The sequence below is a fragment of the Dermacentor albipictus genome, chromosome 10 (genome assembly GCF_038994185.2).
Source record: "Dermacentor albipictus isolate Rhodes 1998 colony chromosome 10, USDA_Dalb.pri_finalv2, whole genome shotgun sequence".
Lineage (NCBI taxonomy): Eukaryota > Metazoa > Arthropoda > Arachnida > Ixodida > Ixodidae > Dermacentor > Dermacentor albipictus.
Genome location: NC_091830.1, coordinates 59,742,610 through 59,814,698, shown reverse-complemented (window position 1 = coordinate 59,814,698; position 72,089 = coordinate 59,742,610). Strand labels below are relative to the sequence as shown.

General features: G+C 44.0%; 1 protein-coding gene and 1 long non-coding RNA gene across 2 annotated transcripts; both read left to right on the top strand.

Moving 5' to 3' along the window:
* Positions 1 to 3,168: 3,168 nt before the first annotated feature.
* Positions 3,169 to 14,244, top strand: LOC135912103 (uncharacterized). The gene is made up of 3 exons (XR_010567562.1): positions 3,169 to 3,286; positions 12,136 to 12,228; positions 14,137 to 14,244. It is a non-coding gene; the product is annotated as an uncharacterized lncRNA (long non-coding RNA).
* A 20,121-nt stretch (positions 14,245 to 34,365) lies between these two features.
* Positions 34,366 to 69,084, top strand: LOC135912139 (A disintegrin and metalloproteinase with thrombospondin motifs like). Its single transcript, XM_070526631.1, has 7 exons — positions 34,366 to 34,495; positions 35,976 to 36,025; positions 39,946 to 40,054; positions 49,322 to 49,465; positions 52,339 to 52,474; positions 57,967 to 58,167; positions 68,958 to 69,084. Exons 1-7 carry the CDS (start codon positions 34,395 to 34,397, stop codon positions 69,042 to 69,044), a joined length of 828 nt encoding a protein of 275 aa, XP_070382732.1. The 5' UTR covers positions 34,366 to 34,394; the 3' UTR covers positions 69,045 to 69,084.
* Positions 69,085 to 72,089: the final 3,005 nt, after the last annotated feature.

Sequence of the window (72,089 nt, the reverse complement as noted above, 5' to 3'; positions counted from 1 at the left end):
CAAGAAACCATTCAGAAATCATACAAAGCTCTATATGCGTTTTGGTCTATTTCCTTGCTGCAATTACATGTGAGTATCAAAACAGTGTCAGCGGCATACATTATTTTATTAGCAGACGTTGAAATCTGGGGCAAGTCATTGATATAAATTGTAAAAAAACAGGGGACCAAGCACAGATCCCTGTGGCACTACTGTTCTCAGATACTAAGGGGATGAAGTTATCTTATTTATATCAATGATTTGGTTTCGATTGGGAAAATAACTACGAAACAATTCAAGCACATTGTTGCGAAAGCTATAAGTGCTTAGCTTATTAAGTAAGACATTATGATCAGCGGTGTCAAAGGCTTTCAAGGGTGATCAAAGACCTGCCACTAGTTGGTATGAAGATCCTTGTTTATTGCCTGTAGTAATGAAAGTACTGCGTTTGACGTAGAGTGATTAGGTCGAAAGCCATGCTGTTCTGGACTGAGTACGTTATACTTTAAAAAAAGAAGAGTGAATACGCATAGCAAAAACGCTTTTCGAAGATGGTATTGATAACACTTAGAACAGGCATGGGGCGAAAGCAAGATGAGTCAGATTTGTCTCCCTCTTTGAAGATAGAGGTGACCTTAGCGGTCTTTAACGTTGACTGATAGATTCCCGTGGGCAATGAGTGACTGAATAAGCGGAATGGTATTGAACCCAATATATCAATCTTTTCTTTGATTAACCTTACAGTTATGCCAACATGTCTTCCTGCTTTCACAGTGTTTAGATTGTTTACAGTATTAAGTATTTCCTCCAGATCGATGTCGTGCATAACAAAAGAAATGACTATAGGGGTGATAGAGTAAGTGGGCAAGGTATGATCAGCAAACATTTTTGCTAGACTGTGGCTTAAGTTTGGGAAATACGCATTAAATTTCTCAACAGTACGTTCCGTTACATTATCAGGAAGAATGCTCTGCTTGCTAGACTGGGAGATCACTTCGTTAACAATCTACCATATGCTCTTAGCATTACCAGCAGCTCGTTAAATCAGCCCTGCGTAATAGTCTTTTTTCGCATACCCAGCACCGATATGGTTGTATTGCGGGTTTTTTTATACTCAATTTAGTAACTATTGCTTTTGTTGCCTGTGCACGTATGTTACCAGTAGTCTTCAGCCTTATCAGGTCTAATATATGATTTTTCGTCCATGGGTAGGCATGTTTATCATAGGAATGCTTCAGAAATTCACGTTGGCTATTCTTTAATATGTATTTCAGTATCTAAATTAGGTTCAAGAATACAATATTGACATCATTGTAATAAATGATGTCGTTTTGCATGCCAGTTGATGCACTACATCAAATAAAACAAATCGCTGTATATCTGATTGTACCAAGCAATCTGGACTGCAGCTTCCGGCAACATATTGTTAGAACACCTAAAATAAGAGCCAATTACGGAAAAGAACTAGTCAGTTACCAGGTATCTGCACTTTTATATGGCCTACGTAATTTTAATGATGTACTTCCGGAAGGTTCTAATAAATCATGCAAAACTTGTCTCATTGCGAACAATAATAAGTTTGTCTTGTAAGAATCGTAGTATAAATCTTTAGTGTTTTGTTTCTTTTTTTTCTTAAAGTTTTAGGTTTTAGTGGTAGTTAGAAACAATCTGTATAATAAGTGTATTCTCTGCAATTTTTATATTTGTTGTAGACATGTTCTTTTTTTACGAAATAATATGTCGTATCATGACGTTCCGGTTCATTTCGGCATGTCTGTAAAATTTGTGTGCTGCCTACGGCCTACGTGCCTAAGTGCTGTAGTAGCAGAAGCCTTTGTCAGACCACATAATATTTAGCGTCTGCTTTCATTCTGTTGTCGACAGGATAAATTCATTCATTCATCCAGCTGCAGCTATATCGGTCTCAAGTGGATTACGTGCTACCATCTTCCTGTTGCCATCCACAGTGCCCTAATCCATTGCCATATTTCCTTCCCTTGATCGTAGGGCATTTTCTAGCATCCTAAAATCTTTTTTTATACAACGAGTTGGGGATCCATGTTTCGGCACTAGCAGTATACAGTACAGTAGGTGTGTACTTTTAAATTCAAGTACGTTGGTGAACTTCCGTTTTCGGCATCATAGTACCGGCTATATTTTCCTAGGCCATTTTTTTATTAACGTATGCTATTTTTTTGTAATTGTCCATGTCACCTTAGGCAAATTAGCCTACACCTATTTATTATTGCGTGGTTAGAATAAATTGAACGCCATAACAGAGATCTTGTTGCCCTGTTCAATTGCTGAAGATTACAGTACTCTTTTGTGCTGAAACTTCAAAGCTAGGGTCCTACATCGCCGGCTGCAATCCTTTGTCATTTATGGGAAGTCATCTCTACTGCTGAGGACTGGCATACAGCATATAACGACGTTTACGTAGCACATTTTGACACAGTCAATCAAATGTGTAAAGCGAGGCTCTCGACATGTAGTTGTTTATTCGTGAAATGGTAACGTAAGTGTACAATCTACTCCAATATGTTGTACACGACTTCGATTCGCAATTGAATACCGTTTGTCATCCGCATTCTAAGAACATAAAAGATTAATGTTTTAAAATGTTTTAATGCAAGCTCTCGCGCATATGCACATCATTTCTTAAGTAGATATGTCCCATGTTATACATTTATAATTGGTATTATAAACGAAATATCATTAAGAAATGCGCGGATCGGTACGTTTACCTTTTACTCTATATCACACCTGACGTGAAGACTGACATCTCGTACTGTTTTCCCCAAACGATTGAATAATTGCTCAATTTGAATAACCTTGCTATTGTTATACACATAGCGAAACCTTACTCTAAATTCAAGTATTTCATTGAAAAACTAAACGCGTGGTTACCTCAAGATATTCCTCACAGTATACGCCAAATAAAGCATTGATATTATGTAATTTTACAATACTGTAAGAAAGCTTCCCTGCAATCTTTCGTAGAAACATTTCTTAAGAACGTTTGCACTGCACCATTCTTTACAGTGCATTTATAAAGAAAGTAATCTAGAAAACAAAAATTTACAAGAGGGAAGTTAACATATATTGAAAGAGAGGCACCTAAAAACGCTGTTCATTTGTTTTTGCAGACCTTTTTGTGTACCCAAAGCTTCTGGAGAGCAGGTCAGGGGATGGTCCTCTCATCTTGCAAGTTCATCCTGGTCTCACCCTCACTCTTGAAAAAAGCTCTATCGTAGCAAATGATCTGCATTTTGTAACTTTGTCAAGTGAAGAAACTCACAAATCTATTGTAAGTACCCTTATATTGCCACGTTGTAGTAACGGTGAAAAGCACAGAGCCGAAACTGTGAATTACAAAGCTAACTTTTCATTGGGCGAACCGATGCCCATAGCTGCAAGTGACAGTCGAAGTACAACGATAACAGGAAGCATGGTTGACGATCGTCGAAATGCGATCTGAGGATCAGAGGTGTCGGTTTTACATACATGGCTCATTTACCCTCCAGCGTCATCGCAGATGCTTGCGTAAGTTCTGGAATATACACCTGTATTCCAGTCGCGCGGAGCATTTGATTACAATAGGCTCGGCGACAACATAGAGAATAGATGGAACCATCGGTAACATTCCAGAAGCTACCGATGAAAAAAGAGAGCTTTGCGCTTGGCGATAATCTTCACAATTTGTGCGCCACTGAAATGCATTCACCGCATACACATAATTAGGTATGCGTGTAAATATCACTTCAACAATATGGTAGTGCGTCTTTACAATATTTCTGTAATGATAGGAGCATATTCAATAGAACAAATGTATGATATGCCCAGGCCAAGCGACTGGAAAGATACAATGCGTCCGTCATAATCAGATCATTATTTAGCGTGTAAAATCCCAGAATAAACAAAGGATACGATATCACGCTCCCATGGGCTATGCCGCTACAGCTAGGCATGCGACGTTGTAGTCGCATACGTCTTACCGCCCTTTCATTGTGCTCAGAAGCACCGGCGTGTAAAATGGCACCGCTTTTCTTCCTGGTCGTGTTATACAGGACAATTCACACATCACGACTAAGTTGTTGGCAAAATAAAACCTTCGACCACTACGAGGGCAAAATAAACCCTCGACCACTACGCTGTCCTTCTGCCGAACACAACACAGACTGGCATTGAGGCTGAGATGCTGTCTGCAAGGATCAAGACCTTACTTGGTAAAAAAAAAAATTCCCCTCCTCACGGATTACGCAGAGACAGCCGATGAGCAACCTCTTGAGACAACGTGGCAACACGCAGCACACGCCGGCAGCTGGGTCTGATAATACGTTGCGAACGTTCTAAGAGCGACACGACTATTTATAAAGAGCGCATTTAGGCGTACATGCGAGCTACCAATGTTCCTGAGGGTCAGATGGTAGACGAATTTTCCAGCCTTTTGGGACCGCAAACCTACACGCTGCAATAGTCGCTTACCACTCCGCATGTACCGTCCGCGGAACCGCTTGAAAGCTTGTGCTAGTTGCTCCGCAAACGTTTTTCCTCAAAACGCTATGTCATAGGCGAGCAAGCGAAGCTTCGTGGTAGAGTACAAAATGAGCATGAAGCGATATTGCAGTACATGGCACAGCTGCGGACACTGATGCAAACGTGTGAGTTTGGTGCGTTCCTAGACAAGGCGCTTCGAAAACGGCATGTGTGCGGTTTGCACAGGGTGGACGCTCAAAGAACTGGTTTTTTTAAACACAAGTACTGAGCGTTTTAACAACCGTTGAACTCGTTAAAGTGTTGCAAGCTGCGCTGTCTAAAGCTATAGATACTCATTCGAAGTTTACATGAGAGTTCTGAGTGCATCAGTCGTCCAGTATCCGAAGAACTGTGAAATTCTTTCGGTGTGGTTCAAGTCATGTCGCCAACGAATGCCCGCATGTCAATGCAACCTGTGTCTTGCGCAACAAGACAGGCCAAATTGAGAAAGCCTGTCTGAAACGGCAAGGTTAATTGCAGCCTGAGCGAAAACTAAGAGACCAGCACGTGCGGTTGCTGAAACCCCCAGAATTTCCCGTACAAAGCGTTATTGGCAAAGAAACAAATAACCGCCATCATGCTCAGCTTGAGTTTTGAGCGTGTGTCTTTGCTGATGGAGCTTGACACTGGAACAGCAGTGTCGGTAATACCGGCGAACAAGTTGCGCTTGCTTCCATTCGGCAGCAGCACTGGGGAAAACTAAGTTGAGACTCACAACTTGGACACAGCAAGCTGTTGAACCATGTCGTGTTTCTTTGTTATGTTTGAGCACCACGATCAGAGCCAGTAATTGCCGCGTTGCGTGCTTCCTGAGAATGTTCGGTTGGGTGCTGCTCGGGCGCAGCTAGCTTCAGTAAATACGCCTCGAATGGAAGCAGGTTCGCGGTCTGCGGCAGTTGTAGCGTGATCCAGCACTGAACACTGAATGACTTTCCGAGCTGGATAAATTTATGTACCGTTGCAGGACCTGTTCGGAAATGGGGTAGGCACAATTTAAGGTGAGGAATCAACCATTGTTTTTAAGAATGGTAAGCCTCTAAGGTTCTCAAAGCGTTCTATTTACTCTCAATGCACCTCTTGAGGACGAATTTTGAAGAAGAAATGGATGTATATATAGACACCAGTAACTAGCAGAAAGAACGCAGTTCTGGTCTCACCAGTTATGAAGCGATACAGGTCCATATGACGCGATAACAAGCTTACGATGAGCTCAGTACTGGACGCAGAACAGTACCCGCTACCCAAAGCTGACAATAATTCAATTTTGGTGTCTTACGGGCCAAAGCGACGATTTGATTATAAGACGTGCCGTAGTGGGCGACTCCACATTCATTTCGACCATCAGGGGATCTTTAACTTACCCCAATGCATAAGACACGGGCGCTTTTGCATTTCGCCCCCATCGAAATGGGGCCGTCGCGGTCGTGAATTGATCACGCCACTTCGCGCTTAGCAGTGAATTATCATAGCCATTAAGCGACCGCGGCGGGTCGTTACCCAAGGCTGATCAGTTGTTTGGGGCCCTCGCTTGCGGAAAGCAGTTTTAACGCGACAGCGTTAAGGAGCTCGTATCGCAGAAAAGCTGGTGTCGTCGGCATTGGTGTCGGCATCGGCGTCAGCGGCGTTGGCCATGAGCGATAAATCCCAGAAGGCACTTCACTAATGAAAAACACCTTGCAAGATGGGCTGGTGGGAATCGAAAAAGGGTCTCCGGAGTGTGAGATGGAGACGCTACCACTCAGCCACGAGTTCGTTCCTTCAAAACGGCACAAAATCGCCTTTAGTGAATACGGTGTTGCCTTAGAAATGTGCCATAGAAAGTTGTACTGCGGTGCATATCGGTAATTATGACCATGTAACTTACAGAAGTCGCAGTTTCACGAGTAGCGAAGTACGTTTCCGCTACATTTCTTCTGCGCTCTGCGCACACGCAGAGCCATCTTGTGACAATTACAGAAGACCTCCTCCTCGCAATGTACGGCGGTGCCTCGACGCGTGGCGTGCCACTCGCCCCATGATCACCTCCGCTTTCATGGCGCTTCGGGGCCCGCCTGTCTGTGCTGATCGCGACGTTTGGCTGGCGTAGCGCGTTTGAGTAGGCGGTGCGAACGGGGTGCGATAACGCTATCGCGTTCCACTCTTGAAGGTGAAGCTTAAGCGTCCTCCAATTTTTATGAAACGAGCGCAGCAGCACGGAGCGTAACAGGGGCCCTATGCTGTGAATCGTCTAGCCTTCAGTATTGAATCTGCGCCCATAATATTTCCAACAACAACGGACATTTATTTTGAAGGGTCTCAACTTCGTGTTTCGCTACATTGACGACATCCTGATTACTGACCCCTCGCTGAAAGGAAAAGCGTTTGCAGACCCTTGGCATAGCTCAGAAAAGCGTGCCGGATTGTGGCATTCGCGTGAAGCTGCCCAAATGGGATTGTTTGTGACACGATTTTCGGTTCGGGCCATTTAATTGACAGGCACGGAGGCACCCCAATGGACCAAAAACTGGCTGCGATAGCCAATGCACCGGCACCTGCCTATAAGCCCCCACTTCATTCGCTACTACCTCTTATTAACTACCACGAAAAGCTCGCTCCAAACATTTGCAATGTTCTTCCCCCGTTGAACATGCTCCGACATAAAGACGTTGCATGGGTTCGGCTCCAGCTTGCGACAATGCCTTCCAGCACATTGAGCAGCTGCTTTCGTGAGCCACCATTGTGGCATTCTACGACCCAAGCTTCCCACTGCAACTTCGTTGAGATGCGTCTGCCTACCTGATAAGTGTAGTTTTGGAGCATGTTCTTCCCGACGGACATGTAAGGTCAGTAGCCTATGCCTCCCCACATTCAGTCATGCTGAGCAAGACTATGGTCGATTAGAAAAAGGAAGTTCTCCTGTTTGGAGTGAAAAAAATGCTAGTTCTACGTTCACGGAAGACATTTTGTTTTGCCACGCGGATCACACGTTCTCGGCTACATTTTTTCTATAAGTGTCATAACGACAATTGTCCCCGCAAGACTGCAACGCTTGGGAGACGGATTGTGATGCAGTTCTGCATAGAGTGACTCAGTACATTCTGTCAAGCTGGCCACATGATGTCCGTGATGCCCGTCATGCTTAGTAGCTATGGTGTTGGGCTGCTATTCTGGAGGTCGCGTGATCGAATCACGGCCATGGTGACCACATTTCGATGGGGGTGAAATGCGAAAACACCCGTGGTACTTAGATTTAGATGCACGTTAAGTAACCAAAAGTGGTCCAAATTTACGGAACCTCCCACTAAATCGTGCCTCAAAATCAAGTCGTTATTTTGGCCCGCAAAACCCTATAATTTAATTTTGTTAGTGTCCAAAATGGCGTCACACCTCATTCTATCGCAGGAGGCTATTGCTGTAACTACGTCGAGGATGCATCACACGAGGCATGCGCGTACTGGTTATGGAAACTTTTCACACATTTATGTAGGGTAAATTGAAATATGGGCATCCTGGGGTCGTTCGTACAAAAGAACTAATGAGCTACACGTGGAGGCTTGCCATCGAGATCGATATTGAGCGCTTTACTGTATCTGTCACAACTTGCTCGTCTCGCCGCAACTTGCCGCCTAAAAAGCCATTGCATTCTTTGTAACGATTTACATGCTTATCTTTTTGGTGCTATAAACGAAGTAATGGACCTCGTGGTGGTCGATTTAAAGTGGCCTGAACTTTTGTACAGTGTGTACAAGCACGACTCAAACAGCAAAATAACTGGAACTGTTAAGCAAATTCGATCCTCTTTAGACATCAGTGTTTTAGAACTGCACTCAATTTACCTCTTCATATTTCCAGTAGCACATGTAGACGCTTGCAACGAGGCACGTGCGAATGGCTTAGCACCATCCAAGTAGCAATGGTCGGGGAGAAGAGTTTGTCCAGACCCTCAAGGCCGTGCTTTGGAACTCCAGTATATCTACGTTTGTTTCAGACTTCGTACACTTCCCCCTGTCGTACCGCAATATTCTGAAAGCAATTACTACATAGGCATCCTCTGTCTTGATGCTGGGCAGGCGCCTCAGGACAAGGCTGGGCCTAATCAGACTGCCTGTGGAGAAGCGGATCGCACAAAAGCCGGTTCTGTAAACCAATCACCACAGGAGCCGAGTGACTGCGTTCAGTGAAGAAGGCCTCCGGAGAGTGCAGAATTTCGCCCGTAGCTTTAAGGCGCTTCAGAGCCACCATTCTCTCCCGCAAAGGTCCAGTGTCATACCGTGTTAGTATCGCGGCCCCTCGAGGTGCATGTGAACGGGTGTGCAACCGAAACCACATCCTGCATGCTCTGGACTCTCGCGACACTGTGATTGCGATGCAAGGATTTCACAATGAAGACAATGCCAAAACTGGTATAAGCGCTAGCCGCCGTAGGTAACAGGCCCCCTAACAAGGTCGCCAGTACCCATTGCGACAGCGCCGCCGTTCCAATCGCTACGGCCCGTAATTCTCTTTTAAGGAAAATAGACAAGCGTGGGAGAGATGATATGCCGCGCCGGAGTGATCGAAAAGATCAGCACTGTAAGTGACAGAACGTTTAGGTGCTCCAACTAAGCAGGGGATGTTGCAGTGGCACACGCCTGTGACACATGTGTGCACGTGTGCACAGGCACAAGCGTGCCTGCGCACGCATGTGCCTATGAGCATGTTGGTGCTGCTCTTCGTTGCAATGTAGAACCGATAGTCCGCCTATCGATGTTAAGTTGGTGGCAAACCAAAGCCTTCGTGCGCGCTACACTACGACGCTGTCATTCCGTAAATACGAGAGTTTATTTTCAAAAGAAATGCTCAATGAATATCGCACCCTAATAAATGAACAAAATATTACTAGCGAGAAGCATTGCCTCGATTTGCTAAATTCAATTCTATCGGTGTGAAGTTTATATTTTTTGTTCTTTAAAGAGAAAGAGAATCATAGCAAAATGTTGTTGAGCCTGACGGACATCCGCTCCTCTTGTAGTGGACAATGATTCACAAAACGTAATTTAGAACATAGCAGTGCATTATTGCACAAGGTATATTTGAATATTACATTGCACATATTATTTGTTACTTGCAACATAGAAAGGCGAACCATATAAGCACAAGTAAAATGACTGAATAATAGTGAATGTGGTAAATCAGCACCAGCAAATAGAAGTAGTAATTCGATGGCACACAAATCAACGAAAACAATTTCCTTGCTACTTTCAGAACTATAATACCGAACACTATAATATACTCTGTTATTTGTAGATTGCTATATAGGTGCAATAAGGGCTGTAGTAAGTCGCTGCCTATCGTTCTTTTTATTAGCCTCTATAAATTCTCGCACACAAAAATCATAGTTGCCTTTGAGAGTAGGATTGCTTATGATTATCAGAAAAGGGTAACGTATATTTTTGCGTACCATAATTCCTGCGTGTTTTACGATTGGTACACTGGGGTGGGAAAATTTGGGATTGTAGTATATAACTCGGCGGCGCTGAAAGTGCTTGAACTATTAGGGGCATGTCTGCTAACTGTAATTTCTCGAAGAAAGACATGGCTAAAAATACCAGGAAAAAAAAAGGAACATGAACTGCGGATAGGCGCTAAACTGCATTGCTTGGGCCGAGGGGGCGTACATTGGCTGCCCGTCATGGGCACTTGCCGACAAAGAGATTGCATTTCTGACGCACTAGAGAGTTCCTAAAGTCACCGTGCCACTATTCGTTTTTCATGTCTATAAACCCTGTTTTCTTCAAACAAAACTTACTTGGAAGGTTAGCACCTGCCCGTCGTACATGTTCCTTTTTTGTCCTCGTCTCTTTAGCGTTGTATTTCTTCAAGTATGTAGCCCCAACTCACCCACATCAAGATGCTGCTGTAATTTCTCCTTAAGTACTGAGAGGACGAAAGGGGTTAAAAAACACAATAAAAATATCCAACCTTTAAAACAAGGTTAGCTGCCTTCAGTCTAAAGAAAACCATCATGTGATCGATGTAATGGAAAGTGCCGCTTACTGACACAGTGAAATTTATGTAATACGTTCTTGAGGAGCTGCGTTTTCGTGCAACTGCTCATTCAACTTGTGTATATTAGAACCGAAATAGCTAACTATATTCATTTGTTTCGGCTTTAATTAGTAATAAAGATATCCTGACAGCCTGCTAGAACATATTATTTTTGTCGTAGTTGTGTACCTCTTCAGAAAATTTCTTTTCAGGAATTCTGTATAAGAACCTTGCTAATGTTGGAGTTTATGTGAAGCAGAGCGTGATTAAGTGTTTAATAAAATGTTTTCAACTGGCCACAATCCACACAAATTTGTTTGCTTTTATCCTCTGTTGTGTGAATATTATTTAATGCTTATGTTTGTGCACCCAAAACCCCGCCGATTTAGTTTCGTGTGATTTCCATGATTGTACACTATGCCACTTACAAGTTATACCAAAATAGAAACTCTAAATTAGGAAGATGTAAAGAATTGGACACGTGCGCGATGATGTCCCGTTGACGAAGGTGTCAATGCTTGTTGCGGGAAGAATGGTGATGACAAAGATATACCCTAAAAGTACGAACTGTATCAAGCAACACTTTACACTTTTGCAGCTCATGTGTCACGATGATACATAAACAAGCTATTTTTAACCTAGAACACGAACACGCCCAGCGGCTCATACCGAAGGTCTTAATCAAAGAAAATAAGGTCAATCAAGGATTACAGCAATCATAAATCATTATTCTCAAGTAAGGTCAGCGTGCTTTGGTGATGCCTGTGAGCCGATATACGTGCAGGATTAATGTTAATTATTTCTTGTTTTTTGCACGCAAGAGAGATACACTTTTTGCGCCAGCTTGTCAGTCAGCATACAAATATCAACCAAGGTCATTAGCTGGTAGCTGTACTTTGGCGCCCTTGTCACCGTCGCATAAACTACCCATTGATGATTCGTGCTACTGGGTATGAACTGGCTGCTGGTATTAACGTAGGCATCTTGGGCCACACTAAATCTGCCTGAAGAGACAACATTCTGTTGACTTTCACTTGGCTTATTGGACAGCTAATGGCACGTGGTTTGTGCCAGTGGGAATTTACGTGACCGACTGTGTATGTGCTCATCCTTGGCCAATCCCCAAGAATTATTTGCTGCTGTAACTCAAGGGTTATGAAACAGTAAATACATTAGGTATGTGTCTTATCTCTTTATGCACACACATCTCATTGATGTTATTTACTCCACAAGTATTTTCATATAGACAGAGACAGCTAATACGTGCAGGCGACGAGGCTGTGCTAGTGTACGTCACACCTTCCACCTGTCTCCTCGCTGATCAAACAATTCTATATTGCGCTGCCTTGAGATCATCTGCACTTATAAGACATGTTTTCTAATCTTTAAGGTGCACATGCAAGGTTGTTCTAGCAATGGAAGCATTGAATTGGTGATGTGTTTAATTTACTTGTCAGCATGCTTTATGACAATTTTTGTGTTTCAATGCACAAATACCTTACTTTGTTTCATTTTATTTGTAACAAATACCAGCCATTTTCACCTACGAGTCCATATTATTAAAGGGATGACTTATTCTAAATGATATTTCTTCTTTATATTGATTTCCATAAGCTAAATGGAAAAGAACTGGAAAGAAACTTGTATCACGATACCACGCATATGTCATCTCTTATTGTGGATCGGATACAAGGCAGCGTGCAAGTGGTAAGATTCGTAAAACCAAGTTTTACGACTGCTTCTAAAAACTTCAGGAGTATATTTTTGCACAATACCGAGTAACAATTTGCCGTTAATACATTTCCACCAGATTACGGATCTTATATTCAGTAAATTCTCAAGAGTAGTTCACTGAAAGCGTGTGTCAGATAATTGCCGTGTGTCCCCTCTAATCGTTATTACTTATCAGCTCGTCTTTCCTTATGTTCTTTGGGACGTCATTCTCAGTTGATACTTCATCGGAAAACAGCGGCTGCGTTCTATTCTTAAGTAATTGTAGAATTAGACATATCGTTTCATTTTTGAGGGACGATTGACGAGAAAGCAAGGAAGCGAGAACTGGTACAGAAACAGAAAGAAGCAGGAAAACACAAATGCGCTTTGTGTTTGCATATGGCTTTTTATTTTTCGCGCCTAGTCCGAGATTTCTTGTTCTTTCTCATGTAACACTAATGTTCTCGAAGTAAAATCTTTGGAACGAAATAAGGTCATGGCATGCATATATGTGTTCAGAATCAAGACATCAGTATAGTGTTATTGTTCTTGGGCTAAATCAAGAGCCCACAGTTTCCTTCCGTTTGCTCCCGATACAAGTTATCTTATCAAAATTAAACCGTACTCTAGCGAAAATTCTTTACAACTTGTTTGTGTTTTCGGTTCTCCCGTGTGCCCCCATATGCCCACTACGTCGCATCAGTTTACTTGGTGCCAGAATCAACGGTCGACAGCTTGTGTACATCCGACAATCCAACAAGCCATGTGCGCGGCAATCTGTTCTGAACCAGTTATGTTATATTTTCAAATAGTTTCGCTCTGCGCCGAAATTCCTGTGGCGTGGCTTTATTTCTCCCCGCTGACCTAACGTTCTCCCGCGCGTCGTACCCATTCCGAGGCCTACCGACGTGCACGTTCTGCACTTACCTTATTTTTTAAATGTACAATCTCAACTTGTACAATATCATGAGAAACAATAAAAACTCAGATTGGTTAAAGTGTTATGTAAATATTCACCTAAATTTCTGCATTGTTTTCCTTTTAGTGTAGACACTAGCTTTCAGACTGGCAACTACTACACTTCGCGTCACTCGCTAAAGTGACCCACATTGTTGAATAACAACGCCTAATTCACTTTTTCAATAGAATTTCAGACACAGCTCCCAGTAACACTGCTACTGGTGTCCATCTGTTAACAAATGTTCATGTTATTCCGCAATCAATCTGCCACAGCTTGAATCCTCTAAGATGTGGAACCTCAGTGCATGCACCCACCTGACAGACGCCAACACAAGAACTACTTGTGAAATTAACAGTAAACACTGGCACAGTAAAAATAAATGCACACAGGCAACATGTGTTCCTTATCGATCAATGGTGCCTTGAACCATCTCTGCTCCAGAGACTGAAATTGTGCGTGTTCAGATTAGTGAACAAGGGAGTGGTTTGGAGAAACTGGTGTAAAGAACTATTTGCAAACACAGCGGTCGTTTATTGCCCATTATTCGCCGATAGCTGATGAGAGATGAACGTACGACCCTGAGTCGTCACTTTTGCCTTTCCCGTACTCTTAAATGTGTAGAGCTGTGCGTAAACTGACATGAACGAAAAGGGGGACAGTGGGGGGGGGGGGTCTCTCTTAGCCTTATCAATTACACTTGCAGAGACATAAAAGAAATATTCCCTGAGGCAAATACACCTCGGGTATATAATATAGTATATTGTATGTTGGCAATAGCATAAATAGTTAATGTGCACTGATATTAGATTCCATGTACGATAGAGAGACAAGAAAAATAACTGCTATACACCACTTCAATTACATTTTCATGATGTTTGTGTCTTTTTTATGTGTGGCTGAGCTTATGGAAACTGTATTCATTAGTATATTACAAATTTCAGCGAGGAATTCTCAATAATCACTTGAGAATCGCTCCCATCGAAGTTGCAAGCCGGTCCAGCAATGAGAACACTCCTCATGAAACCACTACAATTGCAGAAAGCCCGACACCAAGGTCCAATGGAAGTAAGGCATTAGTTCTTTTACAGATTTTCTGCATTAGCTGCATACTTATTTATACCCTATTATGCGAATTGTTAGCTACGTTTGTAAAGTTCGTGAATAAAACGAGCAAATTATGCAGTTTTGGAAGAAACATATGAATGGATATCTGAAAAACATTTTCACAATATCACGCGAACGCTTTGGGGAAATGCTTACGTAGGAATTATTGTTAAATCCCTCCGAATGCTTAAGTACATTTTATCTAGGCTGTCGTACAGGTGAACATTGTAAATTTCAACGCATACAATCACCAACTGAACTGAGAATGCGGAGTTATTATCTATGTTCTCGTCATGCATGTTGCTGTCTAAAATATAATAAACCCTTGAGAAAGGTTCGTTCCTTTAGATATTTATAAATGATCGAGCTCTCAGCCATACAACCTTGAGCCCAGATTTTCAATACCCTTAGTGTAATAATATGCATTTATGGCTGAGTATACATCTTTAGGTTTATTTTTCGTTTCTTGCACACTGTGTATGACACATGAGCAGTAGGGTACGTCGCAGAACCACCGTACTTAGTAGAGAATAATTGCTTTCAGCACGTACGTATATACAAAATATTGCAACTGTGCTGCCTTCGCCAATTGCAGCTTTTGTTAGGAAGGAACCTTTTGCAGGATGTTCTCAAATCCTAATTCTATAAACATTACTAGGCCTCTTGCAATATACGTCTGTCACCAGTCACAATGGTCTCTGGATCTTGTATGGTTCCGTAAGGTACACGACTTTCCCAACGGGAGAAAGAGTAGCGCCAGAAGTGGCACTGAAATTTATGCCTACTCCGTTTTCCAATACGACGGAATTAAAGTGATCAAACTTCTGCTTTGGGCATTTGCTAACGGTGCTGTGGTTTTAGTGTGGGATGTCAGAGACTAAAAACGCGAACCTTTCGCAGCTTTATGTTCAACTTTATCTACAATGTGTGATTTCGCAAATGAGTGCGTTTCTTTCTCTTTTTTTCTGTTACTTCACCCGTGAAGGTTGCTCACCATAATCAGTTTTGCGTGCACTCAACGCAACAGCGTTAGAACCCAGGGGCCATGTGCATGACACTCGCGCATGTTCTTTATCGTTGTCGCAGCCGACGGTACGTCATTAGTGTTCTTAGACTTATACTACTCTTCGAAACAGTGACCGCTGGGGATGGGGCACTTCTGCTGCGGTGCCGAAGTTATACAGACACTTTATCGACAAGCTTATGCAATGGGAGGCTAAGCAGCCAGCCCCACCGCGGGCATTTCACACAGTGCAGTCTAGGCATGCAAGTCCTTGTGGGCTAATACAAACACAGGCACTGCCGGGAATGGGAGGCATTCCCGTTGTAGTGTGGGAGACGTATACAGAATTTGCACCATCGAGCAAGTATACATATGCAACGGGAGACCTGGCAGAAAGGCCACGCTAGAATAAGAGCCTGCAGCATGTCCCAGGTTAGTGACTCGTGGTGCCACTAATGTTTTCATAAAAAAGCGCTGAAGACGAAGACAAGGTTGAAGAAACACATACGACAGGAGTATCGTATGTGTCCTGTCGTATGTGTTCCTTCAGTTTTGTCTTCGTCTTTAGCACTTTTTTATGAAAACCGTCAAGATGAAGTATGCCACCCAAATCAAGGTATTTGCCCTTAATGTGTTCCCATAGCCTCCCATTGCAACGGACCAGGTGCACTAGCCTCTGAAATTGATGCTGGAGTATAATGTAGCGTTTCATTAGATTTAAGGTGGTATGGCACACAAACGACTGTAAAAAAATAAAGCGGTCGCACTGTGGATTGTTGATGCTCCTACCTACGTACAAAAGTCATGTCATGTATTACAACTGATCAGTGCAGTTTGAGCGAGGATAGTAAAGTGATGATACCCGCGCCACATTGCAAGGTTATTTTAAACGAGTTTGTATAGATCATAGGGAACGAGCGAGCTGACAATCTACCGCGGATATAGACATGATATCCTATTTTTTCCTGATAATCCTATGTATGCTAAGCTGGCCTCTCTGCGTGCAAATTGTTGCAGGATCGCGGCGAAGACACTTTCAAGGAACATTTGCCTGGGTATTCTGAGGGAAAATACTTAACTCTACCGTTCGCGCGGACGTTATTTCATTTCAGGAAAAAGGGTGGCAGTTCAGTTTAATGGTAACATGTGAACTGTCCACGATATGAATCCATGACCGTTGAAATAAGTAATTAAAATGCCTCTGAGGTTCCTTGCGCATTTGTTGCAATTTCGCGAAATTCGAGCTGCATTGTCTATCATTTATAGGGAACAATTAGGGCGGTAAAAATAAGCATACTACCCAAGCGGCGAGTCGAAGAAGTTATTCAAAGTGCCCCCCACAATACGTCCACGTCCTTGTCCACCTATGTCAAGGTACTCATATCGCTCGCCAGGTACGGTGCCATTCTGTTCAAAGAAGTCTTACATGAAGGTAATACAAGGAAGACCAGAAAATTTAAGAAACTTTAGGAAACGAGAGGTTGCCACAATGGTAGATCAATTTTCTGGATACTCATTGGATACTCATTTGGTATGCAAGTGGCTAAAACCTCACCAAAAGAATACTTGCACGCAGTGCATTTCTAAAGTTCTACGATGTAGGCTCATATGAAAGGGCTGTAGTTGGTTTCATTTCTTCCAAAGAAATAAGAGAGCAATGACGGTACGAGCAACGGCACAATATTACGTGATCGCAAATACAAGAAAGGATGGACACGAGAAAAGCAATAAAGAGAAGGTAGGTTTCTCTAATCTGCGAATTAGGTGTCACTTAGTGGCACTCACACCTCGGCGTTGGCGTTCTTTAGGTTAACTTTAGGTGAACGCAACGCACGAATCGCACTCAGAGGCAACTGGTTTCCGTTATCAGAACAAAGTTATGCCACCTTCTTGTGTGTGACGTCACTAGAGACATAATTACTTCCGCTTTCTACTTCGGTGTTTCCAAGAATTCTGCCATAATCGTTCTCACGTGGCGGGTCTCGAAACTCTACTATTCTGTGCTTTAGTCTGCCGTAATCAGTGATTCCTAATTCTAATTATTGCACACACTTCAGTAGCTCCACTTGTAAAAGAACTTGTGCTCTGATGTCAAATCTCTAATGAAAGCCGTGAATTTTGTAATGTGCTGTCTTTGTTCTATTTGTTCTGATTTATATTAAATTATGCCCCTGGTAGTCCTAGTGATTTCTAATTAATTTTAATTATGCCAAACACTTCAGTAACTCAACTTGTAGCTAAACGCATGCTCTGATGTGTTTAGAATGAAACCTATAAATCTTTTACTGTGCCGTTGTTCTATTTTTTTCTGATTTATTTTGAATTTCGTCCCCGGTCGTCTCAGGCGGTGAACCAGAAGTGCTACGCAAGAAACAAGAGAGTCACTTGGTGCTCGTGCCGCTAATAAACCATTTCCAAGATTTACTATGGAAATACCCGAGTTTTTTTTTGAGGAGGGCAATTTATGGTACGCTGTCGCAATAAATTCCTTGTTGGTTTAACCATGCACTTTTAACGCCTTAGAACCCATTTCGTTGCTGTGGCCCAATATTACGGATAAGGGGCTATATTTCTATTTTCTGTGTGTTATTCACATCAAACGACTTAGTAGCTTGTACTCTGCTTAGGCGGTTGTGAATGTAGCAGCGTGTTGTTTTTGTATTGTTGCCACGCTCACAGACACAGCAGTTGTTTTTCCAACTTAATATAAAGAAAGGAGCCCTGAACCACTCAAAGTCCAAAAATGCATTTCAAAGGAAAATAGACACTTTTGTAAGTACTTTGCCGCAAAAAGTACTCCAATGCGATCATCAGTTATATTGTCGAAAAGAATGCACCTCGGTCTCAGCAGATGAACTATATGTGCAATAATTATAGAGAACACATGTGTTCACAGGAATTTTGCCCTACTTACTTCTAGGTAGTGAACAAGCAGCTGAAGATCTCTACAAGCAGTACTGCGACCCTGTAAACATTAGTAAGCGTCATTTCATTTTCAAAGTGTTACTTCCTAATTAACTATTGATACGGCTGTAACTGCGCTACATCAGGTGTATGTATTTGTTGGCAGTAACGTTTTCGGTAAAAGAAAAAATTAAAACTGTAGTAAAAGAGGGCATTGCGGAATTGTCATTCTTGCAAAAATGATGGGTGTATGTGTTTTATAAAAGAATTTTCACCTCAAAGTATGCTATACAATACACCGTAACAGCTTGAAACGAATAATGATAATAGGTGAGTGTGAACTTTGGGCGAGTTGTTTGAAGTACTTTGTGCTGGAACCATCATAGAAGACGAAGTGGGCTAGAGGAAGACGAGAGGACGAATAAGGTTAAATGGCGGATGACATCCATATCTTGGAGAATTTCTCTTCTACAGCCTTACTAGTTAGGAACCCTACATTAGGGCGCAGCCGACAGCTTTTGAAGACCAAGCATGTCGGTGACTTATTTCGTCCACCAGGCGTCATCGGAGTCTGTTACTTTCACCCGATGCTAAGTGCGCAGTGAAGCAGCGACGGATCTTCCTCGCAAAGTTAGTTCTACTGGGCTGATCAGCAGGGTACAATCAGAGAATCTCCGAACAGGTAAAGCCTTATGACGTGCACTCCTTGCGTGTTTTCTTGGGCTAGCAGGCCACTTCAGAGTGCTTATCAAACACATTCAAACACTTGCAATACCACCATTCGACGCGCTTTTGATGTCCAATGGTGTGGAGGGATCTTAGCGAGAACCCGACCAGCGACCCGCCGACTGACCAACCCAAGTGAAAGCACGGAATAATGGGCAGAGGAAACTTGGCTTTGGAGAAAATATTCCCGAAACTGTACCAAACTGAGCAGCACATAAATCAAAGACAGCGACACTGTTTAACTTAACTCTCACACCCTGCCAAAGCACAAGAGGTTTGTTTTTTTACCACGGCACGAGATCTACCGAAGATTTGGCACACTCTTCATTACATCCATGGCAATTAATTCGCTACATGACTACACCCTTTTCTTAAATGCTTCAGTATATTCGAGCGTATTACATCCGTAGTCTGCGTTATACCACAAACGTGTTTCTGTATTCTGACGCGGCTCTGGCAACGTCAGCGCCGGAATGTACGCTACGTAGGCCTCGGTAGGTCGGCGTTACTGGCTGCTCCTTGATTAAGATACAATACTAGCCATGACGACACCTTTCGCCATCACGGCCGTGAAAAGCACTAATTGATTTCAGTAAGAGCCGGTAAAACGCGCCTTGCCAACAAAACAATTACTGATTTCTCGGTAAAATAAACCTCGCAATGAAACTGTTGTCTAATGGAAGGGTGATGCGCATGGTAAATTTTGTGATGTAATTTTGTATAATTCCTTACCAGAGGAAACCGGAACTCCAACGCCGGTTGGATTACTTACTGTTCTATAGCGGAGATTTGGTAGCTACCACCTCGTCGCGCAGTGTAATTATTTACCACCCAAGAACAAACACATATCTCTACTTTTTGAAACATATAGCGCAGTTCTCTAAATGTTACTGTAATTACATCAAAAGCCTCCGTCCTCAAGCAATTTTTATTATAATTAAGTACAAATTTAGATTTCATTGCCATTGCCCGTCCACCAGCGTTCCTACTTCAGCTGTTCTAGTTTTACGTTATCATGAGCTGTTTTTCATAAGCCGGCGAGGTCGAATAAGATTGGGTATTTTTATTGATACGAATGTTATTAGAAACGGCAATGACTAAAATAACCAGAAGTTTCGGCAGTAATAATCATGTTTATTAGAGAGGTCAGAAGTGTGAGGTAGATATTGAGTTATAGAACCTACATAAATTGTGTGCAAGTGTACTACAGGCTGTTTTCTAATTTCGCAGTTTCTCGCTGCCAAAACAAGGGTAACATAGCTTGAAACAAAGAACATGACTCATGGACGCAGTCAATATCAGTACAAGACTGATGGTAGGATGCTGTTGAATACTAAAATAATTACCTGAAAGCAAACATCACAGTTTGTTCAAAAAGCAATGCCCCATTATTGACAATATACTAAAAATACTTAACGATTATCACTCAAAGTCTACATGGGAATGAAAATATTTAACCTAGAAATCGCATTTTTTTTTCATGGTGCCCCATGTAACCTAAAGTTAATTTTCGCAGCAACGAGAGGAGACGAACATGAAATGCCTCGTGTATTTCTTGTGGAAGTGTGCCTTGTGGTGAGCATCAACTATACAAGTGTGTTTAACACAACAGAGGACCTTCTCCACTACCTGGTTTCCTTGTTGAATGCGGTGAGTTCCTTTGGCGGCACGTGTCAAAGCGGTGCAGGCTAATGCAGTGTTTAGATATATAAAATACAGCCGAACATAACTACTTGTAAGTGTTTGGGCGCAGAATGCTAAGAAAGGCTTAACCAAGAGTATCAAGGTTGCATGTACAGCAAGCTCAGTCTCAAGAAATAGCAATATAAGAAGCTGACAGAAATAATCCTACATGAAAGAGAAAAGACGAATGTTAGCGAAACGCTTATAAAGAATCACATTAATCAAGTGTACTGCTTTCTTCGAAGAAACCATTTATTTTTTTCTGGGAGACCTATGGATAGCTGGTTTATGCGTGCCCCTTGTTAATAACCAACTGCTGTAATGATGGGCTGTAAGTCATTAACACAGGCATCACCGCATCACCGCACAGGCATGATCATAACTGCAGCACAAAAACGTACGAAAGAAGCAACTGCGTCGGCAACCTATACGGAGCTCTATAAAAACACACACACACACACACACACACACACATATACACATATACACATATACATATATACACATATACATATATACACACACACATATACACACACACATACACACACACACACATACACACACACATATACACACATACACACACATATACACATATATACACACACACATATACACACACACACATATACACACACACATATACACACACATATACACACACATACACACACATACACATACACACACACACACAAACACACACACACACACACACATATATATATATATATATATATATATATATATACATATATATATACTTAAGTGGTGCTACAAGGTAAACAGAACAAGTAGTTAAGTTCGACAGTTTCGATCGGTGGACCGATCTTCCTCAGGATTTACAAAAAAATGGCAGTTCGGCCCTGGTAGTGAAGACACCAGACCGGATGCCCGGTCGTTCTTACATACATCAAACCGAGAGCAACAGTTGTGACAGTGATTGATTTTAGGTGCCTTGGCAGATTTACAGCGGCCTTTGGCAGCTATGCAGAGCAAGAGGAAGGCGGAGTCACATGTATGTAGAGCAAGGTCAGTGAGGAAAAAGAAGAACAAGGAAAAAGAAAGAAAACGGAACGAAAAAAAAAGCACACAGGAGGAGGGAGACATAAGACGGAGAGTGAGGGTGGCGGGAAGTAGCGGCAGCTAGGCTCCCGTGCACCCGAGGCAAGGAGGGAGAAAGCGGTCGCTCCGCAGCACCAGTGCGTGGGCTGCCGTTGTAGCGGGAGAGAGGGCAAATTGAATCGGGGGGCACAATAGAGAAGGGGCCCAGAAGGAAGACAGAAGAGCGGCAACTTGTAGAAAGAAACACAGTGTCACAGTACACATATGCAAGGCACGGCCCGTTCCGGCAACTTTGTGGCCTAGCTACGGTGTGAAAAAAAGAAAAAAAATATAGTTCCAAAAAAGAATATATGCATGGGATTCGCAAAGCAAGTGCGCCCATGGGCTTAGATTTAGGGAGTCGAGTTAAATAGCCTCCTTGTGGTCCAGTTTTTGAACGTTTAACAGGCAACTGACATCAAGTCAGCACGTGCGTATTTCAAGAAGGACAATAGGTCACTCAGAATGACCACTTCAGTGGCAGGGTCCAGGAAACTAAATTTATTGGTTTTCCGCTCGCCCCCTTGAGGCGCATGCGGAGGGGTGAGCAAGCAGTGAATAGCCAGCGTCTCAATTTTAGAGTACAGAGCATGTATTCGCGTTTCCCATGCACTTTCACGGCATATCCCGGAGGCACGTCAGCCGCCCCGGACTCTCATTAATTCCTTTAGTGTACGTTCCAAATTTATAAATTTCCAATAGTTCCAATAGCGACGCGGCGTTGGTCTCGGCCAGAGCGCGCGAAGAGGTGGCGGCATTCTTCAAAGCATGGCAGTACTTTACGAAGTTTAAGGGGCTTCACCCTTGCTCCCTCCACTCCCCTCCCCCCACGTTATGGAAGGCTGCGCGCTTCTTCACTGTTCTCTTTCTTCGCGCGCGCCACATTGAGCTGCAATCGTCGACTACCCTCACGTGTTTTCACTCGCACATGCGTGCACAGGTGTTATCACCTAGAACTTTACATGGAACATCACCGCGATGGCAACACCGACGGCACCAATGCGGCTGAAGTGCCCATATAATTGATATCGCAATTATAACTAACTTGCACTAGGCGAATGACCTGCAAGAATTAGGATGTATGCTGTGCTAACGGTACCACAACCTAGAGGCCGCTGCCACTCAGACATATTTTGAACGGCAGCTGGAAAAGTGCTTTAGGTTCCGCGTAACATATTTATGTTTTGTCGTACATTACCATAACAGTCCGAAGCTATCACGCCTGCTGCTAGTATATAAATCGTGCTTTACGCATTTTCTGAAGCAAACAACTTTTAAACGTTCATTTAGTTCATTAAGGCGACGGCGTTTAGCGGACGGCCTGGAAGAATGGGGATGTGTGCTGCACTTCCGCACACGTGCATGCGCGCGTAACGTACGCCGCATGTGATGGCGGTACTTGTCTAGCATCCGCACCAGCTTCGCTCTACATCCACTTTTACAGGGTGGAATTGAGGTGGATTTTTTAATATGTACCGGTAATTATTAGAGATTTGAAATATTTCTCTCCTGTTGCAAAATATGGTGCATATATATCGTGCATACAACAGTTCTGCCTCAGTTTCCAGGCAGCGCTCACTGTTGCCATGGAAACGTGTTTGGCTGCCATTTGCGCTGCTTACTAAGAAAAATAAGAAACAGGCCAATCAATTTTTCTGCAAGGAAGGCAGGGCTAGAATTCCTTTTCTCTATTCATCGCCTCCGAAATTATATTTCATACTGCTGATGAATTTGCTCTTTTTACAATAAATGAACATACATTGTTTTCTTTTTCAGACTCATTATTTTAATTAAACTCGATGTATGACAGCATGTCGCTATAGAATGTAAAGTATAAGGCGGTGCATAGAATTTGTGTTCGGGACGTTTATCCCAAGTCATTACTTCAGCTGTATTTAGGTACCATTTTGATCACTGTAACACTATACCTACAAGACGCCCGCAACGTGTCTTTCTTAACACGTTTGTTATTTTAACTGCACAAAGTGCAAACGATTGCACGCAAATGAAAGTATTGGTGGTAATAAATTACAAGATCGAACTAAACAAAATCATGACGCAGCTAGATCACCGAAGCAGGTATTTAGGAAGCGTCCTAATCCTCGGGTGGCACATTCTAATAAAAAAATAGGCAGATAAAATTGGGCGCCGTAAACGCTTCGTGCAAACGCCGCGAATGTGCTGCTGAGAAATTGCTTAAAGAAACAAAGGTGAAAAGAATTAGGCAACAGAAACCATTTCTAAATAGTGTGCGTACTGTGCACCAACTCACCATGCCTTACGCTGATCTTTTTTACACTGGGTAAACTCCTGATAAAATTTTTCATCTTAGCCAGCTAGCCATATCTGTTTTCAAATATTCCCGAGAATGCCCTTCGTGTAACATAAACGCTTGCATTCTGTGATGCAATTTGATGTAAAAGTATGCTATCTATTTGATCTATGTAAATAACTTGGATGCTTGCATGCTAAACGAAATTCAATATTTTAGGACAAAATAGCTATTCCATCTACATAGGTAAGGTCGTGACATGATCACCACATTTTCATTAGCCACTTTGCGGCGTCTAAATGTATAAGTGCTTATGGATGCGAGCGAGTATTATGTAGGAACCTTCAAAAATTGGCATTCTTTAAATCTACCTTTAACTGGCACGTCAATTCTCGCGCGTGCAATATTTCATAATATGTAGGAACGATAACTATAGTTAACTTATCGATCTTGGTCTTGTTCCAGGTGGCGTTGCGATATAGCGATATGCAATGTCCAAAAATAAAGTTTCAACTCAACAAAGTCTTTAAGGTTAAGGTAAGCGATTGTTAGCACCATTACAAATACACCGCAACGCAGTTTCTCCGCAGCGCAGTTGTCTCTATGAGCCATTTAAAGGCCTTCAATTCTACCACTTTCTACAAACGTGTTCGTATAAACGACACTGCTCTTGAGCGTAAGTACAAGAGATGAACACATGAAAATTAGAAGACAAAATTTGAATTACATTTTATTCCAGTTGTATGAGCACAAAGCATGGGAGACCATGATTGATAGAATAAAAATGATTTCCAATAGTGAATCCTGGCACTTCTCAGGTAGAAGCCCGGGCTCCCACCAGCACACATATACTGATAGTGCGACGAGGTTTATTGTCGTTCACAACGTTGTGGAACGCTAGGTAAATCAAGGCACTGCAAGGGCTGTGCGTAGCACGGGGTCTCGCTCGCGGTCATGGAACGGCCCTTCGTCTTCCACTTCAGACGGCACATACACATTGGCGCGTCTACTTCCTTACAGTAGAAAGTTTTCTTGTCGAAGCATTCGTCCTAGCCTCAGGATTCAGGTTCAACCATTGTTCATCGCTTGAGCTCCCTGTTCTAAATATTGCTGCATAAATTTGTTTGGCCTTAAAAATAGCTAAGGGTATTTCGAAGAGACAAAGGCGTGTAGATTAGCGAGTTTCTCCCTAGATATACCATGTAGTAGATTCATTTTGTGGCCATAGTTTGCTTTCGATTGATAGCAGTGTTTAAGCGAATGTGAACGTTGTTTATCGGACTATCTCTGTTCCACGAAGACCTCCTCGTGAGCAAAGACAATGGGATACGCCCCGTCTCTTTGGTTATGAAGGAATAAAAGAGGGTCTGTTTGTACTATGCGCAATCATTAGGTCGTGTTAAACTAATCCTCGATCCCCATGCTTACTCAATTGCGAGCAGGTAGTTAATACGCAGTAGCGGTTCAGTTTATGTGCTATGTTGTGAAGGGAAGTTCGGTAGACTACGGCTGCACTTTGCCCCTCCAAGGTAGGCAAAATGGCGCCTAGTTTACTTCTTGATAGGCACATCAATATTTAAGAAATCTTTAAAGTGAAGCTGTCAATGGCTAGGATCTGGAAAAAAAGTGTGCCCCCGAGATGTTGAAAAAAATCATGTGGACCTATCCTCGCATTAGTGAAGAAAGGGTCCAAGCTCAACGGCACATACCACTGTGGGTCCTGCGACCTGTAATGTGCCCTTGAACTATCCTTGTCACACATGGGACAAAAAGGTGCCAGGCACAAGGTTAAGAACAGCTGTTTTTGAAAACATGTTTTGTACAGCTTTTTCAAAATGAGATCGTACGAAAATCTCAGCTGTCTTCTACGGCAGAATATGGTTGTCTATAAGGTAATGATATCGGAAAACTCACTTACATTTTCTTTCTTCTGATTATCCTCTTGCCCAACATGGCTGTTTTCTCTGGTGAATCACGCTAGCATTCTCACTCTAGATGCTTGCTTGGAATCATCATCATCTTCATCATGGTTACGCCCACTGCTGGGCAAAAGCCTCTCCCATACTTCTCCAACTACCCCGGTCATGTACTAATTCTGGCCATGTTGTCCCTGCAAACTTCTTAATCTCATCAGCCCACCTAGCTTTCTGCCACCCCCTTCTACGCTTCCCTTCCTTTGGAATCTAGTCCTTAACATAATGACCATCGGTTGACTTGCCTCCTCATTACATGTCCTGTCCATTCGCATTTCTTTTTCTTTATTTCAACTAAGATATCAATAACTCGCGTTTGTTCCCTCACCCAATCTGCTCTTTTCTTATCCCTTAACATTACAACCATCATCCTTCTTTCCATAGCTCGTTTCGTCGTCCTCAATTTCAGTAGAACCCTTTTCTTAAGCCTCCAGGTTTCTGCCCCGTACGTGAGTACTGATAAGACGCAGCTGTTATGCACTTTTCTCTTGAGGGATAATGGCAACCTGCTGTTCATGATATGAGAATGCCTGCCAAACGCACCCAGCCCATTTTTATTCTTCTGATTATTTCAGTCCCATGATCCGGGTCCGCGGTCACTACATGCCCTAAATAGATGTATTCCCTTTCCACTTCCAGTGCCTCGTTACCTATCGTAAACTTCTGTTCTCTTCCGGGACTGTTAAACATTAGTTGTCTGCAGGTTAATATTAGGCCCACCCATCTGCTTTGCCTCTCCGCATCATTGAGCATGCATTGCAATTGGTCGCCTGAGTAACTAAGCAAGGCAATATCTTCGGCGAATCGCGTTACCAAAGTATTCTCAATTAACTCGTATCCCCAATTCTTCCCAATCCAGGTCTTTGAATACCTACTGTACAGAAGCTGTGAATAGCATTGGAGAGATCGCATCTCCCTGCGTGACGTCTTTCTTTATTTGGATTTTGTTGCTTTCTTTATGGAGGGCTGCAGTGGGTGTGGAGCTGCTATAGATATATTTCAGTATTTTTACATATAGCTCGTCTACGCCCTGATTCCGTAATGCCTCCATGAGTGCTGAGGTTTCAATTGAATCAAACGCTTTCTTGTAATATTGGAATTGATTTGAATAATATATACGGCGCTGTCAAATCTTCATTTCGCAGGCTGAGAGGAGAAGGGGAACAATTATCATCTTTGCCTTTTGCTTCCGCCCTGTTGTCAGACAAAACATCGCATGCAACAGCCGCGCCACATCAGGAAGGAGCTTCGAGCCGATCCTCAGTATCTTGCATGAGTAATCACGCCAATGACAAATATTAATTCGAGTTGGTCATCTCGGAGCAATGACAGGCTAGAAGAATTCTTCTAACTGATACTGTGTAGAAAGACGACTGACTCCAAATTTTCAACGAAAACATACCCGCTTGCTGGAGTCAAGAAAAGGTCAATCATTCAATTTTTGTTATTTGGGGTGCTGACAACGATAATTGTCATCTCACTTTGTGTTACCCTGGCCACATAACTTATTCCACAGGTAGTCTTCGCGTGTCTCTCAGTGCACAATTTTAAGAAAACCGTAGCGCTCAATTTTGAGCACCCGGTAGACAGTAGTAGTTACGGAGTACCCAGAAATAAAAGTAACCGCTACAAGAATTCTTCGAATCATTCGTTGATTCGTATCATTATTTCTGTAAGTGACCATGAAGAGTCCGGGGCCTTGATAGTGGTGAAATGTAAATTAATAATAAATGAAAGAAATTATGGCAATTAAGAGACGTGAAGGGGAACAAATAAAAACATTATCAGTATTAAACGATAACAAAATTCACCTAACCAGTAAGCGGGCGAAGAAAAGTGATCAACACCTAGAAGTTCGCTTGAAAGACGGATTCTGTTCGGTTAAAGACGGATAAAAGAGCTTATTCTATACGCATATTGAATGCAACAATTATTGGGATTGCACAGACCTGGTCGCAGTTCACTAAACGCTATAACCGATGGTAAAGGTCATATGAAACTGAAATCTTTATGATTAAAAAAAAAAGAAAACACACGTTGGCGGTACTTTTGACGAGAAATAAAAGTGACAATGTGGAAACTGCTTGGGAAAATCACTCTGTCTAAATTGAATGGCTTCTTGGTTCTGATAATATGTACGAGCACTATCGCCAAAGGCGAAATAGACAGTGAAGTGGTTTTATTCAGAAATGCACTAATTTATCTTTGCAGTGGGCTTAAACTGGTAAAGTAATTTTCGACGTCTTCATACGCGGCACTCTTAAAGTGATTTGTAACCGGTGGATGAAGAACAAGTAAATGGAGTAGGCTGGTTTTGGCCATGGCCAGAGGCGGGCCTTGCCTGAACGAAGGTACCTGCAGGGAGGCTAGATCCAAAGGAAGGCCCAGCAACCGATGAAGGAACCAAGGCAAAGTTATTGCAGTAGGTGACAATATGTTCGGGCTGAATGAACCATTGTCGGGAGGATACCGGAGCATCATGTAGTCGTACCCAGTAACTCTACCAGCATCATGTTGCACTGAACACAGGAGCTGACAAAATGTACTATAAAAGCTGCTTGTTTGAAACAAAGGATCGAGTCGTCTTTTCCCTCTGGGGATTTGCCGCAATACTAGGCGCGGTACAAGTACTGTCATTGTCATTTTCCGCTACTAAAGCAGACGCGGCAAGATATATGCATAATCCATTAGACGTGGTCACTGAACCCGGAGAAATATTTATGAAAGAAATAATTAGACATTTAACAGCCAAAATACTATTTTACTACCGTTTCAGCCGGTGGCCCGGCCTCCACCGGAGTGAATGGGATACAGAATACAGAAACATTCATTTCCAAAATGCGGTAAAGAAAGCGACCCCGTAGGAAGAAGATGCGGCTGCAAAGAATGCTTTAGCGAAATAAAATTACGCACAGACACACACACACACACACACACACACACACAGACACACACAAGCACAAAAGTCGATCTTTTTACGGCGGCGCAAGGGGAAGAACGTGTGGGTTGCTGAGGTGGCGCCGCGCTTAAGGCAGTGCTCTCCCTAGTTTCTAGTAATCATCATTTAAACAAATGAGAAACCACCCATTTACAGACCTGCCATGCGAAACCGCGTGATACAAATAACGTAAATTACGGTGCGTCAGCACTCAGAAAAAAATAACCAATTAGGCGTCGTAGTTAAATTACAAGTTAAATTCGACATATGTGCATTATAATGGGACGCTTTTTATGAGCACTCTATACATAAAAAATTGGAGGACGCTTAAGCTGCGCCTTTCAGAGTGGAGCGTCACAGAATTCAAAGATCCCTGACCACATTTCACACGTCCCGGCTACAGCAGCATATGTAAGCGCAAGCGCAGCTTTCTGGTAGTAACATGGCCCGTTCCGTGGTCCGCAATGCAGTGGAGACGAGTGCGATCTGTAGGTGTTCCAAGGAACCGGGCGTGCTGCTTCATGATCTTTGAGATTTGCGCGCGCAAATCTGGGAGGCCATGGTTGCTTTAGGAATGCTAGAAACGGTAGAAAAGGAATTTGCGGTTCTTTTATTAGTTTTCGCGTAACATTTTCTCAGATATTCAAATTACGATGCGACACTGTCAGGCCTGTAGGTTGTGTGTGTCATACTTTACAATTTTTTGCGTATTTTATGATGGCAAATTCAATTATTTGAGTGACTACGTTGCGCCACTGGAGGGCCAGTGTGGTTGGGTATGCCTGGCGCGAACTTCTTTTGCCGGAACAACGGCCGACGGAGGATGCCGTACGCGAGATATATGTGTAGAGAACTTTATTAAAAGTATAATCAGAGTAATCACTAATTGTAGGGGCCACCAGCCCAGGACTTCGCTGGCTCTTACAATCTTAGCTCTCTGGATCAGCTTGAGCTTGTCTTCGAGGGCCGAGGTGGACAGCAGTGTCTCGCATTGCTTCCTCGTCATGTTCATGTCAGGGTGTTCTATGTTGTGTAGCGTGCACTCCCTCGTAATGTGGTATAGGGTTGGTGTGGCCCCGCATCACGGGAATTTGTTCCTGTGGGCGGTGGGGTGTATGCGTTGTAACATGTGTAGATTCGTGTAAGTGCCTGTCGGGAGCCTACGCCAAGGAGCGGCATCCTCCATCTTTAGATTTCGATGGGGTGGTGGATATCGCAAGGAACTACCTCTGCGGTAGTTCACGATGGCTGAATACTCGAGGACTACAGGGTCCAGGTCTTCTGCAGCCGGCGTGATGAGGGCTCGGTTATGCATGAATCCTCGAGCTGCTCTGTCGTCTTGCACGTTACCCGCGATGCCAGTGTGGCCCAGTATCCAGATGATGGTTTTGGTGATGTCTTCAGGGTACGCCTAGAGTATCTGGGCAAGAATTAGTGCAGTAGGTCTTGCCATTATTCACTGTAGGAAGTTGCGGCAGGCCTGCTGGGGATCCGTTAGGATTGTCAGTGGTTTGTTTGCATATTGGCCTTCGCGGATGGCTAACGCTATCACCATCCCTTCGGCCTCCTTGATCGTGCTGGAGCAGGTCAATGCTGCGGAGGTAACGTGGCTTCGGCGGTGACATGCCAGTGCCACTGCGCCCTTGTGTTTCGTCCGATACACGGTGGCGTTCATAAACCGGGCAGCGCTATGGAACCTCAATACTTTCTCAATCTACTGGGCCCTTGCTCTCCTCATGCCGGAGTGTTGGTTAGGGTCCATGATGCGTGATATCGGTGCGTGTTTCTACATCACCGGCATCGCACCTTGTTCCCAGTGTTAGTTGAGAAAGGCCGTGAGCACGGAGATGGACCTGTTGCTCACGTCTCTGATCATGGATATTGTGATGTGGTCCGTGCCTGCTGCTGTGTTACGGGTGCTGGCTGCGATGAGCGCTCCAATGTTGTTTTGTGTGATAGGTTCGTCCATTAGTGGGTTTGGCTGCCCTGTGTAGGACATGGTTGTGCGGGAGCGGGATCTCTATAGCACTTGGTCTTGACGGCGTTGACGAGGTCTTGTTGGTTACCTCGGTAGGCGTGTAGTAACCACTCCAGTGCCTTGTGTGCTTCTCCTTCGGTTTTCGTGCTGTCCACGATGGCTTTCATGATGTGCCACATCTTGGCCGTATCCAGGGTGTCACGGATAGAGTCGCTGATTCGGTACCAGTTCTCCAAGGCGAGTTGCATGACATATTCTGCTTCCAGTATTATTTGTGCTATGCCTGTCTTCAGCAGCCGATGAAGCCCCGTTTGGCATTCCACAGGTGTAAATGCGGATCTATGTCTTGGGTATTTTCCGTTCTGGCGATTTCCTTCGTGTGGTGTTGTTTATGTCGACGGAGGTTGTCGCACCAGGCTTGCAGGTTTGTGGTTGTGTAGGGGTCCTGTTCTTGGGCTTCGCTAATTTTTCGCCTGTCAGTGAGTTGAGCTGTGCTGACCTGCTTGCGTAGGCGTCCTGTCTGTAGTGTTCTGTTCAATATCTAGTGATGGCTGCCTAAGGTTTTCCAGTGTGTTTAGCCATCCGACTCACGTGGTTTGCGTGAGGAAGGCGAAGTAGGGGGTGGTGTCATGTGTTACGCTGTTCCCTTCCCTCGTCGGTATGTAAGGGTCTGTGATTAATGTGAGCTGACACTGCTCAATTAGTGTTTCTAGCTGGAGACCCTTCCAGTCCTGCCTCTGGTAAGCCCAATGCGTCTTCTGAGAGTTGAAATCGCGTATGATTACAAGGGGCTAAGTATAATGAGGCGAAGAGTCTCTGTAAAGAGTCTGCCCGCGTGTTTTATTGCTGCCTCTGTGCACTGTATTGTAGTCTGTGCTATTTGTTCAAACTGGGTGCGTGTAGCGTCTATTAAGGCTGGCATCTGGGTACGGATGGCATCGACATGGGTTTGTAGGTCAATGATGGTCTTGTGTGGAACCATCTTTTGTGGTATTTGTGCGAACTTTATCACTTGTTGGTTGAGTTGTCTGTTTTCTTGTGTAAGCGTTTGTATCTAAGCGCATGCTCGCGAGTTCCTGCTCAAATTTCATAGATGCTAGTGTCTGTGGTTTTCTATACGAAGTGAAAGCTACTGCTGACCAGCTTACCTCGCGTTCTTTGCTGGTGGTCCTCTTGAATGCGGCTTCCTTGGTGTTTCGTTGGTGGTGCTGGAGCCCCTTGTATTTGAGTGCCACGTGCTTTGTTCTGCCTACTGATCTTGCTTGGACGTCCACCGAGATTGCCGTTTGGGCGACAAAAAGTGAGGCCGAGGGCTAGAACAGGAGCGGGATCTGGACTTCGGGTTGGAACCGGACCGTGAATCGTAGATGTTCGAAGACTCCGTGTAGTTGAAGTCGGACTCTTCCCTCTCGGAGCTGAACCACCGCGGGCGAAGTTCAGCCGCCTTGGTAGACTGAGTGGCCGGGCGGGGCTGTCGTTGTGTTTAGGTGGGGTGGTGGAGCCAGGCTTCAACCTGGGGGTAATGCACTTGAGGTGGTTGTTGCACTCTCCTGCGGCCGGGAGATGGGTCCCTCCGTACAGTGCGCACTACGAAGCACAAGTGTGTCCGGCCTGTGGGTTAAGATGGTTGCAGACATTGCACGCATGAACCGTTTGTAATGGGGTAGGTAGTGGGCTGGTAGTCTTGGCAAGGCATCTCCTCTCCGTAGAAGTACACATATCTAGGCACCCGGGGTCCCTCGAAGTGGAGCAGGGCTGTCTGGAATTGTCCGAGCATACGGTCCCGCACGATGCGGACTCAGTATGTGCGGACCCGAAGATTCAGCATAAGCTCTTCTTCGCCGGTGCCTGCGTAAATGCCGTGTACCACATCTTTCAGCAGGCCCTCGGGTGTTGGTATGTACACTTTCACAGAATGTGGTCGTCCGTGGAAGGTGAGGCTCATAATTTTCATGAGTGGCCGCCGTGTCCTCCTGAGAGGTGCTCACGATGATGATGTTCGAGCCGTGCCGCAGGCAGGCGATGAAGTCGTGCCCCTTGAAGATCGGCGCCCCTCCGGTGGCTTAGACAATGAGACGTGGGGTCCGGCGGATGACGATTTTCATGTCAGTGTGTGGGATCAGAGACGTAGGTCTGCGAAGCCTACTCTTAGCAGCCGCGTTTTCAGAAAGAGGTGTTCAAGCTCCGCACTCCTCGCAGATAGCTCGCGGCATGGCTTTCGCGACGGCGGCTCGTGCCAGGGTTAGAGATAGCCCTAACGATGTAGTTTTCGTGGCCAAGGTTTGTTCGACTGGCCTTGCTCACCAAGGGATTGTTATTTTGCAGGCGGCGTTTCCGATGAATGGAAACGACCATTTGCCAACGGGATTCTTGATTGTGGAGCTGAACCGAGAGGACGGAAGATAGACCGGGCAAGACCTCGTTAGGCGTCTGTTGTTTCGGGTGACTCTCGGATACGATTTCCATGGTTTAGTTGTCATTGGGTTGATGGGAACTGGTGCTTGGGTTTCGCGCGATCATAGCGTACTGGGCTGGATCGGCCCGCAGCTCACCGCCGAAACGCTGGCTGCTTGCGGGTCTGCGACCTCGCGTGCACCAGCGTTAGGAGTTAATGCTAACCTTACCGTCGGCGCGGCCAAACGAATATGTGCAAAGCAAAAGCAGTTAGCTAAATAACAAAAATCAAAGCCCCTTTTTTAAAGCAACCCGGTTGAGCGAGAAGCTTTCCCCCAATGCAAACTGAATAAAAGTTGAAGCCCAAAGCGAACGAATACGCAACTTACCCAAGAAATGCGGAGCGAGCCGATGCTATGCCTATGTGGTTTGATAGCCTGTTTAGGATCGCATTTTTTAATGTTGAAGCTGAGTGAATACACATTTAGTTAAGTTGCATAGTCTTTATTTTATTTAGATCGTGCAGCCGTTGATTACACGCACACACTCACGCTTTCACGGACGAGTAAACACTTGCACAGTATTGCCTTGTGATCGCTGTAGTAGACGATCAGAGGCTCTGCCATCATAACGTGGCACAGCCTGCTTGAGAAAGTTAAATCAATGCAGGAACGGTGTTCAGCGTTTTCAGTTACAACGAGTAGCGATCTACAGGAAAGTGATAGGTATATGAAGCAGTAGTAGCAACAAATTATGCATTGACAACCCATATGTTAAGAAATATACGAAAGGAAGCTTCGTCAAGTTGTCATCTAAGTTCAGTGCACCTAAGTGCACTACGTACAATTCTATTTATTTTCATGCTATGCAACGTATAATATTTTGCTTTGTTTATGCAAAGCCTAAAGGGGACCATTTGTTTTCATAGTTCATTATATCATCCGCACTCTGATCAATATAGTGAATGCGCTGAAAGTAGTTTATTACCGCAAAATGACGACCGTATCGGGGCCTGCCTCCAATACAGCTAACCTGAAGAATCTTTGTGCTATTCAAGGACAGCTTTCTTTTTGGAAAGGAGGTTTGCAACTGCACCGATGTATTTGGAGAGAACATCATGGCCTGCGGCTTTGATACTGAAGAGACTCTAAACAAGACCACAAAGTATGTGAATATATGTACCACTGAAGAGTGCGACATTGTTTTTCACTTGACAAGGTATGTGCGTGTTCACGGACCATCTTTGTATCTTTTTCTCAATTTCAGAGCGGGTTGCTTTTTTATGTATTTAACCTGTGCTGCTCTAGCAGGTTTTATTGATAAAACTGTTGGCTTCCAAACGGTTATTGTAATCCTCCACGTTTGACGGAATTCGGAAGACCTATGATATGTATAACGGCATAAATGTGCTTGAGCTTGCTTCTGTTTTATAGAGCGAATCAGTCGTGAACCATTCATTATAATATAAAAAGTTTTCTGGTGAAATCCGTGAGTTGAGTTCTAGTTCAGTAATATCACAGGATGTGTAGGCCGTACAACAATTATAATTACAAACTCACAGCCTAACTTTGTATTTTTTGTGATTGCAGAAACCCCCTCTCTCCCTCCCCTTGCAGTGGCATTGTGCACTTGACTAGTTCTTTTCTTACGGAAGGTGGATAATTCTATTTTGTTTTAAACAGGCGCAGATAGTCTCTCCTTTACATACACCCACAATGACCACACGTGAAATCACCCTACTATCCTTTTAAAACTAACCCACTCCGGATTACAAGGCGACCTTTGACAAAGATAGGTCGTCCTATCAAAACGTCAGCCAGCCTTTTTGAGGCACCTTATCCCTAGTTAAAACATTTACAACACCATATTCTCATTATTATCGTTTCAAACTATTACTTTAAAAGACATATAATATTGCAAGTTTTGACTCATATACTGTAGACACTAGCGCTACGAATCGAACCTTAATAGCAGCACCACAGTTTCGCAGTGTTCAAGATTTCCGGCACTGGTGGGGGGGGGGGGTGTAGGGCTCTACTCAGTTGTGTCTGGGTGCCACGTGATCATGCATTTAGGATAAAGGCACACAGGTGCGGCGAAATACGAGCAAGGAAGCCCAGAACACAAGAACAATATTTCAAAAGCACCAGGACAATTGGACCGGAAGCAATGTTTTGAAGTTGGAAAGCTGTGCTTGGCAGGCGCGTGGGTTCTTTCTTTAGGTGCGTGCACTTTAATGTGGTTAGAGGTAGAAAGTAGTGGATATTGCGGGAAATAAAATATTTACCCTTTCTACTTAAAATCCAGACGGCTGATCCCAATGCTGGCTTTAATCCAACATTCTATGGAATTCAAGCAGGTTCCCTCCATTCACTTTTTTGGCACTTGTAGCTTCAGCGGTGTCAGTACAGGGTTGCAGAATTCGGCGTATATTTACCGAGATAATCTGAACAGAACCACGAAAGCCTGCGATCGTCATGCCTTTAAGAGACATGTTGTGACATGACTTCCTGTGTGTATTAACGGTTTCGATGTGATTGCTTGGTGCTTCGGTCGAAATTGCGCATTCAAAAAAAATGTTCACAGTTTTAGTGAATAAGCTGAAATTACCTGTTGCGTTTAATCATATTTTGCGCAATAGATATCTAAAGATTTTATGTGGCGTTACTTTATATCGTAACTACATCGTCTTTTCCAGAGAAGACCTTACGTATTACATTAACGGCACTTGTATCACTGCGATCGATGGTGAGCATGAATACCTCTCTATTACATTTTTGTGACTACGTACTTTTGAAAGCAGTTGGAACTCATACTTTCCGCTTCTCCCAATAGAAACATCCACATTGCAATCCATCTCAGAAGTGCATGGTCATGACGAAACCTATACTAGGGTTACTATTCACTGTATTACCGTTCTCAAATGCTCTTCACAATGTCTTGTTAGGAGCCTTCGTTAGCCTTTACACTGAGCTTCTCATACTTCCTCAGGTTTTTCCAATTTGTCGAGGTACTTGCTGATGCAGCTTGCAGTAGACAGGCCGGTAACGCGACAACATGCCAAAAATGCCTGCAGCCATTTGTAGGAAATAGTACATTCACCGAGTAAGTTATTACAGAGGATTGCACCCGTGCACTCTTTGAGGTCAGCAAAAATATTATCCCCAGGCGGAAACAACGATGCTAAGCAGCAAAATAAATGCATAAATAGACGAACCAAAAATATTCCGGTATGCAGGCACCGATTTGCTAGGAGGAACTAATTTAACTCGAAAGTGTTCATAAAACGTGCCGAAGATGAAGACGACAGGAACACATACGACAGGGTGGGCGCTCATACGTGTTCCTCTCGCGTTTATTATTGGCGAATTTTAGGAACACTGTCAACAACAACCAACTCGCCAAAATGAAGACATTGTTAATTGAGCTCCCTTAGCACGGTCATCCTTTTATTACGGACAAAATACATATTTCTTAATTCAAAGGGACATGCCAAATTTATACCAGTACAATACAGAAATTATAACGATAGGAAGATATTCACAAACTCGCAAAAATTTAAGAGGCTCTCCGTCCTGTGAATCCCTTAAATCTAACTCAGCACACCTGCTGTAGCTATAGTTGTCATTTTTCTTGCACAGGGAATAAACATCTAATGCGACAACTCATTAGCTTTTAATTAGGACAATTTTTTTGGGTGCCCTGGGCACGTTCTTGAATGGTGACTTCTTATGTTCACAAAGCATCCTTTCTAATCACTAAAGGGAAAATATCGAATGCGTTCAACCGCGGGTTTCAATGGTTTGTTTCAAAACAACCTCAATTAGAGCTTCCACAGGTTATCTTTCGGTAAACACATCTTGCTATTGATAGCATTGTATTTTATGTGTCATTTTTGACAAATATCTAAATTCTTCTGACAAAATATTACTTTGTCAGGATTGTAGTGAGAAACATAAATACCAGAGCAAGTGGATGGGAAAACGGCGTCGTGGTAGCTCAATTCGTAGACCATCGCACGCGTAATGCGAATATGTGGGATCGTTCCCCACCGGCGCCAAGCTGTTTTGTCATCCAATTTCATTTCCACTGTCTATAATTTCATTGAGTAAGTACAAGTAATTTCCCCTGTGGTTGTCCTTGATGTCAATATCTTTTGGCTTCTTATGATGTACCTCTTACCCAGTTGTTTGAGCACAAGCAATTAATCGCTGTGTTTTGTCCGATCCATTGCGACATAATTCTGACAGTATATCCGTTAATCACCTTGCTAATTCAAATAACTCTAGATTTTCTGAGAAAAATAACCTGCTCTTACAACAGGTAAATCTCATTATGGTACATTTTGCGCAATTTTGTTGGCGTTGCGCTTTGATATTTTATCCTAACAAACATCAGCCATCCATTTCAGCTGAGTCTTTATAACGTATTTGAAAAAAAATTATTATAATCCCTGTCGTGTGCGTAAATACAGTTTACCTGTTCCAGTTTCTTTATCTCGTTTTCATTTGCTTGTACATGTTCTTTTGACTGTTAATTTAAAAGTAACATTATTTTTGTATCTCTTGAATTACTACTTTTACATTGTGTGCCTCTATATTGTTACTGATGTAAGTTTATTTCGCGTTTGACAAGTGTTTCTTATATCTAATTTTTTACGTGTTATCTTTGTTGTTATTTTACAAGCATCATTACTCTTGTATCCGTGTAATCATTATTTTTTTCAATGTATTTTTAGTCATAACTGCCGGTAATTTGTTTTGTAATTTTCATATACACTTCTTATATCTTACGTGCTTCACGTATCTCATGTATTCTTTGTGCAGTGATCTTTTTATTTCTCGTAAAACGCTCTACTTGTCATAACTACATACACCGTCATAAGAGGAGGTCAACCTGGCAGTTTTTACTCTGGGACCTCCTAGCCATATAAATGCGGAACTCTTATACTTGTACTTGAAAGAATGTTATTAAATTTTACAGCGCTAACGTACGCCGAACAAGGAAGTATGAAATTTGCCTGACTACGAGTAATGTGGATAAAGCTTTATTTATTTTCGTGAAATCTAGCCTACTTATAATGTTTGCATCCGTAAATGACACATTTGAACAGATGTATGAGAAATCTGCATCGGCCATACTTTAATTGAACAATAATTTGTCAGTATATTTATGAATATTTGTGAAAATAAAGACAATTAGGCTCTCATAAAAGAGCAGATGTATTCTTGAAAATGCTCGAATGCAGTCTTTGCATTTGCAGATGTTAGCAATTAATTTGGTTTCAAACGTAACCAGAGGAATTTGGTCCGATTTCTTGTAACGCGAACCCTCTCCGCAAATTTATAACCAGATCATAGAGATCATCATCATCATCATCATCATCATCATCATCATCATCCTAGTTACGCCCACTGCAGGGCAAAGGCCTCTCCCATACTTCGCCAACTACCCCAGTCATGTGATAATTGTGGCCATGTTCTCCTTGGCAAGTTCTTAATCTCATCCACCCACCTAACTTTCCGCCACCCCCTGCTACGCTTCCCTTCCGTTGGAATCCAGTCCGCAACCCTCAATGACCATCGGTTGTCTTCCCTCCTCGTTACATGTCCTGCCCATGCCCATTTCTTTTTCTTGATTTCAACTAAGATGTCATTAGGTCGCGTTTGTCCCCTCTCCCAATCTTCTTTTTTTCTTATCACTTGATCACTTAACGTTAAAACCATCAATCTTCTTTCCATAGCTCGTTGCGTCGTCCTCAATTTAAGTAGAACCCTTTTCGTAAACCTCCAGGTTTCTGCACCGTACGTGAGTACTGGTAAAACGCAGCTGTTGTACGCTTTCCTCTTGAGAGATGACAACCTGCTGTTCATGATTTGGGAATGCCTGCGAAACGCACCCAAGCCCATTCTTATTCTTCTGATTATTTGAGTCTCGTGATCCGCATCTGCGGTCACTACCTGCCCTAAGCAGATGTATTCTCTTACCACTTCCAGTGACTCGCTACATATTGTAAATTGCTGTTCTCTTCCGAGACTGTTAAACATTACTTTAGTTTTCTGCAGATTAATCTTTAGACCTACTCTTCAGCTTTGCCTCTCCAGGTCAGCGAGCATGCATTGCAATTGGTCCCCTGAGTTACTATGCAAGGCAATATCAACAGCGAATCGCAAGTTACTAAGGTATTCTACATGAACTCTTATCCCAAATTCTTCCCAATCCAGGTATCTGAATACCTCCTGTAAACACGCTGTGAATAGCATTGGAAAGATCGTATCTCCCTGACTGACCGCTTTCTTTAGTGGAATTTTGTTGCTTTGATTATGGAGGACTACGGTGGCTGCGGAGCTGCTACTGATATCTTTCAGCGCTTTTATATACGGCTCGTCTACACCTTGATTCCTTAATGCTCCATCAGCGCTGAGGTTTCGACTGAATGAAACGCTTTCTCGTAATCAACGAAAGCTATATATAAGGGTTGATTATATTCGGCGCATTTCTCTATCATCTGATTGAGAATGTGAATATCATCTGTTGTTGAGTAGTTTTTACGAAATCCTGCCTGGTCCTTTTATTGACAGAAGTCTAAGGTGTTCCTGATTCTATTTGCGATTTCCTTTGTAAATACTAAGAAATAACATAAATGTATAATGCAAATACTCTTTCAGGTATGGCTGGAACAGCCGGAGTTTGCACAGAGGATAAATTTGCTATCGGGGAAGACAATCCGCATACATATAGCGGACTCATAACGATGGCACATGAAATCGGACACCTGTAAGCACATCCGAAAAAATCAAAACTTTTATAAAAAAAAAAGTAATTTTAGTAAAATTTACGAGTAAATAAGTATATATGTTGTCTTCGGTGAAAGGTAATGGCTCACTTTCGCATATTAGTTGAAAGAAGGTTAAATTTTATTGCGCCCACTTTATCCGGCGCTCATATCAGTGAATGTTGCTAGTGCATGAATGCCTAAAAGATGTAACCACTGCATACGCCTATTACCAAGGGATAGTAACAAAGCTGGCGATTACAAACGAACGTTAGATGATGCAAAAGCCGGTATGACGACGGCGGAACCTGAATGTGCAATTCAACGTCAAGAAATCAAAAACTATGGTGCCACCTAAGCAATTGTTATGATGTGTTATTTCGATATCAATCCTTGTCGCTCAATGTGTCGCTGAGTTATATCTCTGAGTTTAACGTTGCCGGGAAACATTTCTGTGTTTGTGACTGCTGGGTCATGTTTCCGGGTCTAACATTGCTGCTTATGAGGTGGCAATATGCAAGACGACAAACCGACAATGCTGTGATTGGTCCCCGCAGATGCGTCTGCGTCAGCAGACGTTTGGTGTGTTGCGACACCACGTAACCGAGCACAGGACAGTTGGCCCCTCCCGCCTTCTCCTTTCCTCTCTCCATCTGTTTCTACCCACACCCCTTTCTCCGTGCAGTGCCGTTGAGGTGTCCTCCTGTGAGAGACAATGACGACACTGCACTAATATGTTCCATTCTCTTTAAAATTACTTCACATACACTCTCAACTGAGGTTTATATGCGGAATTACCATTAGTGTTTCAAGCACAATGCATTGAGCGTGAGGGTGAGCGAACGAACGCAGTTCAATCTCGCGCACGCGAGCGAGGAACGCGGCCCGGATGCGTGCCGCCTCCTTTCGGGCACCAGGTAAGAGGGTCTGGTGAGAGAGGAGGGACGCTTTTCTCCAGTGGCTGCCAGGGTGCCTCGATGTCCTCGTCGCCCGCCGCTCCGTACAAAGTGGAGACACCAGTGGCGTCTACTATGGCGTTGGCCACGCGAATCGTGGACGCTGTAGTAGACGTCGTAGGGATTGATTGATTGATTGAAAACATCCTTATTTGCAGGATATTCGTAGAACTCCTGGGTGGGCCGCCTAGGCCGGTAGTCCACTGGTTATTGCTGCTTCGCTCGCCCTCCCCACCAGGCAGTGCTGACGGTCAGGATCATCGCTGAGCAGAATAGCCTCCCACTGCTCTTCTGAGGGATTTCTAATGGGGTCAACTATGGGATTAAATTGGCAAGCACACACTATGTTGTAGAGGTTAGCTAACTCTCCGCAGTGTGGGCATTGCGGGGAGTATAGTGTAGGGTACCACTGGTGTAACTTAGGTAGCATTGGGTACGTATTAGTTTGTAGTCTCCTAAGAGTGTTCTGTTCTAACTTATTGAGGGATTTATGTGGTGTTGGGTACTCCTTCATGGATGTTCTGTATGGTGCGAGATTGTCAGCATACACTGCTAAAGCAGTTAGGTCGCAGTACCCTTCACGGTCATCAGCGGGAGACGCCCGGTATAGAAGAGCTCGGACATGCTTGTGAGCGGCTTCGTTTCCTCGTGGTAGTTCCAGTTGACCGGGAAAACAGATGACTGAGGCTTGGCTTAGTCAGCGATGTCAACCCTGACCCTTGAATTAATCCATTATTGAAATTGCGACAGGTGTTCTGGGAGTCAGTGAGCACATTGGCGTGGGGGTTAGATGCTATAGCTAATGCAATAACTGCTTCCTGTGCGTGAGTGGGGTTGAATGTTTTCATCGAGGCGCAATTCACCATCGATCCTGAAGGCGTTGAGACCACAATAGTCCTCACTCCATTCGTTGGCCCTACGTCGACCACATAGAGGGTGTTAGGTTGCTCGTGCCATTTCTTCTGCAGGGCTTCCCCTCTTGCTTTTCTCCTATAGATGTTATATGCGGGATGCATGTTCCGCGGAATGGGGTACCCGTTGATGCGTCTCCTCACATCATGTGGTACCTCTACCCTTTGGTCTATAGTATACGGCAGATTAATATGAATCTTTTTGAACAGACCTCTACCTGATTTTGTGAGTGCGAGCCTATTGAGTTGTGAGAGGCATTGTGCTTCCCACATCTCTTTGAGGGTATTATGTAGTCCTAGAGCCATGAGCTTTGCCGTTGGCGTGGAGTTTGGTAGCCCCAGTGCCATCTTGTAGGCCTTCCGGATCAGTGTCTCTAAGTTTTCAATTTCCGACTTGGAGAGGTTAAGGAATGCCGTCCCGTACATTATCCGAGAAATCACGAAAGCCTGCACTGAGCGGATGGCGTCCCTTTCCTTCGTGCCATGGTGCTTATTTCTGATACGATGTATTTGCTCGGTGGATTTGCTCGGTGGATGTTGTAAGCTTCTTTATAGTGGTGGTGTTCTATCGCCCCTGCGGGATATATAGCCCTAGGAACTTGATCTCCGTGGGTTTCGGTATTGAATGGTTGTCTATATAAACCATGATGTTCTGCGCCAGGAGTGTCCTCGGGTTCTTCAGGATGAGCAACTCAGACTTTACTGGCGCACACTGGAGGCCTCTTTCCCTGGCGTACTGGTCCACCATGTCCGCTGCTGCTTGAAGACGTTCCTCGATCTCGGCGTCACTCCCCGAGTTGCACCAGACAGTGATATCATCTGCATACAATGTGTGTTTGATACCCGGGATTTCGGAGAGAAGTCCTGGGAGATCTTTCATTGCTATTTGAACAAAAGGCGTGACAGTACTGCCCCTTGCGGAGTTCCTCTCGGGCCCAGAGTGATGGGATCCGATTTTAGTCCACCGAAGTTTATAGTGGCTTGCCTTGCTGATAAGAAGTTTTTGACATAGTTGTAGATTCTGGCGCCACAGTTGGTGTCGGCGAGGCTTTGCAGAATATTTTTATGCAGAACGTTATCAAACGCTCCTTTCAAATCAAGTGCCAGGATAGCCCTTGTCTGTGACTTGGGAGGTGTCTCAAGGAGGTGCTTGTACAGGTACAAGAGGGCGTTCTGGGTCGATAGGTGAGGGCGAAAGCCGAATTGAGTGTTAGGTAGGAGGTTGTTCTCTTCTATCTACTGAGTCTCGTGTTCATGACCCTCTCCATGCGCTCGCCCAAACACGAGGTCAGCGCTATCGGTGATACATTATCCAGTTTAAGGGGTTTGTTCGGCTTCGGAATGAACCGAACCTCGGCCGTCTTCTAGGATATTGGTAGCGTTCCTGTAGGCCAATGCTGCTCGTTGAAGCATTCTACCAGCGAGGTGATAGTGTCATCGCTGAGGTTAAATACGAGCTTTGCTGTTATTTGATCTGGACCAGGAGCTGCATTTTTTCTCATGGCCGCAATTTCTGCTTTGATTTCATCTTTCGTGAGTGGGATGTCCAGCTTCGCATTCCGCAGCCCAGAATACTCCGGTTGTTCCACGACTGGGGCCATGCACAGATACCTGGTCTTGAGCTTTTCCATCAACTCTGTGTTCGTACCCGGGATGGGGTGTACAATCTTCGTGAGCCTGTCTTTAGTGGCCGACTTGCTGCTGCTGGGGTCGATTAGGACACGCAGGAGCTTCCAAGTCTTTGACACACCTAGCTTCCCCTGAATACCATCTCAGAGCGTATTCCAGTTCTATCTGGCCAAGGATATGGCGTAGGATTCTGCCTTTTTGTTTACCTTCTTTATTTTTTTCCTCAGTTTATGGCTAGGCCGTTGTCTTCGCCATCTCTTTGTCAATGAGTTTCTTGCTTCCTATAAATGTAGAAGGTGTGGATCGACTGCTGGGCAATCTTCTGTCGTGCAGACCTCTTTCGTAAAGGCTTTCAAAGTTTGCACCTCACCCTTAACCCATTCCTCTAGGTTTGTAATAGTGTTTGCAGTAGATGCCTGGGCCTGTCTCCACCTGTACCAGTTCGTAATTCTTGCGATGCCTATTTTGCATTTGCACGCATTTGTGCTTATCTCCAGAGAGAGGATGAAGTGATCGCTTCCCAGGTGCTGTTCGGTATTCTTCCAAATCGCGCTGTTTATGTTCTTGGTGAATATCAAGTCCGGACACGTATCTCTACTAACACTGTTTCCCAGCCTCGTAGGGTAAGTGGCATCGGTGAGGATCGATAGCCCTTCTTGCGTCACTACTTCTTCCAGTTTTCTGACTTTTGGTGTCGCCGCCGGGTAGCCCCGTGAAGGGTGTGGTGCGTTGAAGTCGCCCCCAATCACACAGGGGGCATGGCCCGCTAATGTCGTAGGGACGTATTGCCGGCGCCTGTGGGTCTTGAAAGCGAACTGCAATGTTGCCAAAGTGCGCACCGGCGATCTGCGATGTTTGCGATGTTTGCGAAATCTGCGATGTTTGCAGAGTGCGCGTAGTGCCGGTAGCTTCGCATGCGCTCGGCTTTCCACGGTTAGTTCACGTTGAAGCGAGAGATGCATGAAGGTGAATTCGCTGGCTGCTGCCGCCATTCCTTACTCCAGAATTATGACAGCGAGTTTCCGTGCTCCTTGAGCAAGATGTAATCTTTACGTGTGCGCACGCGACACCATGCTGGTTAATTTACTTAAAACACGTTGACGGACTAGTTGGTTTGGATCCATGATAGTATGTGTGAGCGCGACTGAACAATGACGTAGGAAGAAGCAGACGCACAAAGATAGTAATGTCTGTGTGTCTGTTTCTTTCTATTTCCTCGCTCCTTACACGTTCTATACTTGGTGATTTGGTTAGTAAGTGAATGTTTACAGGTTTATAGGACCGATAAAAGTACTGTCCTTTCTTCCTGCACCTATCTACTAATTTACTAGCTCCATCGGTGCTTCGCCTTTCGGGTGGAACTGCACATTTTTTTTTCGGGCATTTCAGGTGGAGGAGGAAGCACGTCGCCTCCTGAGTCGACGTTTTGACGGCCTTTAGTATCTTGACGTTATTCTACCCTAGATCTTGACAGTAGCTCCTTTTTGTCAAGGAAGCCTTATCCATGATCTTGAGTATATCATGAAGGTTGGATGTGCCTTTGTTCCCTCTGCTGACCTACTGGACGACGTACTCTGCACACGCGTAGATATCAAATACGGCCTGAATGTTCACCTTTGACTCGAAGACAGGCGCGATCCATGGATTAATGTTGTTGACTTTCATGTGCTGTGGAGTTCACTTCAGCATGACCCGAGTATGTGATGATGGTGATGATGAAAAACTTCATTTATCCCTGTTTAAAGGGAAGGGGGCAATGGAATAGAGGGTGTGAGATACCTGAGTGTACGATCTCTAAGTACTCCTCCTCATCCTCGAGGTCATGGGTTTGCGACATTTCTTCTATAGTCTTGTAGAAGGTGTTCCCCGGATACACGTACATTGGGTCGTACCAATTTTTCAGTTCCTTGTGACCTGTATGCTCTTCCTTAGTTTCGGGCGGCATGAGCAAGGTAACTATACAGTTATTTCGCCCGGCCTGGAACGGTGCGCTGAAACGGCCTTCGTCTAATCATCCTTGAACCAAGTAAACGTATGTTCATGCGTCTGGCTTGTGGCCAAGGGTCGAGTCCTAGGTCCGCAGAGGAAAGATGTTCTACCTCCTTCACTGTGTTTGGAATTTCAGGTCTTAGTGGTTTGGGTGGCGCCCCGTTCAGCCATAGGAGAATGTGCGTATGCGCACTGCGCCTTTAATGAAATTTGATCCTCTTGAATTATTCCATACCGTAGTACAGAGAGAACGCTCAAGTGTTCTTGTTGCTGGTGATCTCCATGCTGTGCGCACTTTACGATCGGATCGCGCACCACATAGGATCGTCCACCACCATCGAGCAGCGCTCGCGGGACGTTATACGAGGGGGCAGCGTAGTTCCATGGCAGCGTAAAAGCGGCGGCGCAGTTCATAAGTTGCGATGCTTGTGATTTCGGTACAAGTAGTCATGCCGTCAGTAGTGCCACTTAGGGTATGCTACCTTTTGCCGGCGACATATCGCGTTTCTTTCTTGGAGGCTGTCCAGGCTAGTGCTATGTAGAAGTAGCTCAGCTTGCAGGTGTCTTCTGGATTATGGCTGAATTAGGCGACAGCTCAGTGGATTGCGAATGAGACCGAGAGGTCACTTCCTCATGCCGCACATAAAATCGCTTCTTTACCCGGCATCTGTATGACTCAACACTCTGATTGATTTGCTCTGAAATTGCCGCCACGTATGCAGTAGGGTCTAGCTCATTACCTTCGGTAAACGCTGGTAACCATCACGGACAACTAGGTATTGTAGACATGTTGTTACATCTGATCATACATGCTTAGTGTTCCGCCCGAAATGGCAGTTTGTTGCAAAAAATAATAATGCAGTTGATTGTACTCTCTCGCGCTAGGTTTGCCGGAGAGCTTAAAAACCAAATTTCTGCCCAATTTTTTGACATTATGCTAAATGTTGTACGCTGCAACTCCCTCGTAGCGTTGAAGCCATTTATGACGTCTTCCCAGCTGCAACAGCGAAACGTCAGTTGCACTCGCACCTGGCGGATAATTACTACAAATGGCGTATTGCAGCATTGCTTAAAGCTGGCATCGGTATGGCTGTGTCGTTTTGTAACAGACTGGGTGTTGAATATCCATCTAAACAAACAGAGAATATCATGTCTGAGCGCTAGTAGCATGTTCGTTTTCTTGCAATATTCTTCCGGACGCAAAGAAAACGGGACCGTTGTCAGCGAATCAGATGTAGATAGCAGTGAAATTAGTTTTCTCTAGAGTATGAGAAATTGCGTTTGGCAAAGATTCTCATGCTGAAATTTGCTTCTTACAAATACGAAGAGAAAGCGATCAGAGTTGGCGGTAGACTGCATAAACAGAACACATGACCAGCGAAAAGAATCTCATTTTTCATTCAGCTGAGCAAGAGTGCATCAAACAGGCGATCAAAAGAGAGATTTGGCCCATTATAAAGGTTGGAATTCGTGCACAGCTACTCAATTACAACAGAGCAGTTGGAACATTACAGCCGGTGAATGGCAAAAAAGAAATATTTAGTTACAGCAGCGTGTGCAGAAGATTTACAGCGATAGCAATGACTGAACCGTTTGCACCTCTACTCAATAGGAACCTAAGAGAATGCGAAGCGTTTTTCACGGTCGGAATGACCTTCATTGCTCAGCTGTACTATCGTACAACATTGAGCCCAACGCCAGCATATATAATCATCTTCATATGAGCTGACCTACGTGCAGTTCACCTCGAGTTTGTTTGCAGCCTCCTTGCGGCAAACATTAAGCCGCAGTCAATTGGTTCACTGGAAGATGAGCAGTCTGCAAGATAGCGTATTGTGACAACTGCATCAGGTGTAAAAGAGCTTCGCAAAAGCTGAAAGGAAGTTCGGAGTCAGTTCGAGCAGAACTTGTGCCGTAGTTTTTCAGAGAACATGAAATTAAATGTAAGGTTATTGCGCAGCGCGCTCTTGGGAGTGAGGGGGTTCTGGGAATGGTTCATATGGAGAGTCTTAAAAGCCGTACGAAAGGCTTCCAAGACAATTTTTTTAAATATCGTTAACTGAAGCTTGCCTTGATAGAAATATAATTACTGGTGAACTCACGCCCGTTGACAGCATTATTCATTCAACCGGATTAACCACCGCTCACACCATGTCATTTCGTGACCGGCCAACGGCTTTTCACTCTACCTGAAAACGAGGCTGTTCACTCAGAGCCACAGCCGACAAAAAAAATACAAAGACAAAAGAGACGACGACCAGTTTATCTTGATGCACTGTAAAAGTAATGGCAGCAAGAACATATTTTGAAGGTACTATCAGCTCAATACGTCGATAGCACATTTTTAAGTTACCCAAAAGTTGAATATGTCATGCCTATTATACGAGTAAAAGCTCCAAGGCTTATGGGACCTAGCTGCAATTTAGGAAACATTTCCAGGCTTTGACAACACTGTTCATGTATGGCTATTCAAAAAGCCAGATGACGAAAACTAAGGTGAACATATCTGCCTCTTGGAGGCGTCATGACGTTCGGCGAGCAATTGCTGATGTTGCAAGCTACTTCAGGCCTCTTATATCTTTGCGTCTTCAGATTGTCTTTCCGGCGGCGACAGGGATAATACGGGAGCTGCAATCTAGGATCTTCGGGGCCGTCATGAACATCAGAAGATCCACCACAGGTTGAGCAGAAATATATGCTATGTAGAAATAAACTGTAGAGTCGAACACCTCTACAACGAACGCTCCCATTCCGAAACGACATGTAAAATGATGGATTTCTTTTGTCCTAACCGATTTTCTATCTGCCATGTGCATCGTGAACGGTTGTAGAAGGAACACCTCTACAACAAATTCGCCTGTAAAACGAAGAAATATACGCGTTCCCGAGGACTGAACAGTTGGGTCACATCGATCGTACCTAGTGGCACGGTCAATTCTCTCCGTAGCCCCCACAGCGTGGCCGTGCGCACGTGAAGCGCCTACGACACTGGAACAAAGGGCCGGCGTAATGATCCAGGCACTGCAGTAGCTTTGGTTGCCTTCTCTCTCTATCAATACCCCCGTCCCCGCCCTGACACTTTCAGCAGGCGTGATACTGTGCTCAGAAACTGATCACTTACAAAACCGCAGAAGCTATCAAGGACGGTACGGAGGCGAAAGTCGGTGAAGGCTGTAGTGACAGAGTCTCCAGACTAACTGAAAGTCTTGAATAAGAAGGCAATTGCGAAATTCGACGCTCTGTAGCTGTATATTGCTTGCGTTGCTGAAGAAAAGAAATTTTACCGTAAGCAGTTCATCATGCGAACCAAAATGTATTCATAATCAGTACCGATCGCATCAAGGGCGGTCTACTGTTCCTGAAGAACAAGACCATTATTTTACCTAATTACGGCTACACAGCGCCATTCAAATTCCCAGATGTGTTCGTGTTACCCAAGTAAATTCGAGGAGCCGCAAACATTGATGAGTTCACCTAAAAGCTTGTACTATGTCTCCATGATCCTGGAAAGAACAACGACGTTCAATATATTTACGTTACCTGGCACCCTGAGCACCTCGTTGTCCTCGGCACAAAAAGGTCATAAATAATTGAACCTTCAAAGGGAACAACCAAAAATGCTACAGTAACCCCCGAGGCACCATTTGCATATTAGAAATCAGAGATACATCTGTATACTATATACATATATATACTGTAGTCCGTTGTTTCGTAGTATTCTTCATTTTGAAATCCCCGTTTTTTTTGTTTCACTTTCATACAATCTATTTTGACAACTTTTCAGGCTGGGCGCTGACCACGACAGCTGTCCGGGTGCAGTGGAATGCCCTGCTAGTTACGGACATCTAATGACAAGTATCCAGAGGGATATGCAAAATAAATCGAAGCTGTCACACTGCAGTCAACAACAGATAGGTTCCTTAGCCAGGTAAGATGCTATATTATCAGAATCAATGTTCACTATTCAGTGTATATATAATTTAAGTGTGTGTGTTTGCGTATAGCTCCCGCCTCCACCCAGAGAGTTATCAAGTAACCTATATGCCTATTCAAGGTATATTACAATAAAGGGGAAGTATACAAGGCAGTGCACGCAAGGAAAAGCGGGGAGGGAGAGGAAGGCGAGGGAGAAGTAAAAAAAAATTACCGACGATTACGTTACTTCCTAATGCAAAATTTGAGCGCAGCAAAATAGCCACCGGACAGGGCGAACGGCAGCGGCAATTTCGGCTCGGGCGGTGCACATATACAGATCCGCCGCAACCGATCTCGCTCTCTGATTGCCACCGCACAGGGGTTGCATTGGAGGAGGAGCGAAGAAAGGAATTAAGTTCGAGCCGGCGCTTTGACAACCGGAGACTCGCAGGAAGAGGGGGGAGGAAGCGGCGTGTACACCCAGCGGCAAACGATGGGGGCAGAAGCGCGCGCAGCAAGCGGACAACACGATAAAGGGAGGAGGGAAGAGATAGCAGCGACTGACTGATGCCGCTGACGCCGATAGTGAGTCAACCCCAGCTGCGGAGTTGGTTTCAGGGACAACGCCGCCGATGCCGACACAAACAATATGATACCCTCGCTTCCGCAGCGCTAAGAACCAGGTCTAGCCGTGGGAAGGTGGTCACGTATTCGTCGACGTGCCGGGGCCTACGTGAAATAACCGGCGCGTCGGCAACTGAAGAGCACCCTATCCGCCACACAAGAACAGGGGGGGGGGGGGACCCTTTCCTCCTCTTTCTGCATGGCGGCGACGGTGTTCTATGCAGTCACGTTATCTTGACTCTCTAGCGGCGTCAGCGGCATCCAGCGGTATCAGTCGGTCGCTGCTAGCGCTGGGGGGATGAAAGGGGGGCGGAGCTGGTTAGGAGGCCGACGACAACGCTGACGACGACGCGAAACCCAGGAACGGACGCCAAAGAGCTGCGCTCTAAAAGGTTGTCGGAGCGCTTCTTATTTTAAAATAAGAATTTTTCTGAGCTACCTCCTGCCGCCAGATTCTTGGCCTATATCCTTTAATAGGCAGAGCCATGACAGAGGTTCATGGTCATCATCGGCGGCCTCTTGTGGGCTTCTCACCACTGCAATGCGCAATCGTCGTAAGCATAACCATAAGGCGAAAGCCGTGAGTCCTCGTGGGTCCTCGACGCTGTGGGTCACTCCTTCCAAGGAACGTCATCGTCACTGCCTTATTCATGAAATCCGTTACCCTACCGTGACCGCAATTACCTATCGCGCCATTTGGGGACAGCGTTCAGGCCTCCATGGCGGCTTCAGTGCAGGACAACATCGGCGGTCTTGCTCAGGTCATCGTGATGCTACAAAACAGCTCCAGCATAGAACATGCGCCTTCACATTAGCCATCGGTTACGCCACGCTTCCGCTTCTAATCGAAGTAGTGCTTCGGACCCTCCGTCTTGGGGCCCCTTGTGCCTCGAGGCGCACTACACGCTTCCCTAGGCATGGATGTTCCTTCAGAGACCACCTCGTCTTCCTAGCCAAGGAATGCCACCCACGCTTCCTTGGTGGTATATCACGCAGTCATGTGTAGAACTATCGCTGCAGTGTCCACGGCTGCCACCCCTCAAACCTTGGACGGCTAGTCAGTCAGTCTAGAAGAGACCAGGTGCTTCTTGCAGTCCCATGCTGACTTGCCGTCGTCCGTAGTAATGAACGTACCGGCGTTTCATGGTTTCGCGGATGATACTGACCTTTGGGTGATTGATTAATTGATTAATGTGCGGAATGTAGTTTCATCTTTGCTGATGTGCGATGACATTGAGCCCAGTCCCGGACCGAGCACACAAGAACTCAAGTCGTTACTTGACCGCCAGAAATGCATACAAGAAAGGCTATAGACGCAATTGAATCCAACTTGAAAAAAGTATAGAGCATCGGAAAAAGCGTACAGAGCGTCGGAAGAAGCCTTGTTGGTTTAGAAGATCGGAGCAGACGCAACAACCTTATTGTTTTCGTTATCCAAGAAAGCGAGAACGAAACAATCGATGCTCCTAATGACAAGGTCGTCACTGATATTTGTCAAAGTACCTTGGGCGTTAATGAACGCTCAGTAGAAAGAATGTATATGTCTGTGTCTGAAGACTTTTGTGGTGCAACTAAGAAAATAGCTATAGGATAGCACAGCCAAGCTACGCGAATCGGAAAAGAAAGTCAGTCTGGCATACGATATAATTAGGGTTGATAACGAATAGTTTGAGTGGGATGATGAACTAATCGCAAGAGTGCCAGTTTCCAGAAATCGCACTAGGACGAGGCAGAGAGATGGATGACCAAACAAGAGGCCAGAAATTTTCACTTGCCTAAATATAAATGCCCGCAGCATTGTTATTAAAACCACTTATCTGAAAATATGCACAATTTGTGACTTATACACAACCAGCAAACATAATAGCATCGGATTGTATTTCTAATATACAAGAAAACGTAATTCTGTTATGCTGAAACTCAAATACGAAGCCTTCCAGCGGCTTTTAGTTTTCGTGGGATCACCGCGCACACGTACCTGAAAAATCCCGGCCAACTGGAGGCCATCAGCTTCGCTGTAATGAAATTGACCTTTTCGACCCAAATGAAAAAAAAAAGGCACCTAAACGTGCACTTCATTAATTGCACTCCGCAGCGCACAGTTGTATTTGTTGCAAACCCATCACCTTTCTTTAAGCTTGCGGAAAAAATGCGTCACTGCTATTTTGCCCCCCCTTCCCCCTTGTCTGCTGCATATTAGTTAAGTAGCTTCAGCTGTGGTATAAATATATGAGGAAATGTTTTTCTCATCTTTTTCTTCAGGCGACTACCACCATCATGTATAAACGTCAGCACGAGAGCGAACTACACAAATCAAATATATCCCGGAGAAAACATCACTTACGAACACCTTTGTAAATTGATGCACCCAGGAGTAGGAGGCGTTAATGTCGCCACAGTAAGTGTGATGCTACGCGGGGTGATCACATTTAAGATTTTGGGAATCTTTAAAAATTGCCTTTAGCAGATGTCATAATTGTAGTCCTTGTGCGGATTATTCAGAAACGTAGACTCGCCCGAGAAAACGAAAGTCATGTTAAACTAATTAAAACAAATCACTAATTAAATTCTCAAATGAACATTTAAATTATGGCACATGGGGTAGTGTGCAAAGCGCATGCACTTGAAATAAATACCAGAATGAAACCTGTTTTGTTGAGGAAGAATAATAATAATAAGTAGATGTATCAAAAAATGCTAGGATGGAAAGCATGTATGGCGTATCTGAATAAATCAAGCAGGCTAGTTGACTGTTTGTCACCGCTCCGTTTGAAAGGGAATGCCAAAAAATAATAATAATAATAATAATAATAATAATAAAAATAATAATAATAATAATAAGGAGAAGAAGAAGAGGAGGAAAAACAATAGTAGTCATCATCATCATTAGCATTGTATCATGCCACTTCTCACGCGAAGTGAGAGGCGTAGCCTCGGTACACGCGCACTATACATTGCAGTGTCACACTGTTACACCAGGTGGCACACCATGTAGCATTTCTATAGGCTGGGGTGCAAGGGAGTCTGCTCATTATCAAGTAAGTGGCTCATAGCAACTATGGGGGATTGGCCCAGAAATCTGTGGATCGTTTTGAGGAAGAAAAAAAAAAGCTTAAGGACATGTACACAAAAAACCCAGAGCCCTTCCTCAATGCTAATATGGAAGACCGGCGAAGCTGTATTACTCATTAGTTTTGTTAGGTTTTATTTGATGGTTATGCTATATGGGTTGAATAAAGACACAAACAGAAAACTTCATTGTTTAATTCGTCTTTCTTTATTATTTTTTGTTTGCTGTTCTTTATTTATTCCGCAGTTTTATTTTTCTAATTTTTTCTTCTTTAGGCTTCTCGTTTTTCACTGTTGGTTTTTTTACTTCTTACACATACCCTGAAGTTTCGACAGGCATCGTCACAGGCTAACGTTTTGATAGCAATGTTCGTCACTCCGATGCCTTGTATTCGTCAACAGCATAACTTCGTTGTTTGCTTCGTCTTTTACAGCGAAGCTGTATATGGCTATCTTATTCGTCCGTCCATCTGTCGCCTGTACGCCGAAAACTCCTCCGCCACAATCCCGTACCCATGCGCGAAGGAAAAACAGAGGACAGACGCGCTATTGGCTGCGACAGTAGTGACGTCATTGCTCTCCGTCGCCGTCTAGCGCGCGCCCAGCAGTTTGTCTTTTGCCCGTAATGGTTAGACCACGCGTCATACGTACACCAGAGGAGCCGGTAGCTCTTGATTAGCAGCGCCGGGAGCACAACCGGGAACGAGCTCGTCTACGCCGTGCCCGGGCGCAAGATCCGGCTCGTGCAGCCGAGCGCCAGCAGCAACTGCGTACCAAGGATCCGGTAGCCTAGCAAGCCGTCGTTTAATTAACCGTCTGGATTAACCCAGTGATAAACACTGCAGCCACATGTTCCAGCTTCGCTGGTTAGCCATTTGTATGGTACGCTTGGGTGGTGATTTTTGTATTTTGTACTCTTTAGTCGTCAATTTTCTGATCTTTATTGGTTCTTTTTTGCGTTAGTTTTATAGATTTTGTTTTTACGTTTTATTTTTTTATTTTACTTTATACGTTGATGTTTCGACATGTGGGTCCCACGGCTCATAAGGGCAGTTTCAGGAGCGCGCTGCAGGTCCCCGAGCTCACAGGGGCATGTGCCGTCAAGTATGGACCAGTTCTGCACCATAACCAGGATTGGCCGGCATGATGATTTGTTTTTGTCAACATCTTGGGGGGGGGGGGACGCGTTCTGTTTCCGGATCCTAGCCCTAAACACATAGACAGCTTCGCTGTTAACTGCGAGAAAGAAAAACATGTGTAGCCTGCCTCATTAAATGAAGCAGGATAGGTGACTGTTTGTCATCGCCTTGTTTCAAAGGGGATGCCAAAAAACTATTAGCAGCAGAGTCATCAGAAAGGAATCGTGCCACTTGTCACACGATATGGCATGCGCACCACGTGGCGTAGATACCTGGAAAATTTGCATTTCCGTTGCGTTGTACCCTACCAGATCTCCCGACAAGTTGCAGTTGAGTGTAGCAGTTGCGCGTTGCATGTAGCTAGGCCTAGTTGGCTAGGTGACTACTAGTCTCCGCTGTACATCAAAGAAGATGCCGATAGATCGTCATCATCATCGTAATCAATAGCATCGTATCATTCCGCCGGTCAAAGGATGTGACATGTGGGCTGCCTCGTCTCAATACCTGTGTTTGCTCTTCGGTAGACGTTATGGCGCCTCCTCGCAAGATTCGAGCCGCTGCTGAAGAAGCGAATCATAGACCTACGTGCACTATTGCAACCAGGCAACGTCGGGCTGAACAGATCACTGTGCAAAGAGCAGCACAAGTGTAGCTCTCCGTCTACGCCGTCCGGAAAGTTTATTTATTTATTCAAAATACCTTACAGGCCCCGAAGAATGGGCATTGGGTAAGGGAAAAGAAATTTTAGACAGTATAAAGAGCAAGCAATTATACAGAATTATACAATTATAGAATGCTTTGTTAATAATAATACGACGAAGAGTCAAGTTTACACAAACTCTAAGATTCTAAGATACAAAGAAAAAAGGCATACAAGAAGCAATGCAGACAAGTTTTTTTTTAAGTAAGAAACGAATGTTTATGTCGTGACGGAATTTTTCTTGGGTAGCTTCAGCTACCCGGATATCGCGAAGGTCGTTCCACAAGCGGATTACACGTGGAATCGCAGATGAGTTAAAAGCGTTTGTTGTGCCTATGATGCGAGTGAAAGAAAGATGATTATGCAATCTTCGTGAGGTGAATGTAGAAACTTGCAGAGCTATTGGTGATGGCCTCGGTCCGTGAACGTACTTGTGAAACAGCAATATAAGTGCTACATCACGATGAGTGTTCAAAGAAGGAATTGATAGAGTGTTTTTCATTTGCCTAATACTTTCGTTCCAGTTGTAATTTTGTGAAATAATTGAGCGGCTCTATTCTAAACTGATTATAGCATAGTCATTAATTAAATGTAATGAGGGGACCATATTGAAGAAGCAAATTCAAGTTTAGGGCGAACAAATACAAGATAGGCTAATTTGCGGACATTGGTCGGCGTCTTACGGAGATTCCGGCGTAAATATCTCAAGGATCGGAAGGCATTTCCGCAGATGTTGTTGATATGTGTAGTCCAGGAAAGGTTTGTTGTCAGGGTTACGCCTATGTAGTAATTATAGACACAGGATTGTTATTGATATAGTATGAGAAGTCGGAAAGGAAATGTTTGCGAGTGAAAGACATTACATATATCTGTATTAAGCGACATTAGCCAGGTGCTAAACCAACTGTTAATAAGGTCAAGATAATTTTGAATTTTTACGTGGTCATCGCTACTAGCAATTTCTCGGTAAACTATACAATCGTCAGCAAAGATCCGCATATGAGAAGAAGTTCAGATGAAGGTCATAAGAAGTTCAGATACTTCTTGTGAAAATGACATGAAGAGACTTTGCTGCGAAGACTCCTGTGGGTGTTGTAGAAAATAGAGCGCCTATGGAACCGCTCCTTCACCTTACGCTGTGTCTGTGCTGGGTGTGCCGAGCAAGTTTGTGACTTATTAACAACGCACTTTGACATGCATCGAAGCGAAAAAATAGATACAACGCCCACGTATTTGTTCCAACAATTTAAGAAAGAATATCTCGGAACTGGCGTCACCCGGGAGATTCAGTTGTACGTACGCTTTGCAACCTCCCCGGCTACAATTCTTAATTTACATTTATTCTGCAACCTAATTATTAGGAGAATAATTCGTGATTTTTTAAAAATTTCTTGAAGATGTACTTTGATGGCTCATGCTGTTGATGCCCGCCACTTTGAATAATCCAGTTTAAGGATAAAAATTATCCTAATTGCCACGTGCCATTGGTCAGTGCGTAGAACACATCATTGTTGTTTGCTATGGCAGCGGGGCGAGGACACTCACTTTAAAAATGTAATCATCTAAGGTTGTCTTGTTTCCCTGTTTTCTTCGATAAAGCAGTGTCCAGCTGTTGCTTATTGTATGTAGTATTCCATTTCCCACTTGAGTATCAATTAAGAGCAACCTAAGACAAAACATAATATAAGTGCTTTTATAACAGATGCATGGAATTGAACGCTAGATGTGATCTTGAAATTTCTAGATTGCTTGATATATATACTACGTGCTGTAGTCCAAAGAAGAAGCAAAGTGGGTGAAAAAATGAACAGAGTGAATGAAACTGAACAAGTTATACAAAAGCATATAGCAAGCATTACTACTCAGACAAGCATAGGCTAGTGAACATGATTTAAGTACGTTGAAGACAAAAATGGCCGAAGACTGTTAAATCGCGTTTTTGCGCACAAAGAAAATGCAATCATAAGTTAGTAGTGAGTTCTCAAAATATAAGCAAGGTTATGACGTTATCAACAATGAATTTTATCCGAAATTATACATGTGATTTTCGAAGTCAGCAAGGCCAAGTTCTAAAAACAAACATTTGTAGCCAGTGCGTTCCGTTCACTGATGGCTTGCGGGGAAAAATGAGTGTCTTAAAAGGTTAGTACGCGCTAAGTATGATGTCAGGCCGTGATTGTGACTTTGTCTGGTCTTCAAGGGGGGTATGGTAGCACGATTCAAAGACGGGACAAAAGAAGACACAAAGGGACACACACATAGCGCTGTGTGTGTCCCTTTCAGTCTTCTTTTGTCCCGTCTTTGAATCGCGCTACCATACCCCCCTTGAAGACGCATTACAAACAAGCCCACATTGCAACCCTCGTGAACTTATGTCTGGTCTGCCAAGAAAAAGCGATAGAAAGATATTTATGAGTGCGAAACAAGGAGGATTTGAAGCTTTGTTTACGCGGTCATGTTTACGTGGCATTCACTTAGGTTACAAAGAAACTGGCCTTAAAACATTACCAATATTAACAATATTGGCAACAATACATAACCAGCGAGTGTTTAATACATATCCTGCCAAGCTAGGCACGTATCACTTGTGAGTGGACTCGCAGATCAGAAGAGGCAAGCCTACGGAAAGTTTACCAAAAATACAAAAAAACTAACTAGCATGAGATGTACGTATTTCGCATTAGAAAATAAAAGAAACTTGTAAGGAAGCAATTTCAAGGCTTCAAGAGTTAGCGGAAAGAAATGTTTAAAGGAAAATGATACCAGAAAGGTCTTAAGCCACAATACCGTAAATATAAATGACCTCGAGCCTGAGCGCAATAATTATAGCTTTGATCCTATTTTTCGTTTGATAATTCTGCAACACCTGCGACATATTTTTGAACACTGCACCCAATAAGAAGACGGGGCTGTTTACAATCCAGTGAATTCGGTGCTTTTTCGTAGTAACCTGCATTACCTGTTTTTTTCTCTCTTCAACAGAGTAATCTGACGGATTGCCTTATTAGGTGCGGCTGGAATGGTACATTCAGCGAGAATTATCAAGACAGTTCTGAGAGGTCAGAAATTCAATATACAGAATCGCCAGACACGGCTGAAGAATATGGCGAATATAGCGAACAACAATATTTAGATTACCAATATCACGACCTGCTAGACGGAATGCCATGCGGTGAAAACAAGGTATGTTGTAGCGTGTATAACTTGCTTTTTGAAGAATCTCATGATTTTATGCAGATGGATATGGGACTATAACCGCTTGTTAAGTTTACTATTGCAAATAAAAGCTATATTACTGCGTTTTCACAATATACATAAGTTAGTAATATTCCATTCGTGCAATTTAATCGTCATTCCATGGAATCGACAACATGTAGCAATTTCGCTTTACGTCGATGGCAAAGAGACTACCCGAAGTGCAAGCTTTGAGTGAATACTGTTATTGTTAAATAGGCAAATAATTCTTCAAATCAGACAAACTTTGCACAAACTTCTCATTTGCCCACCCTCTAAACTGTCGCGCCTCTGTGGGCCTCCGTAATGTGAGTCCAAATGATTAATTTAAGGGAGAAGTAAGCGGTTTGAAATATTCTTCTCATTTATCTGCTGTACTTTCCCTACGACGCATGAAGCAGTGAAGGTGACAAACAATTTTTCTCTTCGTAATAGCTGGAAATATAGTACACTGTATTCTTCGACAAAGTACCTTCACTTTCGAAGCACAATCGCATAAAAATTGCTAGCTTAGTTTACAACATGTCTATTTTAGTTGGCTTGGTGCAATCACACATTTGCCAAATAAGTCGTTGTGTTTTGCATTCTCCGGAATAGAAGTAACGTGGTCACAAACAGACCCAACGCATAGGTGCTGTCGTCAACCACAGACGGAGTGGGAATGGAAGCACTGCAGCCGCCAACATGCCTCAAACACATTTTCGTTTTTGGATGCAGATATTCATCGGATTCGCTGCGTGGGAGAACCTGATCGACGTCGCCCATGCGCAAGTGCTGGCTATTCCGGCAGCAAAGGTTGGAGGTACCAGCTCGCCCGACCGGTCGACTGAGGACCCGTTCCACTGTGAGGCCACTGAAGCCTTCCTTCATGCCAGCGAACCATGCCTCACCGAAGCGCTGTCATTTCCGGCTGCCAAATCGACAGACGCATCAACGCCGGCACGCTTTAAAAGTAGCTGGAATGGCTGGCGCCACTTCAGTGGGAATGGAAGCACTGCAGCCGCCAACATGCCTCAAACACATTTTCGTTTTTGGATGCAGATATTCATCGGATTCGCTGCGTGGGAGAACCTGATCGACGTCGCCCATGCGCAAGTGCTGGCTATTCCGGCAGCAAAGGTTGGAGGTACCAGCTCGCCCGACCGGTCGACTGAGGACCCATTCCACTGCGAGGCCACTGAAGCCTTCCTTCATGCGAGCGAACCATGCCTCACCGAAGCGCTGTCATTTCCGGCTGCCAAATTGACAGACGCATCAACGCCGGCACGCTTTAAAAGTAGCTGGAATGGCTGGCGCCACTTCAGTGGGAATGGAAGCACTGCAGCCGCCAACATGCCTCAAACACATTTTTGTTTTTGGATGCAGGTGAGAACAGCACCTCAACTTTTCTGTAAAAAGTCAAACAATGTTTGGCTGCTAGTGCTTCCATGCCCACAAGTATTGTTCCAATTAGCATGTGAATGTGTTCTTGTTTCCAAGTTGTTATTTATGTCCGGCAACGTAGAGCTAAACCCTGGACCCCCTAAAGAAGATCCTAGCCTGTTTAACAAGGAGTTGCTACAGCTAGTTAAATCGCTACACGACAAATTTGATTCTAAACACGAAGAAGTAATGACTGCCTTGAGTGAAGTCAAAGAGGCCCAGTATTCAATGGAGCAACGAATAGCCGATATTGACAACAGGCTCTCGGCAGTTGAACAATGCATTCGAACATCTGAAGGCCAACAGGGTGAAAGCCTCGTGCCGCAAGTGGTCGTATTGAACCAACGGCTCAACGAGTTTGAAGACCGTTCACGTCGCGAAAGCTTAATATTTCATGGGGTAGCAGATAGCGCTGCGGAAACTTGGGCGCAGTCAGAAGAAAAAATTTGCTCGGTTTTAAATTCAGCATTAGGCATGAACCTAAATAAAAGTGACGACCGCATTTCCAGAGCACACAGACTTGGCCGTTTTATCCCCAACAAGTCCAGGCCAATTATTGTCAGATTTTTATCGTCTAAGCTAAGGGAAGCCATTCTTTCTTCTAAAAGTAAGCTAAAGACAACTGGTGTTTCCGTAAGTGAAGATTTTTGTAAGGCAACTAGAGCGGTCAGAACTAAACTGTACGACTTTGGCAAAGAAAGCGGTCAATTTTTCACGGTGAAATACAACAAGCTATATATCAACAAAAAATGTTATATTTACTCTCCTGAAAACGACAGTGTCTGTGAACTTCATTTGGGCAATGTTCCCTGCACTGTTGAATTATCGTCCACTGCTACTAATCACCATTCTGACGCATCTTTTTCTTAACAGAAATTAGGCACCGGCCACGCAGCCAACCTTGTCGTGATTTCTCTTTTTTATTATCGAATGTGCGAAGTGCAGTTAATAAACGTGACGCTCTACCATCTATTTTCGATTCATGTGCCGCTGACGTGGTTGTATTGACGGAGACTTGGTTGACCGATAAAATTCTTAGCGAAGAGCTGTTCCACTGTGACAAGAATTACGTTGTTCACCGTCATGACCGCAACCTAAAATCAGGCGGTGGTGTTTTAATTGCCGTCGCCGACAATATAGTGTCTTATAGGATTCCACTTGCGTCATCTTTAGAATTGGTATGTGTGCGTATTGTCATAAACCACCAAAACACATTGCTTTGTGCGTGTTATCGGCCGCCAAGCGTACCATCTACTTTTTGCGATGAACTGCATGACACTTTGAATTTTCTTGTCTCAAAATTTCCACATTCACCGTTATTCCTTTTAGGCGATTTTAATTTCCCCAGAATAAGGTGGACTTCGGTATCGCCATTTGTTGTCGGCACGTCCACAGAAAGTCAATCTTTCCTTAACTTGTGCCTGAACTTTAATCTTACGCAACTTGTTTCTACGCCAACTAGAGCTGGCACTAATTCATCTAACACTCTAGACTTGATCCTTGTCACTGAACCAAACTTATTACATTCTTTAACCTGTTTCCCAGTACTAAGCGATCACTGTTTTTTGCATTTTTTTTGTAACAGGCCCCGTTAGATGTGAGAAGAACAATGCAAAATTTATTAGAGATTATGCGAGCGGGGATTACACTGCAATTAATAATGAGCTTGCAGTATTCATTGATGGCTGTATACCAGAATTTTTCAGCCGTACCGTGGAAGAAAACTGGAACTTGTTTAAAAACAAAGCCACGTCCCTTGTCGCTAAATATGTGCCATTGCGCAGACTTTCCGGAAAGAAACGCTCTCCCTGGTTTTCCACGAAACTAACAAGACTGTCAAACAAGAAAAAACGCCTTTTCCGTATTGCAAAACGCAGTCGAACATCTACTCGTTGGAGTGATTATTCTAGTGCGCTGCATGCTTATCGTACCGCACTAAAAGAAGCGAAGGATGTTTTTTTTAATACCTATCTACCTTCACTCCTTTCTACAAATCCGTCAAAATTTTGGAGCACTGTTCAAATAAACAAGAAAAATATCATATCTCTTACAGATACGAATGGTAACACCATGAGCAATGCAGAATGTTGCAATGTCCTAAATGACACTTTCGCGCAATATTTTTCTATTTGCTCTGTTGATACAGTGCCGCACATGCGCAAAGAAGATTTTTTTCCCATGGATCCACTTGTTGTCAATTTTGGGGGGATTTTGAAGTTAATTGAAGATTTAAAACTATCGTCTTCCTGTGGTGCCGACGAAATTAATTCTAAACTTTTGAGGAATACTGCTGTCTACTCCTCTATATTTTTTATGTATCTTTTCACCCAATCTATTGAGTGCTCAACTTTGCCCGCAGACTGGAAGGTGGGGAAGGTGGTCCCTCTGTTGAAATCAGGTAACCCGCATTCTCCTCTCAATTACAGACCCATTTCACTTACCAGCGTGCCTTGCAAAATCCTTGAACGCGTAATATTTTCCAATCTTGTCTCATTTCTTGAATCCAACTCTTTCTTGACTTCATCTCAGCATGGCTTTCGCAAAAACTACTCCTGCGAAACACAACTAATATCGTTTATACATAACATTTCTTCCTCTTTAGACAAAGGCCAAGTCATTGACTGTATCTTTCTAGATTTTGCGAAAGCGTTTGACAAGGTGTGTCATCACTTACTGCTTCTTAAACTTAGTACTCTTAATATTGACCCTAATATTCTGAAATGGATAGAATGTTTTCTCAACAACCGTACCCAGTTTGTAACAGCTAACAATTCCAAATCCCCGCGCTGCGCCGTGAAGTCAGGTGTTCCTCAAGGCTCCGTCTTGGGACCGTTATTATTCCTAATTTATATAAACGACTTACCTGCCGTAGTTAATAGTTCTATTAAACTTTTTGCCGACGATTGCGTTCTATACCGTGAAATAACTAATCAGCATGATAACTTTATTCTTCAGAAAGGTCTAGATAACATTTCAAGGTGGTGCTCACAATGGCTAATGTTCTTAAATCCGACTAAATGCAAAATTATGTCTGTCTCACGTCGCTCGAACTCACCAACTCCTTTCGGCTATATTATCAATGAAACTAACCTTGAGCACGTGACTTCCTATAAATATCTTGGAATCCAGCTAAACAGTAATCTTTCATGGCATGCGCACATCGAACATATCACGAACAATGCAAACAGATCTCTTGGCTACATTCGCAGGAATTTCTCAAAAGCCCCACCCCATTTGAAGTTACTGCTCTATAAAACACTAATTAGACCGAAGCTAGAATACGCGTCATCTGTGTGGGACCCTGGTCAAAAAACACTAGCAGATAACATTGAGTCAGTTCAGAACAGGTCAGCACGATTCATCCTTTCTAATTATTCCCGCACATCTAGCGTTTCTTTAATGAAGTCGAACCTTGGCCTTATTAACTTGCACATTCGAAGAAAAATTTCCCGTCTCTGCCTTTTTCAAAAAATCTTTTACCAAAACAGCTCGCTTAAACAAGACTTAATTTCAGAGCCTTCGTACATGTCGTCGCGTCTTGATCATCGGTTTAAAGTGTTCATTCCTTTCTGTCGCACAAATGTTTTCTCTGACTCATTTCTGCCGAAAACCAGTGCCGAGTGGAACCGCCTTCCCCCCTCCATCGCCTGCATCGAGGAGGCATCATCTTTCAAGACTGCAATAACTGATTATCTTTTGAATTTATCACCTTAATACAAATAATTGTTTGAGCATGTATTTTTTATTATTGTTGTACCCACCCCCCTCTGTAACGCCCTTTTGGGCCCTGAGGGTACTGTAAATAAATATATAAATAAAGCATGAAGATTTGTTCAAATTTATTCAAAAAGAGCTTAAGCCGTCACAAGCTTAGCGAGAAACCACACGCAATCGCAATAATCTGTGACAAATGCAAGATGCGAAGGAAACAATGTGGAACCCACCTATGAGAAGTTATGAAAAGCCTAACCACGTGGGCATTTACACATCTTTAAAAAGAAGTCGGAAATTCGACAAATTAACAGGTACGCGCGCCCATGAAAACAACAATCACTACACTAATAGAATACTCAAAAATAACCCGCTAAGGTCGCATAAACAAAATGAATAAATGCGTTAAAAATATAGTCCGATGAAAAGTAAGAGAGCAGTCAGAACACGTGAATTTATAGGCGGCGTTAAAGTCACGAGAGTCCAAACGGGGTAGCGGCAGGCTGCTGTTTACTCGCTGCGGTGGTCGCTGGCGAAAACAATGCTGCACTCGGGTCACGCATTCTGCCTTGTCACTTCACCACTACTTCGGCTGATTCCCGGAAAAAGTCCGCGCAGTAAATACTTCGAAATAAATTAATCTGCTCGGCGGTGCTGCCCGGCCACTCTCTCTCTCCACTGTGCGCCGTGGAACTCGTGGAAAGTCGTGGAACTGACAGGGACAAAATAGAAGAGGGTATCTCCCTCTGGACACGCAAGTGGCGCGGAGGCTGCTGGTTGTAAAGCACCAACGCTGACCGGTGCACGTGCATTCAAACTGTAGCAATGTACAGCAAATTCACCTCATTCTCTTTCTATACAAAACCCCCTTTTAGGGGCATTGCACAAAAGGTACGAGCACCACTAGAATACTTAAAAAGCCCCATTTTTTCCCCTTAGCTCATATAGTCATGTTAGCGTTATTCGTGCGCACGCAGGCCAGCTTTTTCCCATGATCGCCCCATGGCGATTATGGTGTTGATTTTCATAATATAGGGCACATGTCCGCAACGGGGATTATTCAAGAAGCCGGCGGTATATATTGTAGCTCGAGGCGTCGTACATAACCGAGCACTCATCACGCTGGCTGTGGAGGGCCGGACCCTGTCAACCTCGGGTATTCAGCCATCGTGAACTACCACAGAGAGATTCGCTCGCGATTGCCCCCCCCCCCTCCTCAAAATCTGAAGAAAGAGGATGCCGCTACCTGTCGCAGGCTCGAGACAGGCCCTTACATTGAATACGTCCCGAAAGTAAAATTTTTCGGCAACGCTATCTGATCGAAGCGAAAACAGTTATTTATACAATTTTGTCGCAAAAAGTTTGGGCTAGAGTGTGATGTAACGTGCTGCAAGCTACCCTGAAAATAGGAACCAGGAACTCATATGGCAGGAGACGAGGTCCCAATGTTAAATCACTGTAGTTACACCTACGATATTTATTACATGAAGAAAAATGTGGTAATGCCTAAACATTAATCAAAGTACAAAGCAACACGGGGGAAAAAGGAATAACACGGGGGAAAAAGGAATACTGAAAAGTATCGTTATTACAAAGGAACTCGTTTAGTGTATATGGATGATTATGACGAAATACGCGGGATCTTGTAAAGGTAACGTATGTAGAGGCATTTATTTTTAGTCGGCTGTCTAATATTTGATGCAGAAATTTGAGAGGAGCTCGTTTTGCTCGTACAGCCAAAGTTGCAAGCCCTGACTGTGTTAGAAGAAGAGTAGGGGAATCACTGCGCTGGTATTTTCGGTGGATAAACCTAATCGCCTTTCTCTGGATCCTTTCCAGTTTATATATGTTTGTTTTAGTGTGCGGGAACCATACGACATTAGCATACTGAAGGACAGGTCTCACAAACGTAATGTAAGTTAAATGTTTGACGTTAGTTGGTGCCAACCGCAGGCACCTTTGAGAAAGAAGAGTTTCCGTAATGCACAAGAAGTAATGGTGTTAATATGTGCTGTCCAGTTAAGGTCAGACGTTATTGTTAAACCAAGATACTTATGCTGTTGAACTCTAGTTACGAGGCTGCCGTTAAGTGCGCAGTGGAAAAACGATGGGTGCTTTTTTCTCGTTACTGTCATGCAAACCGTTTTGTTTGTATTAATGGTCATTTGCCAGTTACCATACCATTCGGTTATTTTTGCTAGTGCGTTATTGAGCTGAACTTAATCTTGGTGATTGCGTATTTCTCTGTATATTATGCAGTCGTCTGCAAACAGTTTGATTTTACAATCAATGTTATTTGTAATGTCATTGATAAAAAGTAAAAATAATAGCGGACCTATTACTGAGCCCTGTGGGACCCCTGATGTGACAGGCACCGGAGCAGATGGGGTGTTTCCGATGACGACAAATTGGGATCAGTGAGAAAAAAAAGTTTTTCATCCATGCAGTAATATCCATGCAGTAATATTTCAATGCCTAAAAAATGCTGTACTGCTTATGCACTATAAGACAAAAGCGAGTCAAAAGTGTGTGCGTTTCATACCTTTGGGGACTAATTCCTCTTTCACAACCATTAATTTGTTTTGTAACTAGTAGAACTAGGATTAAGAGTTCGCCCCTATGCAGGTTCACCTGTGTAGACTAACGTTCAATCCTGATTTCCACCTGACCAGAAAAGCAGCTAGTCCAAAGAGATACATCAGGAAGATAATTCATTTAACCCTATTTCATATGACATGTTTACGCCCAAGGTATAATTGTTTATCTTCCGAAATTACTCGCTCAAGCATGAAGATCCTTCCTAGACCACGCTATATCACGAGCTAAATTGGGATTTCCACTTTGTTTAGAAATCTACTAGTAATATTTGCTATGTACTTTACTACTTTAGCAGACACGGCACCAATGTGGGGCAAAAAATCAATAGCAAATGACGTGAAATATTCTTATTTCTGTTTACGGTTATATGGGATACCAGAAAGAGAAAATCCCTGCAAAAAGTGGAATCTTGGCAAATAAACTAAATTTCCACAAAAAAGCAACAATGTAAACGCACTCCCTTGAACAGAAATCTGCATTAGTCAATACACCCTTTCAAAACTGTAGGTTGAACACGAGCCCGTGGGGAAAGACGTGCACCACTTGGATCACCTGATAATTTACTGATGACCTCCAGCGTCATGAGTCTTCCTTTAGTGCAGGAAATATGGAACATTTAACACAGCGAAATCAACATAGCGATCGCATAACGTAGCCATCTCTCTCGTTTCTGAAGTTACTGCAAAAAGACGATAAAATGCTGGCCATTCGATCTGTCAGCGCAGAGCACAGTTGGAACATTGTGCAGAATGCTCCAGCCCTGCCAAACCAAATGCTTTTTCGATGTTTAAATATAAGGTATCAACTAGGCTCTCTTAGTCTACACCAACGGCTAGGTCATGAACTAATTCAAGTAGTTGCGCAGTTGTCGATAGGCGACGTCCAAACCGATGATGTTGGCTGTATATTGTATTGTAACTTTCGAGGACAACTCAAATGTGTTTGAATACATCGTGTCCTAGTACTTTAACACATGCGTCTCTCAATTACATTGCAGCCGTTAAGTTACCAATCCTAGTAGAGCTCTTGTCGTTCAAGTCATGCAAAAGAAAAAAAATACACCCTTCTCGTCTATGCATATGTTGTAAATGGGCCATCATCCATCGAACGAGAGGAACTCGTGAACTGTGCCATCATCGTTAGTGAAAACTTAGCAAAATTATTCATTGTGTACCCGCACTACTTCTTTGTTGTCGGTTACAGCAATATTGTTTATAACAAGTTTAGGTTCTCACTTTTTCTGAAGTGGAGGATTCCTTCAAATTTTGGCCGGATACCGCGAAACAGGCTTTTTAGGTGCACTTCCCTGATTGTGTACACTGCCAGATGCCCGAAACACTGCAACACGTACTGTGCGACTGCCCAGCATATATGCTGGAGCGAAGGACGTTAGACAGTTTCCTAGCCAGCGTTGGTAGACAACTACTGTCGGAGGAAGCTATCCTCGGCCCATGGCCTGACACTGCAAGTTCAATGCGTGCAACAAAAGTATTGTTGAGGTTCCTGCAGGACACCAAGCTCGACGAGCGGCTCTAGCGAGGTAACTGTCTCATGTACATAAGCACTCACCACTTCTCTTATCATCATCATCCATCCCGATGCTTTCACTCCCCTTCCCTCTTCCCCAGTACAGAGTAGCAGACTAGAGCGCACTAGCTCATGTCGACCTCTCTGTCTTTCCTATCAATAAATTCTATTCATTCATTCATACTGATAGCGAGTTTTATCACTGCCGAGGGTGTTATTCAGCTGTGATATCAGCATAAAATTCTGATCATTGGCGAGTGGTATGTTTATTCGCGTATATATATATATATATATATATATATATATATATATATATATATATATATATATATATATTAGACACCGTAACCTCCACCCCTATGCCACCACTCCTCATACACATTCCTAAAGTGCCGACAAATAAATCTACTCGGCGGTGAACATTCTGCGGCCTTTTACAGTGAAAGCAGTGTATGAATAACTTCCACAGACTTTTTCGGTGTCCGTTATAGAAAAAATCATCATGTGGGCTCATTCTGGTGATAATGCAAAAAGGGTCCAAGATGAATGGCACATACCCCTGTCGACTCGGGAACTTATAACGTGCCCTTCGAAACATTCGGGATGGGCCCACGTATGGCGAGTGCTTAACGCCTCCTTCACCTCCACCGCGGGTTGGCCCAGCGTTGCACTACCTTTGGGATGGACACACACATGGGGAGTTGGTAATGCTTGCTTCACCTCCATCGCGGGTCGGCCCGGCATTGCACTACTTTCGGGATGGACCCACGTATGGCGAGCGCTTAACGCCTGCTTCACCTCCACCGCGGGTGGGCCCGGTATTGAAATATCTTCGATATCGGCTTAGGTATGGGGAGCTCTTAATTCTTGCTTCACCTAATCAGACATCCACCCTTTCGTAGCAATTGCTACAAAGGAAACCCATAGGGCTTCCTTGAATGAAAAGTTGAAGAAAAGTTCGTCCTGGTCTAGGACTCGAACCCGGGACCACCGCCTTTCCGGGGCAGCCGCTCTACCATCTGAGCTAACCAGGCGGCTAGCAGATGGGAGGGTGAAGTCGAATTTGTCGACAACACGCAATTGTTACGAAAGAAGGATGTCTCATTTTCCCTTTAAAAATTACTTTTCTCGACCTTACGCGTTTCCGCAGAAGCGTCAATCACTTGCCTTTGCTTCGTGTTGTCGAGAAATTAGACTTCACCCTGCCATCTGCTCGCCGCCTCGTTATCTCAGATTATAGAGTGGTTGCCCCAGAAAGGCGGTGGTCCCGGCTTCGAGTCCCGGACCAGGAAGAATTTTTCTTCACCTCTGAGGCTTTTCTTTCGAGGAACTCGTATGGGTTTCTTTTGTAGCAATTGCTATGAAAAGGTGAATGTCTGTTTTTCCCTTTATTAATATATACCTACATGATATTTCTAGTAGATTTTAGTCGGTCAGCTTGCACATAATAATACATTTTGTGTCTTTACATTTCTTTGCAGACATGCTACAGAGGCCTTTGCGGCGTTCATAATTGGAGTAAGATAATGAGGGATCATGGCACTGTCCGGGCGTTTCAGAACATTTAGTAAACTGCGCTGCATTATTGCTCCTATCGGATAAGAGTAGACATGCCTAATTGCTTAGACAAGGAATGTTTCTCAAGACCTGAAAGTATATTCGGCATGTGGTCATTAATATCATGCTTAAAAGAAGATAAAAATGCAGTTTTCAAAAAGGCGGAGTGTTAGTTCAACTCCAGAGCACTGGTGTCCCCATATATGTTCCCGACGAACTAAAACAATAAACTCGAAAATAAATACAGAAGTCGTACTCCTTTGTTTCAATTGCAGAACCATAATTTTTACAGAGTATCTTGTATTGCAATATAGTTGAAACCCAATTTAACGAACTGATGACCACGCTCGACTTATGTCGTTAAATCTGGAAGTTTGCAAAAACGAGAAAAGAACGTTTTCGGTTATTCAAAACCTAGAATTGTAACGTAGCAACACGCAAATGCTACCGCGCCATCGCATTTGCCGCTAATAGAGCCATCTGTCGCATAAACCATGAAATAACGAAGGCAGCCGCCGTCGGCCCTACCAACGCCGTGTTTAGTCCGCAGTTCCGTCCATGGGCACAGCGTGCAGCCTCTTCAAAATAAAGCTGGGGCGGCGAATTGAGCGCCTAGATGTTTTACCGCGTTAGCTTTAAAGCACACGCTCTAAGAAAACCCCGTCTCTGTAAGACTTGGGAAAAAATCACCGCATTTTTATTGATTTATTTCAGCAGAAGCTTCGTCAAATCGTGCTGGCCCTAGTTTCGTTAATTCGAGTTGATGACAGCCTTGAACCCTATGGGTACCCGCAGGGGAGTGGAAATTTCTTCTTGATATTGGGAAATTCGTATAATCGAGTTTCGTTAGATCGAGTTATAATTGTAGCAGCTATGTGGCAAACTCGGTCGCATTTCTACCGTCGCCGTCGCTGTGAGGTTGCCTAAATGTCCAAGCGTGATATAATCGCCGCCGTGAACCATGTGCGACATGTGCGAGGGAAAGCGCGCGAGGGTAAGCCGGCAATCGCGGCTCAATCACGCCCATGCAAGCGAGGAAAGCGGATAGTAAGCGCGCCGTCTATGGTCGTGCGCAAGGATCCAGGAGGAGGGCATCGAGGGGGGGGGAAGGGTCGTCCTACTTCTGTGGCCCCCGCAGGGGCGTCTGCGTCAGCAGGCGTTTGGTGTGTTGCGACACCACGGACCCGACCACATGAGGGTTGGACCCCCCCGCGTGTAGTCGTGCGCGGCTTAGTCGTGTCCGGGGAAAGGGAGATCCTGGAGGTTGAGCCGATGCTGGGTGATCGGACCTTTAAGGCCCCCCGGCGGAGGCAACACACCTCTTTGGTCTCTGCTTCACGTAGACGGCACCCTCGGACTGACCCATCCGGGGGAAATCGGTAGTCGCCTCTTCCTATCTCTCTCTCCTCAAACCTTCGTCTTTATCTCTCACTTTTTTACCTTTCCTGTCTTCTTCTCTCTTCCATTTACATCCTTTCTCCACGGCGGCAAGGGTTAACCTTGTGTGGATTGTGTGGTACACCATATTTGGTTATTGTGACGGCGTACGGCTGGCGTCGTGCAGACTTGGACACAAGCCCTGCCGCGTCCCCTCGTTGGGCTCCGTGGTGGGTGGTCGGCGCTGTTGCCGAACACACACACTTTCCTATGGCAGCTCAAATCTCTGTTGTCCATGATCGGCGTCTCAAAAGATGCCGCACCGAAGTACCATTTCAATTCTCCTTTCGAAGCAACGCTCCATCTTTCCCCAAATGCTATGTAGTCATAAGTGAAAGTTATACGTCTATTAGAAAGCTTTCTCCATTCCTTGTCGCCAAATGCCTGAAAGATAAAATCGGACAGACATACAAAGCCTCCGAAATGTCTAGCGAGGACCTCCTCCTAGATTTGAATAGTAAAGACCAAGCAGATAAGCTGTCTGAAGTTACCAGTATTGGCGAGGCGACAGTGACTGTTTCAGCCCACAGAACACTCAATACAAGTGGGGGAGTAACATCTGAAGAAGATTTTATTGGATTAAGCGACGAGGAACTGCTGGAAGGTTTCCAGGAACAAAATGTTACCAAAGTACAGAGACTAGTAATCCGCAGAAACGATCAAGAAATCCCCACTAAACACGTTATACTCACCTTCGGAACAAGCGTAATGCCTACCTCGCTCGATGCAGGTTATGTTAAAGTCAATGTAAGACCATATATTCCAAACCCCAGACGATTTTTCAAGTGCCAAAGGTTTGGACACGCTTCACATGCATGCCGAGGACAAACAACTTGTGCTAAATGCAGCTCCAACGAACACCAATCTGAGAATTGCACCTCTTCCCCACATTGTGTTAACTGCAAGGGAGATCACCCAGCTTATTCACGGTCCTTCCCTTGCTGGAAAAAAGAAAAAAGAAGTCATTGCTCTCACTATAAAAGAAAAAATTTCGTTCTTTGAAGCCCGAAAGCGGCTATCGTATCTTCCGCGAACAAGTTATGCCGAAGTGACGCAGGCGGGGGCAGGGTCACAGAGGCATCCGGAGTCCTCCGAGCCCACGCGCAGTGGTGACGCAGTGACTCCTCCCGGCCCCGTGGTGGAAGCAGTCAGTACTGCTCCACCCTCTTCGATGGCCCTGCAGACACCAGTCCCGCAGGGCCCTAAGATCAAGCGAACCCCAAGGCCCGAGACACGTGTCTCGGTGCCTAACTCTCGATCCTCCAGCGCCTCAGAGAGAGCGGTGGAGGTCGACGCAAAAACCCCGGTGTCATTGACACCAAAGGACAAGCGCTCCTTTGAGCGCGGTAAGAGGGACAAAATCCCAATAACCACTCAGAATAAGAAAGCGATTACCTAAAGGTTATCGCTCACTTGTATAAGCCATTTAAAACCCATGTAACCTAACATCTCACCTCTTATTCTTTCCGTAGTGCCACATCTTACCTTTCAATTTCAAAATGGCTTTTATTATCCATTGGAATTCTAGAGGTCTCATACAGAATCTATGTGACATTAACGACATCATCAACAGCTTTTCACCGGTTGCAGTATGTCTCCAGGAAATAAACCTCGGTCCA

What these genes read in the sequence shown, in the direction of transcription:
- LOC135912139 (XM_070526631.1), top strand. Translation starts at nt 34,395, where the DNA reads ATGGCCTGCGGCTTTGATACTGAAGAGACTCTAAACAAGACCACAAAG. An exon ending in TTGTATCACTGCGATCGATG is followed by an intron (nt 36,026 to 39,945) that starts GTGAGCATGAAT and finishes ATACTCTTTCAG; the next exon opens with GTATGGCTGGAACAGCCGGA. An exon ending in GAGGCGTTAATGTCGCCACA is followed by an intron (nt 52,475 to 57,966) that starts GTAAGTGTGATG and finishes TCTCTTCAACAG; the next exon opens with AGTAATCTGACGGATTGCCT.